At 41.4% G+C, this 72,089-nt stretch overlaps 1 protein-coding gene across 1 annotated transcript; it reads right to left on the bottom strand.

Moving 5' to 3' along the window:
- Positions 1-13,401: 13,401 nt before the first annotated feature.
- Positions 13,402-57,672, bottom strand: LOC126236203 (mite allergen Der p 3-like). The gene is made up of 6 exons (XM_049945317.1): positions 57,570-57,672; positions 53,150-53,303; positions 48,153-48,288; positions 40,549-40,665; positions 33,008-33,157; positions 13,402-13,864 (listed from the first exon to the last, which is right to left on the bottom strand). Exons 1-6 carry the CDS (start codon positions 57,646-57,648, stop codon positions 13,721-13,723), a joined length of 780 nt encoding a protein of 259 aa, XP_049801274.1. The 5' UTR covers positions 57,649-57,672; the 3' UTR covers positions 13,402-13,720.
- Positions 57,673-72,089: the final 14,417 nt, after the last annotated feature.

The raw sequence follows: 72,089 nt of genomic DNA, 5'->3' as shown, positions 1-72,089 counted from the left end.
ATAACTGAGGAACGAATTATTCAGTAATCTGCTACGACTATTTATAAAAGACATATTCGTAGAAAAACTGTTGTCAGACAGATGTGAGACACGCACTGGCTGCGACAAGTTGTAAGAGTAGTGATTAGTCTCGAAACGTTCGTTTCTTTGAAGATTCAGCACTTCTAGCTAATATCACTCATGCCGTTTCATGCCTTTACTTCTTTGTCGTTTTCAATCCCATCGATCCACTCGTTTAATTCTGTGTGAGCAATTCAGTTGGATTGTTTACCGGGTAGGAGGTGTGGGCTTCACATCCCAGCCTGCCCATCCTAATTTCTTCTGCCAACGTAGAACTCAGATCACATCTCTCCCCATTACAAATTCTATACGCTGCTAGATCGTAGATTATGTTTACATTCTTTACATAACGTCGACCTTTCATATGAACAGTTAAGTTATTACCAATGTTCAATTTTCCCTTATCTCGAAAAATAATACACAGGTAGCTCAAATGGCTCTGAGCACTATGGAACTTAACATCTGAGGTCATCAGTACCCTAGAACTTAGAACTGCTTAAAACTAACTAACCTAAGGACATCACACACATCCATGCCCGAAGCAGGATTCGAACCTGCCACCGTAGCGGTCGCGCGGTTCCGGACTGAAACGCCTAGAACCTCTCGGTCAAACTGGCCGGCAAACAGATAGCAATACCTGCAAGTATATCCTTAAAACGCTAAAATATCTTCACTTAACATTAATGTATTTTATGCCACGACACTCCTCACTGGATATCTTTCCAATCGAGAGCGACTGTCCAGTGCAGTAGAAACACACAGTCCTACAATAAAGCTGCTCTCTGTGTCGTCGATAAGTTTTTAAGTTGGATGGTTTCTCGAATAATGAGCACCTTTCCCTCAGCTTGGAAATAGTTCCCACATGATAAAAGTTTTTCTCTACTGCCTTCTGCTATGCTGGTGTTGAGTTCTGGAGGGAAAATTATTTGAAAATGACGCCTCATTGTAAATATGATGTACAGACGAAATGAGACCATATCAGTGGTTGTTAGGGGAGAAATTTCTGCTGCAGCTTTTCCCACCGCAAATAACATTTTGACCTGAAAATAGGAAAATAGCAGCTTGCAGTGAATCCTGGTTGTCGGAAAACTCACATGTGGAATGAAAACCACTTTTTATGAGTTTAGTGTCAGGTACTTCACCGCACAGAGAAAAACATGGTGACTGAAAGAGTGTGTAGCACTATGAAATTATAAAACGGGAAATCATCGTAGCCAGTGGTGGATACGATGACGAATGCTCACAAGTGGACTGCAGCTTCAGAGGAGAACTCATGCAAAGAGACAATGGGAGCAACACTTTACAGCGAATGATGTCATGCGGCTAATGAACCATGCGTTGATGTTTTCTGCAGTTGATAGCCTACACTTTGTTGTTCAATACACTGAATGTTGTCTGTCACAATGGCAAGTTTCAGAGTAGTTATTCGTCCGCGCATTGTAAAAATGTAGACATATAACGAAGATGCTTCTGTATCAGGCAACTGATCACTGTAACCATCACACTCTTTGACAAACTTAGAAAATAAAAAATGTTCAAATGTGTGTGAATTCCTAAGGGACCAAACTGCTGAGGTTATCGGTCTCTAGACTTACACACTACTTAAACTAACTTAATCTAACTTACACTAAGAACAACACACACACCCACGCTCGAGGGAGGACTCGAACCTCTGGCAGGAGGGGCCACGCAATTGGTGACACGGTGCCTCTAACCGCGCGGCCACTCCACACGGCGACAAACTTAGACGTATAGCTCAATCTGACTACCTGATGAGGCAGCCAATGGGAAGCGGGCGCCACCAAGTGCTTCACTGTGAACGGACCGTTTAAACGACTCGGTGTGAGTGAAGTATGGCCTGATCTTGTCCGTGTATCCTGTCAGCGCTTTCCGGCTGCTGCGGGGCAACCGTGGTTTAGTAATGTATTCGGCTGCCGCTGCACTGAAGCCCTTTGATGTTGATTATTCTCAGATTGCTTGTCAGAAACGTGTGAGTAGGTTACCTGGAAAAGGCCGGGAGATACGGGAAGATTTCAATTAGATTACATCATGGTCAGACAGAGATTCCGAAATCAGATACTGGATTGTAAGGCGTACCCAGGAGCAGATATAGACTCACATCACAATATAGTAGTGATGAAGAGTAGGCTGAAGTTCAAGACATTAGTCAGGAAGAATCAATATGCAAAGAAGTGGGATACGGAAGTACTAAGGAATGACGAGATACGTTTGAAGTTCTCTAACGCTATAGATACAGCAATAAGGAATAGCGCAGTAGGCAGTACAGTTGAAGAGGAATGGACACCTCAAAAAAGGGCAATCACAGAAGTTGGGAAGGAAAACATAGGTACAAAGAAGGTAACTGCGAAGAAACCATGGGTAACAGAAGAAATACTTCAGTTGATTGATGAAAGGAGGAAGTACAAACATGTTCCGGGAAAATCAGGAATACAGAAATACAAGTCGCTGAGGAATGAAATAAATAGGAAGTGAGTCAAAACAAACTTTGGTGACATTAAAAGCAACGGTGGTAACATTAAGGGGATACGGAATCACCTATCCCCGCAATGTTAATATATGCCTACTATAGGGAACATTTTCTCACAAACTACTGGAGACAGAGAGGTAAAAATTTTACTGTATGTGCATTCATATGTTACAACAATACTGAAACAACAGTTTATTGTCAAAGTATTTTCTTACAGAGATATTGTACATTTATTTTTAAGTAAATTTTTTCCATCGCTTTTTACTAGACTATCACCCCTAAGTCTTTTGTAAATCAAGTAATTAAAAAATCGTTGTTTCAGTATGTAATAGGGACCTATGTCACTACGTCATAAAAATTTCAGACTTCTAGGTTGACCAGTACCTGAGATAATGTTCCTAGATGAAGTAAAAAGTAAACTTACGGGAAACGGAGAAAGAAGATTAAAACATTCCTGATCCGTAGCTAATACCCCCTTCACAGTCTTCATAATCATCTTCAAGTCTTCTTTTGGCACCCCTCTGCACCTGTCTTGCTTTTTTCACTAATGTCTTGATTATATTATCAGCATGCCTTAGTCTGTGCTGATCTAAAAAGAACATAGCACGTACCGTACGGGAACCAACACACATACCCAACTTTTGAAGGACCTGGCATTTAGTTATATTTCCAAGATTGAAGATTGCCACAGCATCATACACACCAAAATGTAGTGTATTAATTCCGACAAACACTGTTTTTGGGAGACGATGCCATATCACACTATTCAAGCACTCGTTGGGGTTCTGCGTTTTTCCGTGAAGACATTTCATCAGAAGACTTCTGTCAGCCAGATCTCTGAAAATGGGCTTTATTTCTGCCATGATGGCTGATGGTAGACTGTGGTGGTGAATGTATTTCTCTCCTGTTGTTAGTCCCCTATTGTATTTACACCAGCTGTTTTCACCTTTGGGGCACAAACCATGTTGTGGATGCTCATCCGTGGATGCGGTGTGGAAATATAAAGCCCATATAGCTCTCCTCATTTCTTCAAGATTGCCTGTATTTTGCCTGATTGCAAGGCCATAGCAGTTCTGAATGTGGTCTATTATGGAATCAGTCAATCTTCCTCTGCCATCCAAGGTTTTCCCATCATCTAGTTTTTTCCCTTTCATAACTGATTTTAACCTTCTCAGCCTGGCACCCATTCTCTTCTGCACATGTCCTATACATTCAAGTTTGCTTATATTTACACTGTTCCCATATGGTTTGCTTTCCAAAACTTCTTTGAATGCTTTAGAGTCACCATCTCCCAGATATTTGACATAGCGAACATTATACCACTGTGAAGAGCGCAATACCCGATCTCACAAATATATAAAAATAAAATAGTTATAATTGTAGTAGAGCTATGTATGATACGTCATTTTAAAGAGGAAACATGGCAGAATATAATACGCCAATAAAAAAAAAATTCGATTTTTTAACCCAAAATCCGATTCCGTATCCCCTTAAGAGTGCAACGGGAATTCCACTGTTAAATGCAGAGGAGAGAGCAGATAGGTGGAAAGAATACATTGAAAGCCTCTACGAGGGTGAAGATTTGTCTGATGTGATAGAAGAAGAAACAGGAGTCGATTTAGAAGAGACAGGGGATCCAGTATTAGAATCGGAATTTAAAAGAGCTTTGGAGGACTTACGGTCAAATAAGGCAGAAGGGATAGATAACATTCCATCAGAATTTCTAAAATCATTGGGGGAAGTGGCAACAAAACGACTATTCACGTTGGTTTGTAGAATATATGAGTCTGGCGACATACCATCTGACTTTTGGAAAAGCATCATCCACACAATTCCAAAGACGGCAAGAGCTGACAAGTGCGAGAATTATCGCACAATCAGCTTAACAGCTCATGCATCGAAGCTGCTTACAAGAATAATATACAGAAGAATGGAAAAGAAAATTGAGAATGCGCTAGGTGACGATCAGTTTTGCTTTAGGAAAAGTAAAGGGACGAGAGAGGCAATTCTGACGTTACGGCTAATAATGGAAGCAAGGCTAAAGAAAAATCAAGACACTTTCATAGGATTTGTCGACCTGCAAAAAGCGTTCGACAATATAACATGGTGCAAGCTGTTCGAGATTCTGAAAAAAGTAGGGGTAAGCTATAGGGAGAGACGGGTAATATACAATCTGTACAACAACCAAGAGGGAATAATAAGAGTGGACGATCAAGAACGAAGTGCTCGTATTAAGAAGGGTGTAAGACAAGGCTGTAGCCTTTCGCCCCTACTCTTCAATCTGTACATCGAGGAAGCAATGATGGAAATAAAAGAAAGGTTCAGGAGTGGAATTAAAATACAAGGTGAAAGGATATCAATGATACGATTCGCTGATGACATTGCTATCCTGAGTGAAAGTGAAGAAGAATTAAATGATCTGCTGAACGGAATGAACAGTCTAATGAGTACACAGTATGGTTTGAGAGTAAATCGGAGAAAGACGAAGGTAATGAGAAGTAGTAGAAATGAGAACAGCGAGAAACTTAACATCAGAATTGATGGTCACGAAGTCAATGAAGTTAAGGAATTCTGCTACCTAGGCAGTAAAATAACCAATGACGGACGGAGCAAGGAGGACATCAAAAGCAGACTCGCTATGGCAAAAAAGGCATTTCTGGCCAAGAGAAGGCTACTAATATCAAATACCGGCCTTAATTTGAGGAAGAAATTTCTGAGGATGTACGTCTGGAGTACAGCATTGTATGGTAGTGAAACATGGACTGTGGGAAAACGGGAACAGAAGAGAATCGAAGTATTTGAGATGTGGTGCTATAGACGAATGTTGAAAATTAGGTAGACTGATAAGGTAAGGAATGAGGAGGTTCTACGCAGGATCGGAGAGGAAGGGAATATGTGGAAAACACTGATAAGGAGAAGGGACAGGATGATAGGACATCTGCTAAGACATGAGGGAATGACTTCCGTGGTACTAGAGGGAGCTGTAGAGGGCAAAAACTGTAGAGGAAGACAGAGATTGGAATACGTCAAGCAAATAATTGAGGACGTAGGTTGCAAGTGCTACTCTGAGATGAAGAGGTTAGCACAGGAAAGGAATTCGTGGCGGGCCGCATCAAACCGGTCAGTAAAAAAAAAAGGTTACGCCTCCCATCGCACAATTTGGCGTAACATTATTCACAGCATTTCCAGATCTTTAGTGTGCAATTTCTCGTTGTGGGAACTTAATGTTAGTTTTCTGTGACGTGGTCAGTTCTCGAAGTATGGTACAGAATTGGGTACACACAATTCCGTCCAAATAGTAGGAGCATTAAATTCGTAGCATCCTAATTTAGTGGAATGTTTTCATTAGTTTCTAATGCATGTAGGATTCTTCTTATTCAGTTCTTTCTTTAGTGGTGATCTATCATACCATATGTTACATACCTGGATGACTGTATCCTTTATCACAGCAATGATTAAGCTTTATATAAAATAATAACCAAGTGCCGCTGTTTGAAGATTCTATTGTTTTCACGATAGTGTGTGCCTTTTGCAACCTACATCGATTGACGAGATGTAATTTTTTAGGCCTTCTGCCTTTGACTAGTCTCCCACTAGTCTTGGTGAGTTACTATTATTATCAGTTAATACGTTTCAACAGACTGCAGTCAGCAGTATGCTTCGGTTATTTCTTTGCATGTTTTTGTGATTAGAATGTAGTCAGAATGTAGATGTAGAGAGAGCTGGGTGTACATCTTTAGATTTCACAGTCCTAAAAGAAAAATTTTGATAAACATATTGAGCTTCACATGCTCATAGCACGTAAAGTGCCCACAATAGTGAGTGTCCTTTACGTTCTTGAAATCGGTTTAAGAACATATTACAAGTTAGTACGATCATGTAATACCATCATGTGCCCATTTATGCTCAAAATTCTTTCGTTGTGCACATTAAGTTATTCCTATCCTTCAATATCTTCGTTTGTTTACATGCTGTAGTCACACAGCATTACATAAAATTTCGTGAGTCTAAACTTCGTGTACAAGCGGCAGTTATTCAGAGCGTGTTTCTGGATGAATATTTGAATGTAATCTGAATTTAAACAGAAGTTAGACAGCTTACAACATATAATGCCGATTGATTTAATACAAGAATTGTTATACGTACAAGATTACCCCTGAAAGTCGTATATTTTTCGTTTGAAAAAAAAGTGAAAACTGACTACTTTCCTATTGCTTCCGCGTTATCGTAATTTGGAAGAAACACCTTGAACGGAGACAATGAGATGAAGTAGTGGTTTGCGAGTACACTCTCAGTCCAAAATACGCGGCATATGTTTCTGTTGTATCTTAACAGGACAATACATGTACTTATAATATCAAGTTCGATTTGCAAATCAAAGTAGACCAATTCAGCTGGAGGCCCGCTTCAGGTAAAGCTATTACTTTACTTCAACTGCCTTCTACATCTACATCTATATATATACTCCGGAGGCCACCTAGCGGTGTGTGGCGGAGGGCACAATTCGCGCCAAAGCCATGTCGCCCCCCCCCCCCCCCCCCGCCTCTCCTTCCCGTTGTTCCACTCGCGGATCGAACGAGGGAAAAACGACTGTCAGAACGCCTCAGTACGAGCTCTAATTTCCCTTATCTTGAATGGTGATCATTGCGTGATTTGAAAGTGGCTGGTAATTATATATGCTCTACATCCTCGGGAAGATCGGATTTCGGAATTTAGTGAGCAGTCCCTTCCGTTTACCGCGTCGTCCATCTGCAAGTGTGTCCCACTTCGAACTTTCTATGAGATTTTTAACTCACTCGCGATGGCTAAATGTACCAGTCACGAATCTTGCCGCTCTTCGTTGGACCTTCTGAATCTCTTGAATCACACCCAACTGATAACGGTCCCATACAGACGAACTGACTGGACGAACTAACGTATTGTAAGCAATTTCCTTTGCTGAAGGACTGCATCGCTTCAGGATTCTACCAATAAACTGCAATCTAGAGTTCGCCTTGCCAGTTACTTGTGTAATCAGATCATTCCATTTTGCCCCGTAAGGGGCCTCCCGGCCAATGACGCCGAACGCACATTTCATTTCCATTTCCGTCATTCCATTTGAGATCATTTCGAATAGTCGCACACAGATACTTGATGGATGTTACCGCTTCCAAGGGCCGGGCAATTATTTTGTACTCGTACATGAATGGGGATTTTCGCCTTGTTATTCGCAGTAGGTTACACTTACTAATATTGAGAGATAAGTGCTAGTCATTACTTCACTCATTTATTTATTGCAAATCCTCACTGATTTGTTCACAACTTTCGTGTGATACTACTTTCCTGTAGACTACAGCATCATCGCAAACAGTCTAATGCCGCTGTCAATAGCATCAACCAGATCGCTTATGCAAATCGTAAAAAGCAGCGGACCTATTGAGCTGCCCTGTGGCACACCTGAAGTTACGGTTGTTTCTGTTGAGGTCACCGCATTCAGAAGAACATATTACTCTCTGTCTGTTAGAAAACTTGCTATCCAACCGAATATGTCACCGGATATACTGTAAGTACGCACTTTTAGGAGCAAGCGACACTGCGGAACAGAGTCGAACGACTTTCGAAAGTCGAGAAATATGGCATCAACCTGGGAGCCAGTATCTAGAGCCTGTTGTATATCATGCACAAAGAGGGCCAGCTGTGTTTCGCATGACCACTGTTTCCTACAACCGCAGATGAGCTCCTCAGAGTCTACAAAGGTAATTATGTCTGTTCCTTGAAACTTATCTCAATTCATTTCCGAAGTTTGAGTCAGAAAATCGTATTTAAACAGTAGTTTTCAATGATAACTTAGTTTATAACTGCAGTTCTCAACGAAAATCAGAAACTTCTGTGTCGTTCTGTATAAGAAACGTAAGCCATATTCACATTCAAATTAGCTGAGAAGCAACGCTGTACTTCTTGGAAGTTTCCATTATAAGACAGGACTGCAATGTGCTAATTGTAGCTACACCTGTGGCAAAACGGTGATTTCCTAAACTGAAAAACGATGAAATATCTATGTAACTAAATTTCGATGTTGATACTGTAATCTCTTTCCTGTCATTAACACTGTAAGGTGTCAGGCAAATCCAACACCTTCCATGAAAACCCTGACATGATAAGCAAATCCAGTAGTATGTCACATTGCTCCGAATAAAACGTGACATTAAATTAACCAAAGTAATACGAGTAACGAGTGAGCAAATGGAATACCACAGACTAACGCAAGAATACCTAAATGCATGTCATACCTTCCCGTCGTGAGACAGACGCAGTTCCGAGGGGAGAAACGAGAACAGAAGCCGAGAGCAGAACCGTGTTAAGCCCTACGATAAGTGACGGACGGACACCCACGTCGCCAGCTAACCGCTAGGACCACCCCCCAGCCCATGTTAAAAGCTAGAGCCCTCCAGAAGAACACTATAGATCTTATGATAACACAAAAACGGCTACCCCAGCTGCAAGTTTTAGCGTGAGACATTTTCGCGTCTCTGTTACATCAGGACCACCCCCCAGCCCATGTTAAAAGCTAGTGCCCTCCAGGAGAATAGTATAGATCTTACGATAACACCACACCACACCAGCTGCAAGTTTTAGCCTGAGACTTTTTCGCGTCTCTGTTACGTTGCAAACTTTAAAAACATTGCCCCACCACGAAAAGTATAACGTTTCTCATTGGGCAGACAGAATTTTTGTAGGCGGAGCTTAAGGTTAACATTGAGACCCTGATTGGTCAGATGAAAACACAGCCAGATAGTTTTTTTAAACCAACTTCGGTAAATTGTAGCAAGGAGAAGTTAGGAGAGAGTTGCTTCGGAGACGGCGAGCTGTACGGAGCTGCGCCGGCCGCCGCCCCCTGACAAACACCGACAAGGTAATGAACGCACGTGATGCCGCATTTTTGAGCGCATAAGGCTTCACTCAGAACTACAAAAGTCTCATCTGTTACATCCCCTTTTTACGTAATACTAGTGTCGATCGTCAATTGAAGCTCATGGTATTCACATTTGCTACGTAAGTTAAAATCTGAAACGCGATGATTTTTCTGTTATATAATTATTGAGAAGCCACATCAGCCACTGTAATTTACGACAAGTTAGATAAGTAATTAAGGATAACTGAGGGTCACTGTAGACCATTTTGATAGTTTTCTCTTTTGTGAAACTTAATTTAAACCTAGATTATAGATGTTATATGGCATAAGTCATCCTTCGATCCATTGTAGAACTTGTAAACCCATTCATGGAATATTCGTTCACATTTTTGTTGAACGCAGTTGGTTTTTACCATCCTGTATTAAAATATTTCCTTTTATCAATAGTGTAATTTATAAACAATGTTTTGTGAGTAGAATAAAATTTCCATTGTAAACTTAACTGCTTTTTCGACGTTATTTTACCAGCTAACTAAAAATAGGAAAGCCTTGAACCCCTTCCACTAAATTTAGTTAGTATTAAGATTCTTTTACAGGGAGTGCAGTGGAGCTGACGCTGAAATCATTAAGTATTGGTTATATCATCGCTAGTCTCACTGAACTCTTCTGAACTCTACATGTCATGTGTGGTCTGACGTCTCCTTACCAGCAACAGGTCCCAGGTTCAAACTAGTCAATTCCCTAAAAAACACGCTCAGAGCGTCGTTGCGCGAAAGTGGTAGGGAGACACGATATAGAACAGACACCACGCAGAATGTTAGAACACGAGTCTGTTGCTTTCTTGTAGTAACTAATATTACAGCTAAAACCTCGCTATCGGACTCTCGAAATCCACACACACACAGACACACACACACACACACACACACACACACACACACACACACACACACTGTATTGTTTATTATGAAACAAAGAACTGCAAACAAGAAATGTACAGTTCCTGTAGAACGTTGATTATAACGTCAAACTAAATGATTTGCGAAACATGTTGTGCAATGGGCTCCACAACTTTAACGATTTGTGTGACGGCACTGCAATAATTCACCCAAAGTTGGAACGCTCTCTCTCTCTTACATTATATAGATCAAGTATGCACCACTCACAACTGTGATTAACTCTTTTTTACCCATAATGGTAGAGAAGTCTCATGAAACCAAACAGCCACTTAATTGAAAAATGTTCCATTACTGAATACTCCGGTATCTATATTTTAAAGAGTAGGATAATTAGAAATAGTAGTGCTGCCTAAGCCAAGTGCCTACAAAAAAATTGATATGAATATGTTCATTGTTGTTTTACGAAGGAATCTCCGTTTCCCACAATAATAAAAAACCAAGTATTTACAGTAGACACTGTAAATATAGTCTCATGATGGTTATCACTGGAATTAGAAATTTTTTCGTTGCCGTTTCTGTTACTGTCAAAAAATACATGACGAGATACAGATGTGGCCTTCACTTACAATTTGAAAGGAATAATTACGAAGAGTTGTGTAGTACTTTGACCATCTCGTCTACCATAATATCGAAAGAAACATTATCGTGTCGAAACTTAATACATTTTTCATTCTATTTATTCTTTACTGATACTACACTCCTGGAAATTGAAATAAGAACACCGTGAATTCATTGTCCCAGGAAGGGGAAACTTTATTGACACATTCCTGGGGTCAGATACATCACATGATCACACTGAGAACCACAGGCACATAGACACAGGCAACAGAGAATGCACAATGTCGGCACTAGTACAGTGTATATCCACCTTTCGCAGCAATGCAGGCTGCTATTCTCCCATGGAGACGATCGTAGAGATGCTGGATGTAGTCCTGTGGAACGGCTTGCCATGCCATTTCCACCTGGCGCCTCAGTTGGATCAGCGTTCGTGCTGGACTTGCAGACCGCGTGAGACGACGCTTCATCCAGTCCCAAACATGCTCAATGGGGGACAGATCCGGAGATCTTGCTGGCCAGGGTAGTTGACTTACACCTTCTAGAGCACGTTGGGTGGCACGGGATACATGCGGACGTGCATTGTCCTGTTGGAACAGCAAGTTCCCTTGCCGGTCTAGGAATGTTAGAACGATGGGTTCGATGACGGTTTGGATGTACCGTGCACTATTCAGTGTCCCCTCGACGATCACCAGTGGTGTACGGCCAGTGTAGGAGATCGCTCCCCACACCATGATGCCGGGTGTTGGCCCTGTGTGCCTCGGTCGTATGCAGTCCTGATTGTGGCGCTCACCTGCACGGCGCCAAACACGCATACGACCATCATTGGCACCAAGGCAGAAGCGACTCTCATCGCTGAAGACGACACGTCTCCATTCGTCCCTCCATTCACGTCTGTCGCGACACCACTGGAGGCGGGCTGCACGATGTTGGGGCGTGAGCGGAAGACGGCCTAACGGTGTGCGGGACCGTAGCCCAGCTTCATGGAGACGGTTGCGAATGGTCCTCGCCGATACCCCAGGAGCAACAGTGTCCCTAATTTGCTGGGAAGTGGCGGTGCGGTCCCCTACGGCACTGCGTAGGATCCTACGGTCTTGGCGTGCATCCGTGCGTCGCTGCGGTCCGGTCCCAGGTCGACGGGCACGTGCACCTTCCGCCGACCACTGGCGACAACATCGATGTACTGTGGAGACCTCACGCCCCACGTGTTGAGCAATTCGGCGGTACGTCCACCCGGCCTCCCGCATGCCCACTATACGCCCTCGCTCAAAGTCCGTCAACTGCACAGACGGTTCACGTCCACGCTGTCGCGGCATGCTACCAGTGTTAAAGACTGCGATGGAGCTCCGTATGCCACGGCAAACTGGCTGACACTGACGGCGGCGGTGCACAAATGCTGCGCAGCTAGCGCCATTCGACGGCCAACACCGCGGTTCCTGGTGTGTCCGCTGTGCCGTGCGTGTGATCATTGCTTGTACAGCCCTCTCGCAGTGTCCGGAGCAAGTATGGTGGGTCTGACACACCGGTGTCAATGTGTTCTTTTTTCCATTTCCAGGAGTGTAGTTCAGATCAAATCCTGTAGGAGACATACAATTTTCGACAAAGACAGAAATGTAATAGATGGCAGTACAGATTCAAGAACTCGAAAAGATTTTGAAGAAAGCATCTGGTATTTAGGAAATGAGCAAATATAGATTCAATAGAAACTCCAAAAACGGGAATAACTCGTGAAGATTGAGAGAGGTGGATGTTAATATCAGTTACAATCACAATAGAGACGCGACAAATAATATATCTTTATCGTTTTTGAATGTAACCATCTATGGATGAAATGACTCACAATCAGCTGAGAAAACAAAAAGTGATTGTGTTTGGAAATAAATTTTTTAAAACGTTATGTCGATAACATTTTGCAGTATATCGGTTTGTTCAGAAAATCTCTTTTATTATTGATGCGCAGTAATTTGAAATCCATTTCTCCTGATTAGAAATGCTGTGTCTTAACTACTTCACCACCTCACTCTGTAGACGAATAGCTCTAATTGAACGTCTTAACATATTGTGTGATCAATTTCTGCAAACATGTGCCGAAAGTGGAAACTTGTTGGCAAGTTTTAACACTGGATGTGGACAGAAAAATTACCACTTGATAGCGAACGAACAAATTTTCAAGAAAAAAAAAGGAAAGGAAATGTCGTGTGGCGACGGCCTCCCGGCGGGTAGACCTGATCGCCTGGTGCAAATCTTTTCAGGTGATGCCACTTCGGCGACTTTTGCGTCGATGAGGATGAGAAATTATGATGATGAAAACAACACAAACATCCAGTCCCTGAGCGGAGAAAATACCTAACGCAGCCGGGAATCGAACCCAGGCCCCCCGGCATGAGAAGCCGTCTCACTGTCCACTCAGATACTGTAATAAAGAAACAAGTGAAGTAAACCACATTCATCTGAAAATTTATCAGAATTTCAGTTTAATTACATGCGAAATGAAGTCAAACACAAGATACTTTTCGCCTCCATATAAAATTACTGATGTGTACCGATGAAATACTAACTATAGTGACTTCGAACAACACCTACCATACCACTGTTCTTGTAATGAAAGGTCACAATAAAACGGTAGGAGGAAACAGTCAGATAAAGGACGTGGAAAAAAGCATGCGACTCCTGAAAAATGTGTTAACATATGATAAACATCCAAAGATGAAAATAACAGGAAGTAAGCCTATAAGTGTGAGTCTTCTAGGTGACAACGTGCGTTGTCTATTTCTTGTTCTCCTCAATCCAGTCCACGAAGTGTGAGACCCTGGTGTAGACGGTGGGGTAGCCCTCGAGGGCGCAGCCCTGCTGCCACGACGCCAGCCCCACCACGACGCCGTCCACCAGCATCGGGCTGCCGGAGTCACCCTGCACACAAGGTATAAGAAAACAGATGTATAAACTTAACTACCGTAAGAACGAAGAGAAAATTGGCAGTAGGTCGTAACAGCTGAGGGGACTGACCCACTCTCATACAAAACTCAGTATTTTTTTCAAAGAATCGGTTCTTTTGTAAGATGATGCAAGGTATCTAATTTAGTTTTGGTATTCGATGAGTGTAACGTCAGTTCTCTTTTTACTCGAATTGTCGTACTCTGGATATTCTTCAGACAGAAGTCCTTAATAATCGACATTTCACACCGCAAAGGTTCTGAATCCAGGCAATGTGATCTTTGGTTGTCTATAGTATTATTATCACAGATCACAGATAACATAGACTGCGCATGACGTCATTTTACTAAAACTAATATCTAAGTCATGTGACTCGCAACACGAAGCCGAGTATGTCATTACGCATTTATAGTGAAAAATTCATGACACTTTTGTTACAGATCACATATTGAGCTGTTTACTAGGTGCAGGAGTAAAGACCTTCACATATGCTCAGATGAGTCTTGTTTTGTCCTACAGATTACATAATGTCACGAAAATCTCAGTTGTGTAAGGGAATCAGTTTAAAATACTTGCAAAGGTATTTCCATAAGTTGAAAGTTAGAATGGATCTTGGTCTTTGGATGTAAAACTCGGTGAATGACTAAGCTTTCGAGACGACATATCGTTAACATCCAGCACTACACCAGTATAATCAACGTTTTGTAATATATATTACGCTACCTATCATAATAGCGTTTCGGTATCAGTACTGGATTAGGAAAAAGTCAGAAAACATATGTGCTTATTTTATGCAAATACAGGACATTATGCACATAAAAGGATTTCCTTTCCTACAAAAGCTTACTGAAGTATTTCACACGTATTCTTGTGGAACCATTAGAAAACTAATGCTGCGTTGTTATTTTGTCTTCTAATGCTGCCGACGCGGTTAACTACAAGAATTCACAGTGCTAAAGAAACGTTTTTACTAATGAACAGTCATTCTGTCGCTTGTTAAAAGAATTGTCAACACGTTTCAACTTGACCACATGTAAGAAGGAAAACCACTGCTTTGTTATCATGAATTTCGGAGAAATTAGGAAAAAAAAATCTGGAAATTTGTGGAAAGTTCCTATGGGACCAAACTGCTGAGGTCATCAGTCCCTAGGCTTACACACTACTTAAACTAACTTAAACTAACTTACGCTAAGGACAACACACACACTCGGGCCCGAGGGAGGTTCAAATGGTTCAAATGGCTCTGAGCACTATGGGACCTAACTTCTGAGGTCATCAGTTCACTATAACTTACAACTACTTAAACCTAACTAACCTAAGGACATCACAAACATCCATGCCCGAGGTTGGATTCGAACCTGCGACCGTAGCGGTCTCGCGGTTCCAGACTGCAGCGCCTAGAACCGCACGGCCACCCAGGCCGGCCCCGAGGGAGGACTCGCACCTCCGAACAGCGCGGGGAAAAGAATAGTACTACAGTTCGCTGAATTGTCAAAATCAAAGCTTGATTAAAGCTGTAAATGAGAGAAACTGTGACTGTCAACTCCACTTCACTCAACGTGTAATGACTAACTCAACTTTCTGCGCCTAGTCACGTGACTTACATGTTGGTTTCAAGCGTTAACACGTCAGAGATACGGATATGCTTGGTATATGTTATATATGGTCTATGATTATCATTGCCAGTGTAGCATTCGAGAATTTCACAATGATTCCCGCAGACGAGACGTCATTTTGACAGTATCGACGGCCACATGATTATCAATTTTCGTTAGCATTCAATATGATGCCCTCACAAGATTTCATGAGAGCACCGGGGATTCACAGAAACACACCATTGTTGGAATGGTTTATTATAATTATCGGTATAATAAAATGCAACTTAATTGTTTATCGATGGTAAATGCCTTCATATAAGGGTGCTCTTTTAGGAGTGAGCTGTTATCTCGAATAGTTTACAAATTAATAATAAAACACATTTGTTTTATAATCTGCAGTATTGCGGTTCAGTGTAAAGGAGCACTGAAAATTTATCACAAACACATCACCATTGTCATTAAATTTTTCTACATTTATTCTGGTCTCTCAGTGCGATTGTCGAGACCAGGTTAAACAGCATAACCTTTTCGCACGGCTTGGACTCAGTCACAGATTCACCGGTGCTTTACCACCCTTTAACGAATTACATAACAGAGTTATTATTTTTATAAGATGTGAATTTTGTAAAGATTATTGTAATCGCTAAAAGTAGGTTTCATAATGAAGTTTTCAAGAAGTGCTAATCTATTTTATGATATTCAGTACGTTCCGTTTCCTTCAATGGACCCTTACTAAAATTTTATTTTGTAATCGAGTGTCACCACATTGCACTTAGCGAAACACAGTTAACCAAATCTTAAAGTATGATTTGCTGTTGTGCTTCGTACAGCTGCGTTTCTTAGCACTTAGCCTAGCTTTTCTTTTGCTGGTTTTCTGCTATATTATTTTTACTGCCTCTGTGTTTTTTCTTGTGTTTACCTGATCAACTACGGCGATTGTCTACAACTGACAAAGTGCGCATTTGACCAAAAGGATAGACAACTGTAGCAAATGATACTGTAAAAGACACTGCACAGGGAGAAGAAAGCGCTCACTCTTAATACCCTGGAAGAATTCGAGATAGTAAGTTGCATAAATCACCTTCGCGAACGTAAACTCAGTCGACAGATAGAACTGAGACATCGTAATATGTTAGCTGATGTTGATTGTCTTAACAATACTCGACAGATCCACATCCCCTGTAATATTGTTGCATGTTAGTACTAGTTTTGTTTCTTCTCAAGGTATGACCCTCACTTTCTAAGCACACTTATAGGTTACCGCCAACCCCTTACTGTCATCTGGCATGACCTTTTAATTTTGTTGTTATTCTTTCGTCTTTCCTGTTACTATTATTGTTTCATTATTTTGTACGAAATCGGCTATAGTAGCTTTTACACGTTTACTTGGCCTTGAGAGAGGTTACTTTTTCCGGGTGGATCTGTCTCTCAACACAATAACAGGTTTCGCAGTGCCTATGTAATGAGTTGAATCCATTGCCATTTACGTTTTTTTATTTTTCTTTATCTTTTTACCTTCAAGAAAGAGTGGCTTTTCCTAGGGTGAGTGAGAGGGGGGGGCGGCGTTTAGATAGATATCACTGAATTATTTTATATATTAGCATGATGTTACATTTCTTATGATGGTCAGATGTTTACTCAGGTATGACATGCTGTAAGCCAATAATGTTGTGTCCATTGATAATTAAGTAACAACCGATTGCCGACGCTTACTGACACAACGAATCTGGCTTTGTAAAGAAGTTACCCAACCGGCCATGTCGGGACGCGAGAATGCGGAGTGAGACTACGAGTGGTTCTCGTTGTAGCACCACGATGGCGCTGTGCATGCCTGCACGGAGTAGCCTGCTTGCTGTTTATTCCTACAGGGTTGGTACTACATCGATTACTGGAACTCATACGGTGCTATGAGAGCTTTATCCTGAGTTTTAGTAAGTTTAATCAACACTGAAGATGTGATTCTTACGGGAACATTTCGTCGTATTTATTTTCAGCCCGATTTTGTTGTTGGTTCCAATCTGATTTCCTGAGGTTGTTTATGACAACATACAACAGTAGGCTCATAGGAATATTACTATTACTTGGACATTCAGTGTTATGCGAGTATTTATTTGTACTTTCGGTCAGTTGGAGTAAAATGCAGTTTTTTAATAAATATTCTCCCTTTTGTGAAGATGTGCCTTTAAGCTACGAAACCGGTTGTCGTCCCAAATAAAGAGTCTGGCATAGTGGTGTTAGCGGTTTTCATTCCACAATAACCAAATGAAGAACTACAGTGATTATGAAGGCCACAGGACTCTGGAACAGAAATACTCTACCCAGAGGACGAGGCGTGCCCATGGCGCAGCCTCAAATTTAGATTCACTGTCAGACAATTTTATGTCGTGAAGTTTGAAATTTAATTTAACACATCCCATATTTTATGAAAGTAATATAGTCTCACAACAACTTCAGTACAAATTTACTGGACCGGAGTCAGCTACTATTTTCTGGTTAGAAGGTCCGTGGTTCAATCCCATCATTGCGGAAACTACGCTGAAAATATTATTTCCTCAGGCGTTGGGCTGAGTTATGGCATCTCGTGATCAGTTTTTGTACTAAAATTGTTGTGGTTCTGCTGGAAAACAAATTATTTCCAAACAGTAGATCAAGAGGCACCCCAAAACGACCGAAATGTCTTTCTTTCCTACCTCTTATACCAGAATTTTTTGTCACCTATCCCACACTAGGCCACCCCTAGTTGCGTTCACAGATACATGAGTAAGTCGAACACTTCATAAGTAACAGAACACAGTACGTGAAACTTCCCCTTTGAACAATTTTACACGACTGTGCTTAACCTGACACACAATATTTTTTTAGCGCAACGCGATCTGACTTTCAACACACAATATTTTGTTAGCGCAACGCAATCTGACTTTCAATAATCTCTACAAGAGAATGGCCCTGACTAACATTAAACTATACCTTTCGCAAATCACTCACCTCACAAAAATCTTCGCTGCTCAAGCTACTGCAATACAGCGAGCGCCACTACTGCCAGCTAAATAAAAGATTCAAACTATGGAACGCACTAACTACTGATAGGGATAGTTCGCAAATGAAAGATATTAATAGAGAACAAACAATGTATTTACCTTAATATCATATATAGAGCAGTTCATGACAAATTACAAACCTCCGCCATCTCTCTCCCCACATCCACCACTGCTGGCGGCTCACCTCCAACTGCGCAACGTTACGCGCTGTTCACAGCCAGCTGCCTAACACTACAATGGTTGAGTATTACAACAATGCAAAGCAGCCACAGACTGCACACGGCACAGCCGGTGATTTTCATACTGAGGTGGCGTTACCAATAAAAAAACCTAAACAGCCTACTTACATAGCCCCCATGCTCCCCACAAAAAAATTTTACAAATTTTGTTGGGCACTGGCCAATACATATTTGTTAAAATTTTTCATAATCGTAATTACAATAACAAAGAAATCAAATGCACACACTTATTGATACAATGTTGGTCAAAAGCTAAAATTTTCTCACAGTCCATAAAGACAGTCCTGATCATTCATCACATTGCAGTGTTTTTCTCAAAGTCTGAGCAGTAAAAGAAAATGCACACGGAAGTAGTGGATTTCCATGCAGTCTTGAAGAAGTATCGTTGTCCTTCCAACGGAAAGACAGTGCTGACTCTTGACATGCAGGCAGGTAATGGGCCACAACAGAGCAAACCCACAGCGGAGTCAATCGAAGTTTTGAAGAATATCGTTTGGTAGGTCATCACAGAGCAGACCCACTGTAGTCCTGGTAGAGATTACGGTATTGGTGGGCCACCAGAGGTGCAGACCCACTGCAGTCCTTGTAGAAATAATGGTACTGGTGAGTCATCAAAGGTGTAGACCCACTGTAGTCCTTGTAGAAATAATGGTATTGGTGGGCCACCAGAGGTGCAGACCCACTGTAGTCCTTGTAGAAATGACGGTACTGGTGGGCCACCATAGGTGCAGACCCACTGTAGTCCTTGTAGAGATGGCCAGCAACCATCTGTTGTGACTGTGCAGGTGCACAATCACCATCGAAGAGTCTTGCGGATAATGTAGCAAGTCCATAACCACCACTTGTGCACTCACAAAGTTTTTGGAATTGTCCTCAGAACCAGCAATGCTGTTATCCAGTCCCTTGCTGAATCATTAAATCACATGCAAACACTATCACTCCCTACTTCTCACATATTGTCCATATACTATGACCAACAGAAACGTGTGCAGTGAAATGTAACTTACAAGTTACTTAATTTGATGACCTGGTGTCAATTACAATTTTATAACATAAGAATACAATTACAAGGGTACAGAAAACATCATTAAAAACATAATAGTAGAGATAACATTCGTAGTAATAGGGGCTTTACAAAAGAATAGAAATAAACATATACATCAGTGTTACAAAAATAATGACATAAGTACATACATAAAGATCAGAATAACTTTTGGAATATCAACTTCCACATGAGCATTAAAACAAAACAGAACAAATACTGTATAAACATCTTTACAAAGTAAATAACATGGTATTAGAAAAATTCTACAACATAGGTCTTATCAGATAAACAACTAAAGACAGGAAGTACACAAATACACAAGGGAACACAAACACATAGTGGGATAACACAATGGAAAGGACAGGGTTCGTTTTTGGTACTGCAGTCCAACCCAAAACTTCATTCCATAGATCTTTCGTCTTATTTCAACCTTTGCTTCCACCAAAAAAATCCTATCCAAGCATGCTTTCTGTATTTATTTCACATATTTCTTACCTCATTATTTATTTCCAAGAAAATCCTACCTATACCTGCTTTCTGTACTTTTTTCGTATGATTTCTCAATGCATTTCTTCCAATTCATCGCAACACAGTCTCTTATATAGTCTACCCCCTCTTAAGCTAACTTAAATCTACTGAGCTCAGATGCTAAACTAAGGGACGAGGCAATGCAGCAACACATAAAACAATAAACGCAAACAGCAATGACAAAAATTGCAGATTTGCAAAGGAAGCAGCATTTTAGAAATTAGCAAAGCAATTGTAATATTACAACTAATCTAAGGTAATGTGCAACAAATAATAACAAGAAATCATTAGTAAAACTGGCTTAACAGAATAATACAAAGTCAAATTCAATAACACTATGCCTGGCAAACAGCAGCAACTTATACCTAAACATGACATAGCTCAAGCAGAAAAAATAGTAGACTAAAGATAACAATGCAGATAAGGGAAATGTATAATCACATCTTAATGTCTAAGTAATTAAAGTGGTGCACCACAACAACGTATTGTAAAAAAAATATTACCATATACTTGAAAAGAAAATTATGTGTGCAGTTACTGTTACTAGTCCCTTCTTATTGTTCTTTCCTTTCCAAGTGCTCCTTTTTTTTTTTTTTTTTTTTTTAGAATGTGGATTACAAAATTATTATTTAATAGATCTGTAGACAGAAAATATTTAAATTAGTACATCTATAAAATTTTATTTTAACCAGTGCTGCAGTGCAGCTAGAAACTAGATATTAACCAAAATGGGCAAAGCAAGGCGTGAAACGTCATTCACTAGCCATATGGTATTTCTCTCAATTAACACGACAATAGCCGTGAAATGTTTCTCATCGTTTTCAAGTTCGACCGTGTCGTTTTTGCGATGCTTTCTACAAAGGAACGTCAATAGCAATTATAATGGCTTCCCCTAATGGCTTTTTCTTCTACCTGTGCCGCTGGAAGGCTAATGGCCCCCTTTTTTTTTTGTTCGGGCGGCTGTCGCCCAGGTGGGTGCCCGCGACGCATTACGTGCAGGTGGTCACTTAACTTTCGTACGGAAATATTTACGACAGCAGTTTCCACTACAATGGCAGTCTTAAATATTTCACAGGTCAAGAATTAGCGTTGCAAATCTGTAAAAACAAAATCCTATGAATATAACAGTGTCCAAAAAATTTTCGTCGGCATTGTGATACATTCACGCATTTACACACATTTCATAATTCTAAAAGTACGATTCTCGGTTTCCAACATACGTCTTCACAAGGCAGAGTTCCTAACCGCTACTCATTACTCCTTACCTTATTACACATATACAAATTCGTCGACGCTTCTTCAATACTTCATCATTAGATACATAGCATAATCAAATTCTTCATATAACATTAGCTTACTAATCATAAACATACCTCAACAACATAATACACATCGTCGTCGTAAAAAATAACATCATAACACCTCAGTCAAATCTCAAAATCGTCGTAGCTTCCTCCAATAGTTTCAAAACCTAAAAAAAATTCTCTGCTCATTTCAAAAGTGTTATCTACCTCAAACGTACTTTAAAAATCATGATCCCATACCAAATACATCATTCAAAGCTCACATATTATCACAATGGTTCCGAAAAAATATGAACAGTTTACAAAGTACAGACAAAATACAATTTCGTAAGTGTGAAGTTATCCAACGGTATAATTGCGTAAACATCTGTCACTGACGTAGTAAAAAAAATTTTGTCTTTCAGTTAAATGATCTGATAGCTGTGTAATACTGTGTTGGAGAAATATGGTACCGATGTGTAAAGTTGTATAAGCAAATACCATATTAGCTAGGGTTCCTTGTGGTTGCCACACACATGGTACACAAAGTAAACGTGTACCCCCCTGAGGATTAATGTAATTATACCCTCAGGTGTTACAGATTACAGCAATGGAATGAAATGTATCACGGAAAACCCTTGTATCATTGCACTTCAAATATCTTAAAAAAAATGTTTTAAGTGCGAAAATAATCACTCAAATACGTGTACTGTAGCGCTAAATGTGCGTCTTGTTGCAACATAATCTCTGTGGCAGTGTCGTAGTTATCGTCTTCCGAAAGCTAAGTTCTGCAGAAGTCAATGTACTTACCTCATGATACACCAAATTGAAATGCTTTGCGTATAGATATCTTAGTTATTACGCTTATTGTTGTGATGAAGAAAGTACTGTACTGTAACGTATTGTTGTGCTACGGAAAACCCTGTCTCATTGTAGCTATACTACAAAAGTTACTACTAAAATATGTTTTACTTTCCAGAAGAATTCAGAAAAACTGTGCAGATATAAAACAGATACACCGCAAAGCAACAAGGTAAATTGTGTCACACATTAGTAGCGTCGTGATATAGTCGTATAGCTGTCAAATAAACTAACCACTGTGTCATCTGGTATCGCTCAGAAAGCACCTTGAATCCATAATGTATTTGCAAGTAAACCAAAATTTTGCATTAAAAAAAGTAGATTATCTTTCAATAAACGGTTTTACCTGTGAAATGTGGTGCAAACCTTTGCTCTTCATAGTACGCAGAGTTTCAACAATGCAATTGTCAAGTAGTATACGTCGGTAAAGAATACTGGAATTTTTCTCAAGGTTAGCGCCTGTGTTATTTTTCTCGGAGCCAGCGGGCGCACGCGGCTGCCTGCTGTGCGAGTCATTGTCTGTTTCTTTGCTGGCGCGCGTCGTTATTCGGATTAGGAGACCGAACTTCTACAAATTCGCCTTGCCGAGAGGGCCCAGCTCTGTTTGAATCCCGCCAGTTCTGATGCAATTCAGGTCTGTCGTTACGATCACATCGTCTGTCGTCATGTCGGTAGTTTCTGTGGTTTCTTTCTTGTCGGTTAAGTGGTGGAGAATTTCTCCCTGAATCGTAACTGCGCGCTGGACCGTTGCGTCTAAAGTTATTCTGTCCCTCGTAATAATAATTGTTTTGGTTCCCATATTGTCTGTTTCTCTGATTGTCTCTGTGATAGTCATTACCGCGGAGAGGTGATCTTTCCCTGTAATTATTACTACTCTGCCAACGGTTGTTATACGGGTGGTGTCTGTTTCGGTCACGATTTGTGTTGTGAGAATAGCCTTGTCGCGTCCAGTTATTATTTCTTTCATCGCGGAATTGCGACGGATGTAATCTGTAATTGTTGTGCTCCTGCGTTCCGCGATTGTCAGTGTCAATTTCCAGTTCTTGCAGGAGTCCCTGAAAAGCTTCAATGTCGTCTTTGCAACGTCCTGCCAAAATAATATGTCGCAAATGTTCAGGCAGTTTGATTAAGCAAATGCGGATGAGTTCTGAGGGGCTGTATGGGTTTGACAGGTACTGATTCTTGTGCAACATGTCTTCAAAATATTTCACAAGACTGGAGAATTCAGATTGTTCGAAATGTTTCATCATTATGATGCCATGTTTTACTCGGTCTTGTGTGGCTTGAGACCAATATGCTGAGAGGAAGGCATGGTAAAATTCTCCTTCACTATGACAATCGTGAATGACCGAACGCATTCTTACAGCTGGTTCATTCTCTAAATAGCCACACATAAATTCTAATCTGTGTTCTAATGACCAGTTAGGGGGAAAACAATGAGAGAATTGATGGAGCCACGCTTGTGGATGAATGTCGTTGGCAGAATTTTTAAACGTTTTGAATTTACGTGTAGTAATGAACAGCTTATAGTCAAAGTCATCATGTCGGCGAGTCGCATATCGGTCATTGTTACGTCGTGTCGGCGGTTCCATCTCAAAATTCGGTGTGCCTTGCCAATTTCTTTTATAATTTCCGAAGTGTCCTGTGTTATTATTTTGTGGTTGTTCCGTATTTCTATGTCCCTCTTCCCGTATTGGGGCGCGAGTGTCCTCTGAAATACGTAATTCTCGTATTACCTGTGTCAGCTGATCTTGTACTTCGCGGATTTCTCTTTTGTACTGTGTATTGATTTGATTTTGATTTTGTTTGAATTTTCTAATTTCTTCATACTCTTCTGTGTCATTAAAGACTACCGGTTTTGTGTCGTTCAGATTATCATCTACCTTCGTAGATAAGTTAGTGAACTGATCCGAAAGTTCGGCTACTTTCTCCGATAGTGAACACATTTCCTCAGTGTGTTTTTCTGAACCAAGTTTCAGAGTGTCCATTTGTGTTGAAATCGAATCTACTGTGTCCTTTAAGTTTTCTTGAGTTTTTGCAAGTTGCGTAACCGAATCGGTAGATGCAACTGAGTCAATTTTAGCCGACAAGGTCTCATGATTTTCATGAACAATGGTTTGCAGTTCTTTTATGGCTGCTTCGTGATTCTGTAATGCATTTTCATGCCGCGAAAAAATAGGTTGAAAATGCTCACAAATTTGTGTTTTTACATCATTACAGACTTTTTGACATTTCGATTCAATATTATGTAACTCGGTAGTTAAATCTTCACGTGTTTGTTCAAGCTTATTTTCCACTGAGTCTAACTTTTGAAGCTTTTGTTCCATTGCGTCTAACTGTTGCTGTGTTTGACTCTGATTTTGTTCAAGCGTTATGTCTAACTTTTGAAGATTTTGTTCCATTGTGTCTAATTTTTCAAGCTTTTGTCCCATTTGTTGCATTAATTGTAATAGCAATGCACTGGTGTCTGAAACACGTTCCTCAGTGCTTTTCGGCAGTGAAGTTGCACCGGCAACATTCACATTTTGACAAGCAGAAAATGTGTCTTGACTTATTTGAGAAAACGGTGAGGACCCAAAACCTGAATCTACAGTATTTGTGAGATCGTCTCGTGTCATTTCGGATTCCTGAGCCGAGCTATTGCCGACCGATCGATCGATAATGCTTCCCTGTTCTCTAATTGTTTCGCTGTCTACACCATTGTTTGCCGCCCGCTCCATTTCCGTATGCACAATTACCAAATTATTACTTTGAACATCAGTTAATTCATTACTCGGTGGCGCTAACACACTGCTTTCGTCTTCGCTGTCATTTCTCAATTTACTTTGGAGCCTAGTGTTACGTTTTTCACACGCCATTATTGTCACAGTATTTCACACGACAACACAGAAAAGCACAATTTGAAGATCAAAAATAAGAGAACACATTAACATAACACTGAAAATAATATCTAGTTAATTGCAGCTGCGAAATACTTGGTGCAAATCTACATGCATGCCACACCTGTTTTACTGTACAACAATGAAAAACTACAACTACAATGGAAATTCTCTCTACAATTACGCGCTAGCAATAAACAAAATCTACACTAATTACACAAACTACAAGAAAAAATCAGAAGATTCCAGTGAGGTATCCTCGGCTAAGGGTCGACATATGAAACTTCCCCTTTGAACAATTTTACACGACTGTGCTTAACCTGACACACAATATTTTTTTAGCGCAACGCGATCTGACTTTCAACACACAATATTTTGTTAGCGCAACGCAATCTGACTTTCAATAATCTCTACAAGAGAATGGCCCTGACTAACATTAAACTATACCTTTCGCAAATCACTCACCTCACAAAAATCTTCGCTGCTCAAGCTACTGCAATACAGCGAGCGCCACTACTGCCAGCTAAATAAAAGATTCAAACTATGGAACGCACTAACTACTGATAGGGATAGTTAGCAAATGAAAGATATTAATAGAGAACAAACAATGTATTTACCTTAATATCATATATAGAGCAGTTCATGACAAATTACAAAACTCCGCCATCTCTCTCCCCACATCCACCACTGCTGGCGGCTCACCTCCAACTGCGCAACGTTACGCGCTGTTCACAGCCAGCTGCCTAACACTACAATGGTTGAGTATTACAACAATGCAAAGCAGCCACAGACTGCACACGGCACAGCCGGTGATTTTCATACTGAGGTGGCGTTACCAATAAAAAAACCTAAACAGCCTACTTACATACGTTGTTCTCAACAGCGAATGTTAATCCTACAGCAGGGTATTAGCGTGATTACCACAGGGAAGTGCATCAGTACACGTGAATGGTTTGACGGACAGGGTGAGCAGTAAACGACGGCTGTTTGCTGATGACGTTGTGGTGTACGGGAAGGTATCCTCGTTGAGTAGCTGTAGAATGATTCAGGATGATTCAGACAAAATTTCTGCTTAGTGCGATGAATGGTGACTTACTCTACATGTGGAACGAGTTAATGAAGAGGAGCAAGATAAACAAGCCCGTTATGTTGGAATACAGCATTTGTATGTACTGCTTGACACAGTCACATCAATCAAATATCTAGGTGTAGCGCTGCAAAGTCACACTAGTGTGACTCATTCTTGAGAACTACTGGAGTGTTTGGGATCCCCACCCGATCGGATTGAAAGAACGATGTAATTCAGAGGCGTGTTGCTAGATTTGTTACCGGTAGGTCCGATCAACACGCGACTATTACGGAGATGCTTCGCGAACTTAGCTGCGAATCCATGGATCGAAGACAGTTCTTTTCGCGAAACGGTACTGAGAAAATTTAGAGAATCAGCACTTGAAGCTGACTGCAGGACGAACCTACGGCCGCAAATGTACAATTCGTATAAGGATCAGGAAGGCATACAAACAGTCGTTTTTCCGTCGCTCTGGTACCGAGCTGAACAGGAAACGTAATGACTAGTTGTGCTACAAGGTTCCTTCAAAAAAATTTTCAAATGTATGTGAAATCTTATGGGACTTAACTGCTAAGATCATCAGTCTCTAAGCTTACACGCTACTTAACCTAAATTATCCGAAGGACAAACACACACACTCATGCCCGAGGGAGGACTCGAACTCCGCCGGGACCAGCCGCACAGTCCATGACTGGAGCGCCTAGACCGCTCGGCTAATACCGCGCGGCAAGGTTCCTTCCACAACGTACTATGCGGTGGCTTTCGGAGTATGTCTGCAGATCCGCTACCGGCTTCAGCCTATGAGAAGAAATGGGACGAGGATCTCCGGTGAGTGGTACAGCCACTTGTGTGGTGAGTTTAGAACGTAGCCATGTGCGTAGTCCGTAGTGTGCAATTTGCTGCAGCCTCTGGTAATGGTTGGTGGTTCAAATGGCTCTGAGGACTATGGGACTTAACTTCTGAGGTCATCAGTCCCCTAGAACTTAGAACTACTTAAACCTAACTAACCTAAGGACATCACACACATCCATGCCCGAGGCAGTATTCGAACCTGCGACCGTAGCGGTCCTGCGGCTCCAGACTGTAGCGCCTAGAACCGCTCTGCCACTCCGGCCGGCTCTGGTAATGGGCAAGACAGTTTAAACACGTCTTGAGCAGTTAATCTGAAGATGCATACACAGACATTTCAAAATATTTAAGCGGTGTGACCTTTCTTTTCAAGAAGTTGGAATTCATTTCGAGACCCAGTTCCTTCTCAGTCGATTAGGATGAGCCCACTGTGTTTAAAGCAAAATTCTGGTCTTCTACATAGACTAAATGGCCGGTCGTGAGAGGTATGTTGAGTCATTTTATCTATGTCAGAGTGCAGTTGAGGCATCAATAATAAATCACACACACACACACACACACACACACACACACACACACACACACACACACACACACACAAGCACACACATAAGCACACACTCTCTAGATGTAATCGAATAGCTTAAAAGTAAATTTAGGAACTCTAGACATGATGGATAAACGGAACATGTACTCATATATGCATTTGGACATTATGAACATGCAAAATTTCAGTAAATGAAGCTAAGGTCAACCACAGAAAAAGTTTTCAAAAATTATGTTTGTATATGAATGGACCAGTAACAGTATGAAATAATTTACAGCACTAAGTTCAGTACATCGATTGCAGTGTCCAGTATTCACAATTTTAATACTGTATTGCCAACTATATGATATAGCTTTTCGCTAACACAAAGTGCGCTATACCATTGCTAAATCTTTACAGCCTAACATGGAGAAATTCATCTGATACATTACTCAGCGAATGGTAATGGACTTTCATAAATACTTGAGACAACAGATTTTTGAATCTCTTTAGCCGTTAAGAGAGTAAGTTAGTATCCTGGGCAATCAGAGAAAAAATGTTACCCTTCGATTTAGACGCGATTTCCAATTAACTACCAACTTTCTAAACGGTCATAACAAGTACGAGTTGGGAACCCAAGAGAAGTAGCAGCAATGAAATGTAATTTCCTGTGTTGAGAAGGTAGGGACTGTATCAGAAAACGACATAGTGTGCAAAATTAATCTCACTGTGGCGATTAAAAGAATGTGTCGCATCAGCTCTCCAAACCGGATTCCTGTGCCGTACTTCTCGGGTAACGCTCTCACCAGTTAAGTATGGCCGAGCTCGTTTCATGCTGACCAAACACCTTCAGTTGACCTGTATTTCATCCTGATATCTTAAGTATGAATTCCAGCAACCAAAATCATCCGACCTGTTCGTGGTAGTGTTAGAAAACGAACAAAAAAATGCAGTTTTGATTTAATTTCTACTGTTGAAGAGCTAAGTTATTCTCTCGTAACTGTATTTCCCAGTTTATGTTCGTTTCTTTTATTTTTGCTTTTATATTTTAAACCCAATGTTATATTACCATAATTTATTTGTTATTAACAGGAATTTTATAGTTCCTTTCAAACAGATGAGTCTTCTCTTACGTTCTTAAGATGCGTTGTACAGTGATAAACGCCTCGAAGAAAAATGCATTGCAGAATTTCTCATTCTGGAAACATCGCCCAGGCTGTGGCATGGCCATGTCTCCGCAATATTTTTTCATCCAGGAGTGCTAGTTCTGCAATCGCAGGAGAGCTACTGTAAAGTTTGAAAGGTATGAGACAAGGTGCTGGCAGATTTGAAGCTGTGTGGAAGGGTCGTGAGTTGTGCTTGGGTCACTCAGATGGTAGAGCACTTGCGCGCGAAAGGCAATTTCCCAAGTTCAAATCTCGGTACAGCATACAGTTTTAATGCGCCAGGAAGTTTCATATCAGCGCACACTCCGCTGCAGAGTAAATATCTCATTATTGATCCTGTAAGTGTTTTTCTTTTGCTACTCTTCTTTCTTTCACCAGTTTCCTCACATTCTTTCGAGAACCATCGATTTTGCTTCCTTTTCCTTTCACCACACACTTCTACTGCTCCTGCTCCACATTCGTTTTTGCTATTTCCCCCTGGCCTTCAGTGTCGACGTTGTCTTTCATTGTTGGAATCTCAAACACGTTTTGAGGCTTAGTGACAAATACGCGTGCCTTTCCATTATCTTCCAATTTGTCCGCGTCAATAGTCTATTCTTATTTCCTCCCATTGGTTTTTCTATAGCCAATCGTTGCCGTGCGTCTGCCAAGACTAGGTAGTCGCCTGTGCCTGCCTCTTATGATTTTCTCCTTCATTTCGCTGGTTTTGTGCCTTTGATCTACCAGAACGTGGTCTATTTTGTGTTATTGTTCTACTGTCTGGTGATACCCAAGCTGCCTTGTAAATGTCCTTCGAAGAAAGTATGTGCTCATAATCCTTAGGTTCGCTGTGCTTGCAGAGCGAAGAAATCTCACTCCATTATCATTACTTTCGCGTGCAATCTTCCTGTCCCTGCTTCTCCCTTCCTCGTCATTGCTTTACCGGTTTCATTGTTGGCGTCTCAAGGAATGAGTTTCGTGTCACATCCTTGTGTCTTACTGATTACCTCTTCAAATATTTCATGGAAAATATTTCCTTTCATCCACCGCTATCTCAGGTGGGGCACCTAGCGTTATACATGGTGAACGTTAATAAAACCGACAAAGTGTATTCCCGACGGGAAATGGAGGAAGAAAAAAGATTCTATGAACATGTGTCCGGAAATGCATCGTTGCCATGGTAGATTGCGCTCACGAGTGAAAGTTCCTCTGACCACGTTCCGTGTGTTCCTTTTCTGTTGCAGGCTGTGTGACTGACGTGGCGTACTCTAAGCAGCGTACTGGTCCGGTATTCATGTAGGAAACAAGCTGAGATGGTTTTTGTGTATGGCAAATCAGATGGAAACGATCGAGAGATATCACGGCTGTACCAAAATAAGTACCGTCATACACAGCAATCACATCACACATGTCAACCCCTGTTTGAGCGTTTGTGTGATCAGGGGTCCTTTCAGATAGACAACCGCGCCGGCAGGCTGCGGATTGTGCATACATCGCATCTGGAGCACCGAGCTCTGAAGGATATTGAAACACCTCGACATCATCTTCCCTAGACGTCGGATAGGTCGCGAAGACCCGTAGTACGGCCTTCTAGCCTACAGGACTTAAGGGGAGCCGGAGGTGCCTATGCTGCCCATGTTAAAATCACTAAGTTTGAGGAACATTTATGAATAAACTACCAAATAGAAAAATTTGAATTTTTTTTACATATAGAGTGGTTTGGTATTGTAGTTATGACAGAGGGATTTTGGAGTATCTTTTCTAGTTTCCTTCCAATTATTTTTTTATTAATGACCCAAATTTTTTTACAAATAATTGCTTTATAATTAAACTGAAATGAAACTACTGAACATATTGCCAAATGGCTGTGCTACAATAAACGTTTGACCACTAGGAGTGCTGTATAAAAATTTCATCTCTCTAGCTTGAGTGGATTTTGAGAAAATGTTCCTTATATTCGAAAAATTCTAATTTACGGGAAATGGCTATCAAAGTTTCTCAATACATTCCTGCACTATAGGATGGATTATCAGGGTCTTCTTCTTCATCCTCCAAAAGCTTCCTCTTCTGTCTTCTTTTCTGGTCTGTTGTTCCATCATACTTCATATGCCTTTCTCTTCTTTCTGCTCCTCTTATCCTTTCTCTGTCAATATTTCTTAGTGCTCGTACAGTGTTCACCCCAGCTGTAAATCCTAATGCCTTCAGAATTTCACACTTCACACTGTTCCCTTGGTTGTAGGTTGCTATTGCATCATAAATGCCAAAGTGCAGTGTTTTTATGCTTACAAACACCCTTTTAGGAATCACTTTCCAAATCAAATGTTTACGCTCTCATTAGGATTCTGCGTCTTTCCGTGTAGACGTTTGTGTAACAATTCTGGCTGTGCTAAGTCATGAAAAATTGGTTTTATTGTTCCCTCCTGATTCTTGTACATACTGCATATTATCCGCTTTACACCAGAAGTATAATACTACTAACAACAGGCGCAACACTCAACTAATTCGAAACGGTAAACAGCAAAGAGACGACATTCCGCGCTCTTATTCATTGATGTATCGCAACTTGGTATTAATGTTAATTATCTTTTCCCTACGTTCTTCCTCTTCTTATACAAACGGTTAGTAAAACGTGGCATCGTAACCAGAACAAAAGTGTACGACAATATTAAATGGAGCAAGATGTTCGAAATTCTGAAATAAATAGGAGTAAGCTGTAAGGAAATACGGGTAATATTTTTCACTGAAAACAATGTAGCCAAACCTTGCACACTCACTGTATGCGTAACATAAGGCGCTGTATGCGTAACAGGCCGAGAAAATCCCAAGCAGTTCGCCAGGAAGTCACGAGAGGGTGTTCGATGCATTCGGCGGCCGCCCATTTCCTTTGCAGGCGTGGGGGAAAATGGTAATAACTCCACTTCTAGGGCGAGTAGAACAATAATTCGAAGTTTACATTAAAGAGGAATGTTCCAATTAATTTTCGGTAGCAAAAAAAATCGTAATTTTTTGGATTTGACCACCTCCGGTTCCCCTTAAATCAGCTGAATTTTTACCTCTGGAAGCATCTGAAAAGCGTAGTGCATACTGCATCAGTTTCCTATGTGTAGGCCCTTCAATAGCGTATTCACTACGCCTCTGAAGCTATTCGGATGGAAGCCGGTACGTGCGAAAGAGTGTGGCAGTCCACGATGCGATGAGTGAAAGCGTGCATTGCATCCCATCTGGACCAATTTGAACATCTGTTGTGACGTAGATGCAATGTAGCTCTGTACTGCGTTCCAGGACGATTTGTGGTCGTTGCACGCACACTATCCATTTACGGACTCGTATTCATAGGACACTTTTTCCCCCAATTCCACTCAGGAATCCGTCCCTGCAGTTTGTCGTTTTAATTAATGTTAATTCTGCATTTGTGAATCTATGTCTTAGTCTTACAGGAGCTGTCCTGTTATCAGTTGACTGAATGTCAGTTACTACTCCTACTGTTCTTTTACCGACCGTGACACCTCCTCCATTAGCAATTTTCCACCTTCCAGTCCACTGTAGTGTCGTATGTTTTTGTCTGTTTCCGGAATTCCTGTCCTTGGGTATCCTGTTTCTTGAAGTGAGAGTAGATCCATTCTATATCAGTCGAGTTCTTCTGGAAGAATATTATGAGCCCCAGCTATGCCAAAGTTCTTATGTTCTATGTTGCAAGTAGTCAGTCCTTGTTCATAATGCGTTTTCGATGTTCCATTTTTCCATTTTCACCCGAGGCACTTTCCTGACGTTTCGTAAAAAGTTCCTTATCGTGAGACGGGTAATTATTTAAGTGTCCGTCTCCCAACCTAGAGGACAAGTCCAATTACTTTTTCAGCATGACACTTTGTTTTCACCCTACCGTCCGACACTGCTGGCAAAGCAAAATGTTAAAAATTTAGTCAGCCTCAATCTCTGACGACAAAATGTTATCCTTCCCAAAAATAATGGTTTTTCTGTGCAGAGGCAATCTCTATTATTTAAACATGTAAGTGTGACGTTTGTTGAAGAGAAGTGTGTCTCCCAGCACGAGGTACTCACGTTGCAGGCGCCCTTGTCCGGCAGCGGCACCTCCGAGCAGATCTGGCTGTCGTGAATGGTGTAGTTGTAGGCGTACACGTCGAAGCACTCCTGCTGGTCCACGATGGCCGTGTCCACCTTCTGCAGCATATCGGGCAGGTCTCCGTTTTGCTGTAAACAACACATTTGTTGTACAACCGCTGCTCTAGGAGCACGTCTGTAGGGTAGCTGGTGCATGCAGTATGTCATGTGACACGTTCAGCGTCAGAGGTCTATTTGTCTTTTAAATTCTCAGAACATAACAGCGTGATGGTTACAAATCTGAGTCAATTAGTGAACCTGAATCTGTACTGTACTTTTTGTGTTCAACGTTTGTGACTATATCTGTCAAACAGTACCTAAAACTAAGTGTTGGTTAAGACATGTCTGTTTGACTCCATACTTAAAAGGAATACACTTTCAGAGGTTCTAATTAATGTTTTTATGAGTGTGACACGCGAAGAACTGAGGAAGTGAAGAAATATATTTGTCTTCGAAATATCTAACGAAAGCTGACCGCACTTTTTAACGGAAAATGAAATATAATACGTTTGTATGGAGTAATCAGGAGAAACTGATTTTCATGTCTGTTGGTTGGTGAAATGCACGACTGTTAGATACTAACAACACGCAGTTGATAATGTGCGTTATCTCGCGTCCTGACAAATGATGGCACAATGGCATAATGTTGATGACGAATACATTTTTTTAGCATCTTAGAGATTCATTAAACTCAAATACCATCCTCAACCCGAATAATGTTCATTTATCTCACACATAAAGCAAATCAATCAACACTAACTATCCCCGTGCTGCAGCATAGTTTCTCTTCAGATGATGCCTTTGTACAATACCGCTCTGAGCTAACACTCTCCCAACAGCCATTGCTCCTCTACTGTAATATTATCTTTTGAAACACTTAAACAAGTTTATGGCTAATAACAAACAATTGGAGATAATCAAGTGACTCACTGTAGATTTTATCTGTCATCCATTACAATTTGGTAGGCGGCTTTCTTTCTTTGTCAAGTTTACCTTCGTCTTGCTGAAAGGTAACACCGAAGCAGCAGGCATGACAGTACAAAAATTAGTACTTTATCTATTACAATGACTTACGATCTACACAACAATATCACAAATTTATAGAATATTTCGTCTGCTTTAAAATACTTTTCCCAGCTCATAGTGGGGATGTCACAACAACTCGTAATGAAGAAACGAACCGTTTTCGTTGCAGGGTTGTAATTATTATTTATTTACCAATCATCTTCAGGCTGGCTGCACAAAAATACAGCCCACATTTTATTAGAAGTAGTATGACCCCATTTTGCAAAACTGGAGTTACTGGCATGAAATTGTAGCACGACTTACTGATATTAGATGGTGTTATTCACATGAGATACAGAGCGTACGAAACGTCCCAGGAAATAACCGCGCCCATCAAAACTTTGGAAACATTGCGCGAATTCCTATAAATAAATAATATGGAATGTAGTGAGAAAATACTCAAACTCAATGACCAACATAAAAATATGTACTATACACCATAAGAAAATAAAATACATCAGATTAGCCTGTTGATGCATGCATTGTTGTACAATGAATACAAGAGGGGATCAGGCCTGTATACACGGCCTGAGTCAAAACATTATAACTACTTGCTTAATAGCTTATTTGTCAGTCTTTGGATCGAAATACATCACGGATTCTGCGTGTCAGCGATCCGAAACTCCGTTCATATATTTGTGGAGGTATGTGGCGTATATGTTTGCGTACAAGTCATGTAATTCGCATAAATAACGGGCCACTGATTTGCGTACGCTGTGATGGCGCCCGATAGCGACCCAGACGGATTCCATTGGATTTACATGAGGCGAATTTGGTCGCCGAGACATCAATAAGAGATCCCTATGAAGCTCCACGAACCACTATAGCACGGTTCTGGCTCCGACAGGTGGACAGTTATACTGCTAAAAGATGACATTGCCGTCAGGGAAGACATCGACCACGATGGGATGCAGGTGGTTCGCAGCTGTCAGCGTGTCTTCGATTACTACCACACGTCCCATGCAAGCGCAGAAGAATGTCTCACATAGCATAAAACTGCTCCCAACAGCCTGCGTCCGTGGCACGCTGCACGTTTCGTGCAGCTGTTCACCTCGATTACGGCTTTGTATAGATTGACATCGACCTAGTGTAGCAAAAATGTGATTTGCCGGAAGAGGCAACACGTTTCCATTGATCGACGGTCGAATTCCCGATGGTCCCCTGCCCTCTCCAATAGTAATTGACGACGTAGTTGGGTCAACATGTGAACACCTAGGGGTGGTCTGCTGCGGAGCTCCATGTTCAACAATCTACGGTAAACGGTGTGCTCTGAAACACTTACGCGTGCACTAGCCCTGTGCTCTTTCGGCACAGATGCCACAAATCAGCTTCTATCCTACTTCACAGAGCAGACAAGCCTTCGAACTCCACATTCTGTGAAGAGTCGTGGACGTAAAACCATTTGGCGCCTAGTGGTAGTTTCACTGTCCTTCTACCTCCTTCTGTAGACGGTCACGGCAATAGCAAGTGAACATTCGACCAGCTTCGCTGTGTCCGAGATACTCATTGACAGGCTGTGAGTAATAATAATTCATCATTCGTCAGAGTCGCTTATCTCAATGGATTTCCCCATTTGCAGCCCATATCTTCGCCAGGGTGACCCCGACTATGTCTGCCCCGCTTACATACTTGCACGCAACGCCACCAGACGGCATCAAACGTCATGGTGGGCACTGATTATAATATTACCAGTTATCAGTATACACCTATCATAATGTAAATATGTTGGAGGTGTAATTGCTCATGCTTGGTGTATGCAAATAGTAGTACCGGGGATAGGAACACACAGAAGTGTGTCCCAAGTGTCTGCAGGGACACAGCAGATGTCGTCATTTAGCTGTGAGTTAAGAAGTATTGTTTAACTGCCAAATATAGACAAGGGTTAAATAGAAAAACGTAAGAGCTATTACAGGTCATGTATAAAACTAATTTGAAACTAATCATATCAAAAACTGCGGGTAAACTATTTACAGATAAGGCCAAAACAAAGATGAAAGGCAACAAATAAAATTGCTTACTGAGTGCAGAGACATGAAAACAAACCAAGGACACCCAAGTGGTAATGACAATCGTCAGAGATGGGTGCAAAAGGTAACTGGTGGTACAGATACAGGGACATATAAAAGTTAAGAAGGTTAAGAAGGTTATAATTGAAATAAAGTTGGAGCACTGGAGGCCTACAACACTGCCAGTGAGACACGCGCGAAAAATCATTGACTGCATTGAAGGCAGCTCTCGGTACTTATCATCAAGATTTCCGATATGCAGCAGAAATTCGTATACTCCTAGCTCACTCATTTGTTACATAGTTTAATTCTTAATTTCTTTGCGTGTTTTTGGTACTTGCATTGTTCAAATTCATAATTTTCGGGCGTATTATAGTATTTGAGAGTTGTAGCATCGCGTTTTAGTACCTGAATAGTGTAAATTCGCGTAGTCTCCTTCCGCCGCCAAGTAGTGTGTCAGCAGTGCGCAAGTAGCAGCGTTAGTGCATTTACTAGGCAATCTTGTATTTTAATAACCGTTTAAATTTTGTGTTGATTTGTTTGTGCACTCTGTAGATTAGTTCAGACGTTCTTTGCACAACAGTTTTTAGCATGGATAGGGACTGCAACTGCTGTGTTCGGATGCAGGCTGAGTTGGCATCCCTTCGCTCCCAGCTTCAGGCAGTGTTGGCTTCGGTCACACAGCTTGAGGCTGTTGCCAATGGGCATCACTGTGGGGGTCCGGATGGGGGTTTGTCGGGGACGGCCAGCTCGTCCCACGCATCCCCCGATCGGACTACGACTGTGGCTGCCCGGGTTACTGCCCACATTGAGGCTGATCCCTCACCTGTGGTAGAGTGGGAGGTCATCTAGAGGTGTGGCAGGGGGCGAAAGACATTCCGGAGGGCTGAACGGAAGGCCTCTCCAGTTTGTCTGACGAACCGGTTCCAGGCTCTGTCTCCGGCTGATACTGATGCTCGGCCGGAGATGGCTACTTGTCCTGTTCCAGAGGTTGCCCCTCAGTCTGCAAGATCCGGGCAGTCGCAGAGGATGGGCTTACTGGTAGTTGGGAGCTCCAACGTCAGGCGCGTAATGGGGCCCCTTAGGGTTATGGCAGCAAGAGAGGGGAAGAAAACCAAAGTGCACTCCGTGTGCATACCGGGGGGAGTCATTCCAGATGTGGAAAGGGTCCTTCCGGATGCCATGAATGGTACAGAGTGCACCCATCTGCAGGTGGTCGCTCATGTCGGCGCCAATGATGTGTGTCGCTATGGATCGGAGGAAATCCTCTCTGGCTTCCGGCGGCTATCTGATTTGGTGAAGACTGCCAGTCTCGCTAGCGGGATGAAAGCAGAGCTCACCATCTGCAGCATCGTCGACAGGACTGACTGCGGACCTTCGGTACAGAGCCGAGTGGAGGGTCTGAATCAGAGGCTGAGACGATTCTGCGACCGTGTGGGCTGCAGATTCCTCGACTTGTGCCATAGGGTGGTCGGGTTTCGGGTTCCGCTGGATAGGTCCACTACATGCAGCAAGCGGCTACACGGGTAGCAGGGGTTGTGAGGCGTGGACTGGGCGGTTTTTTAGGTTAGATGGCCTCGGGCAAGTACAGAACGGGCAACAGCCTCAAAGGGTGCGGGGCAAAGTCAAGACATGCGGGGACCAAGCAGCAATCGGTATTGTAATTGTAAACTGTCGAAGCTGCATTGGTAAAGTACCGGAACTTCAAGCGCTGATAGAAAGCACCGAAGCTTAAATCGTTATAGGTACAGAAAGCTGGCTGAAGCCAGAGATAAATTCAGCCGAAATTTTTACAAAGGCACAGACAGTGTTTAGAAAGGATAGATTTCATGCATCCGGTGGTGGCGTGTTTGTCGCTGTTAGTAGTAGTTTATCCTGTAGTGTAGTAGAAGTGGATAGTTCCTGTGAAATATTATGGGTGGAGGTTACACTCAACAACCGAACTAGGTTAATAATTGGCTCCTTTTACCGACCTCCCGACTCAGCAGCATTAGTTGCAGAACAACTAAGAGAAAATTTGGAATACATTGCACGTAAATTTTCTCAGCATGTTATAGTCTTAGGTGGAGATTTCAATTTACCAGATATAGACTGGGACACTCAGATGTTTAGGACGGGTGGTAGGGACAGAGCATCGAGTGACATTATACTGAGTGCACTATCCGAAAATTACCTCGAGCAATTAAACAGAGAACCAACTCGTGGAGATAACATCTTGGACCTACTGATAACAAACAGACCCGAACTTTTCGACTCTGTAAGTGCAGAACAGGGAATCAGTGATCATAAGGCCGTGGTAGCATCCCTGAATATGGAAATTAATATGAATATAAAAAAAGGGAGGAAGGTTTAGCTGTTTAGCAAGAGTAATAGAAGGCAGATTTCGGACAACCTAACAGATCAAAACAAAAATTTCTGTTCCGACACAGACAATGTTGAGTGTTTATGGAAAAAGTTTAAGACAATTGTAAAATGCGTTTTAGACAGGTACGTGCCGAGTAAAACTGTGAGGGACGGGAAAAACCCACCGTGGTTCAACAACAAAGTTAGGAAGCTACTGCAAAAGCAAAGAGAGCTTCACTCCAAGTTTAAACACAGCCAAAACCTCTCAGACAAACAGAACCTAAACGATGTCAAAGTTAGCGTAAGGAGGGCTATGCGTGAAGCGTTCAGTGAATTCGAAAGTAAAATTCTATGTACCGACTTGACAGAAAATCCTAGGAAGTTCTGGTCTTACGTTAAATCAGTAAGTGGCTCGAAACAGCATATTCAGACACTCCGGGATGATGATGGCATTGAAACAGAGGATGACACGCGTAAAGCTGAAATGCTAAACACCTTTTTCCAAAGCTGTTTCACAGAGGAAGACCGCACTGCAGTTCCTTCTCTAAATCCTCGCACAAACGAAAAAATGGCTGACATCGAAATAAGTGTCCAAGGAATAGAAAAGCAACTGGAATCACTCAACAGAGGAAAGTCCACTGGACCTGGCGGGATACCAATTCGATTCTACACAGAGTACGCGAAAGAACTTGCCCCCCTACTAACAGCCGTGTACCGCAAGTCTCTAGAGGAGCGGAAGGTTCCAAATGATTGGAAAAGAGCACACGTAGTCCGAGTCTTCAAGAAGGGTCGTCGAGCAGATGCGCAAAACTATAGGCCTATATCTCTGACATCGATCTGTTGTAGAATTTTTTGGAAACCCAGAATCTAATCTGTAGGAATCAACATGGATTCCGGAAACAGCGATCGTGTGAGACCCAACTCCCTTTGTTTGTTCATGAGACCCAGAAAATATTAAATACAGGCTCCCAGGTAGATGCTATTTTCCTTGACTTCCGGAAGGCATTCGATACAGTTCCGCTCTGTCACCTGATAAACAAAGTAAGAGCCTACGGAATATCAGACCAGCTGTGTGGCTGGATTGAAGAGTTTTTAGCAGACAGAACACAGCATGTTGTTATCAATGGAGAGACGTCTACAGACGTTAAAGTAACCTCTGGCGAGCCACAGGGGAGTGTTATGGGACCATTGCTTTTCACAATATATATAAAAGATCTAGTAGATAGTGTCGGAAGTTCCATGCGGCTTTTCGCGGATGATGCTGTAGTATGCAGAGAAGTTGCAGCATTAGAAAATTGTAGCGAAATGCAGGAAGATCTGCAGCGGATAGGCAATTGGTGCAGGGAGTGGCAACTGACCCTTAACATAGACAAATGTCATGTATTGCGAATACATAGAAAGAAGGATCCTTTATTGTATGATTATATGATAGCGGAACAAACACTGGTAGCAGTTACGTCTGTAAAATATCTGGGAGTATGCGTGCGGAACGATTTGAAGTGGAATGATCATATAAAATTAATTATTGGTAAGGTGGGTACCTGATTCAGATTCATTGGGAGAGTCCTTAGAAAATGTAGTCCATCAACAAAGGAGGTGGCTTACAAAACAATCGTTCGACCTATACTTGAGTATTGCTCAACAGTGTGGGATCCGTACCAGATCGGGTTGACGGAGTTTCGTCACAGGGTTATTTGGTAAGCGTGATAGCGTTACGGAGATGTTTAGCAAACTCAAGTGGCAGACTCTGCAAGAGAGGCGCTCTGCATCGCGGTGTAGCTTGCTCGCCAGGTTTCGAGAGGGTGCGTTTCTGGATGAGGTATTGAATGTATTGCTTCCCCCTGCTTATACCTCCCGAGGAGATCACGAATGTAAAATTAGAGAGATTCGAGCGCGCACGGAGGCTTTACGACAGTCGTTCTTCCCGCGAACAATACGCGACTGGAATAGAAAAGGGAGTTAATGACAGTGGCACGTAAAGTGCCCTCCGCCACACAGCGTTGGGTGGCTTGCGGAGTATAAATGTAGATGTAGATGTAGATGTAGATGGTGTGTTCCAGTCCTTACCCAGAGCCGTCCCCAGCCGATGATGACGGCGGGCGTGCCGGCAGGTGTGTCCTGCCACTGCTCTGGTAGCCTGGCAGCTGCCACGGTCACGTTGTCGATCAGCAGCGCGGGCTCCACCTGTGGACACACAACGGCGTTCAGGTCAGAAGTGATGCAACCACTTCATTTATTTTACTGAGTGACTTGCTCATCGTCTCAGGGAAATTCACAATGAATGGGAAACGCACTGAAAAATGTAAGCACTCACCAAAGGACGTGAATGGACGGTGATTGGGGTATAACATCGTATCGATGAAGACGTGATTAGAGAGCGATCGCAGAAAATATTGAGACAAGACGAAAGCTTTCTGTATTGACAGTTCTGGCCTTGAATTTTCTGTCCTTTATTATTGGCCTCTGAATATTTTGCTGTAACTGGTACACCTTCACATGAAGCGTTGTAAGGAAGAGCGAAGTCCCAAAGTGCTATAATTAAATGTAGAAGAAGACTGAAATATATCCAACAGAGTAAGTATAGTACAAGTGACACTCTGAGGTGAAGAGGTTGGGGCAGTAGAGGATGACAAAAGACTGACACGAAAAAGTTGTAACATATCGATATACAAACAAGCAAGGGCACTGGGGGATAGACGTTGAAAGGTATGTGCTAAGGTCTGGTCAGGGTAGATTCAGAAAATAAAATCGATAGTTGCCAACCGCAAGGTGGAATGCGTATGATATCTTTGAGTAGGAGGATCTTTGATGGTTAAGAGAGCCGGGCGCGCGCAGTAAAAAATTCCGTCGTCGCAGCTAGGTGCCCGGAGGAAGCAGACGTGTGGTGACAGCTTTAAGGTAGGATTCGCGCTACACAGTTTTCAGGTTGTATATTGAGCAACCTTTAGCACGTTAATGGGAGAAGCTATAAAATGATTTCAAAATGTTTAGAGTTAGAATTTGTATGGCCAAGTTTTGACGCAGTAAGCGATTAGTAAATTTTTTTATAAGAGTGATTTGTGCTACAAAACGTTGGAAAAGATAGTTTTTGTATATGACTTAAATTTTTAAAATTTTTAACTATATATATATATATATATATATATATATATATATATATATATATATATATATATATCTTGAGATCAAAATTGTGTTTAAATCTAACAGCTTGAGTCATGATCCACATCCTTGCTTGTATTGAATATGAAAAAGAGTAGTAAAGTAAAGTTAACCACCAAATGACAGAACGTAAAGAAAATGAGGCCTCTATGCAATATATATGTGCAGTTTATGGTTTGAAATCGATTTTGGTATAACTAATGTTATCAGAGCTAAGTTATTTCAAATAACTAATTTTATACCATTGCACAAATGGCATTATTCAAGTCAAGATAAAATTTCATTAAGTAAACATCAGGGCCAAAAGTTAATTTTTCGATACCATCTTAATGCCACTGCACAAACAGCATTATTCTCCTAAACGTGTTGGCTGAGTCAGATACATGTTTCAATAGTGTCAAAATGAAGGAGTGCACGAAACAAGTTCGCAGACGCAGTCAGATGCGGGTGTGTTGAATAATTATTTTGGAACAATTTTATCTTTCACTAATTAAAAAGGAAACAATTTTAGGTTAGCTACTTTCACTTTTAAAGATAATTTTGGACATGATACTTTCACTGTGAGTTAACGTCTTAGTCATATTTCATTATGGCTGTAGTTTCTTTTGTACTTTACGGAAAATTAAAACCATTGTGTTCCTCATAATCGTAAAATCGTCATGCTAGTCTGGCTTGAAGCGTGTCGCCACTACTTCCTCTCCTGTGCCAACCTCAAGTTGCACTTGCAGCCTACGTACTGAATCATTTGGTGAATGCATTACAGTATCTGTCTTCCTCTACAGTTTTTACCCTCCAGACCGCCCTCAAGTACCATGGAAGTAATTCCCTCTTAACAGATGTCCTGTCATTCTGTCCCTTCATCTTGTTAGTATTCTCCATACATTACTCTTCTCTCCAATTCTGCGCACCTTCTCTCCAATTCCTCACCTTATCAGTCTACATAATTTTCAATATTCGTCTGTAGCACCACATTACAAATGCTTCTATTCTCTTCTATTCTAGTTTTCTCACAGTCCATGTTTCGCTACCATGCAATGCTGTGCTCCAAACGTACATTCTCAGAAATTTCTTCCTCAAATTATGGCCTATGCTTGATAATAGTAGCCTTCTCTTGGCCGGGAATGCCATTTTTGCAGTGCTAGTCTGCTTTTGATGTCCTCCTTGCTCCAGCCGTCATGAGTTATTTTAATGCCAAGATTTCAGAATGGACACTGTTATTAATAAAATGTTAGTCCATTTTAGATCACAAGAGATTTCCTACATCATTTTGCTAAAGAACTGAACTGTTTTACAAGTTATATAGGTTAAATAGCAACTGTATTAATATCTATTACAAAACGCTATTCACTTTCTTTCAAAGTGGTCAAATTTTTAATTTCCTACATCTTCCTTGATGTTCTACGCACATATATTAGAGCACACACCTCTTACACCAGCACTAAATATGTTCACGTTTTTCAGTGTGGAGAACCACTGCCATCTCGCCATTTTGACAGTTTTTTTTTATATGTCAAGAATGACGGAGAAAGAAAACCGGACCACTGAAGAGTCTTTGGAATAAAGTGAAACGCGTTTTGTCTTAGTGAGACTTTATTACAGTCGCAAAAGACGATGTTTAAAGTATATAATTTGTAAACTGTGACTGCGGAAAAAAGAAGACTCAAAACAACGATAAGAACTATTTTATTTGGTGTAATATAATAAGAATTAGAGGGACCGAGGTAAACACTCGTTATAATTTCTACGAAGCGAACATGCCAAAACCAGTGACACGAGAAAAGTTATTATGTTGTTTATGAACACGAACGACGAACTTGGTGGTCCTTATCGATTACCTGCTACTCAAATAAAGTTGTGCCACGTATGTAGAATGTTTGAAAAATAAGCTGGAACTTTCATTTAGGGATTAATTCTCACACATGTAGCAATTTTCTCAAATAATTTATGAAATATGAAGCGGACAGCCCACATAAATTAAAACCAAAATCTCGAAAGGTCTAGAAACTGATACACACAAAAGCTTGAAATCCAGATAATGATATCACTGCAGAGACCAGTGAAGCAGAAGTCATAACTGCCCCACTGTACCCGATACTGCATCGCCACGCAGGGCCTCCGCTCAGACTGTAAAGCTCCGCCCGCTCGCTGCGGCAAGAGACAGTAGTGTAGCTGGCTCGAGGCCAACATTTAGCCTATGAATGGCGATGCCTTGTAATTAGAACGCTGGATGCGGTACAAAACCAGGTCGACGTTTAAACACGACTCGTACTGAGATGCCCTGTAAACAGTGGGTGCCGCCATAGTTCACCGACCTAGTTGCACAGGACCCTGACAACTTATAATAAGGGACGGTAGCGAGCGTAGGGACTAGTTGTTGTTGCGACAAGCTTTATCGGAACGCCACAGGTCAAACATATCGACAATCACTCTGCTCCAGCAGACCTTTTGTATTTGAACTTGACCAGCGTCATAGTGCGAGCGTTGGCAAGAAGTCAGGGAATATGGGATTAGGACCACGAATAGCTACAGCCTCACCTATCGGTGGATGCAGCCGCGTCTATTTCTTGAATCTAGAGGCGTGTTGATAGACACTGATGACGGAATATGGAAAAGTGTTCTGTTTGCCTGAAAGAGGTCTGTGTGGAGGCGTTGTGAACTCCCCGTATAAAATCTTGGGACGACAGTAGTACGGTGAGAAACTCGCACAAGTAAAACAGGAAAACAACGTACTAGAAGACAATAGTAACTGATCAGACTAAACACGTCTTGCGCTTCAGTGGAGTAATGGTGCATCCAAAATATAGAGTGATATTCAAGAACCTGGACCGTGACCTCTACGCACGCCCTTGGAGTGGTAGCATCCTCATCTCTACAGAACGCATAGAAATTCAAAGAGCCATCTGTGAAGAATGAATGCAAGAATCAGTAACAACATCTGCGATATAATTGTATTATCTTCTTGGCTGCAGCTGCAAAGTAGCTGTGAATCTTTAATCTAAAAAGGTCTGAAGCTTTGTTCATATAACATGGTAATATATAAAATCTGTCATCACTAAATAACGCACCTGGAACTGGAATTGATGGTCCTTAGTAGAGTCCAGGTAAACCACAGATAGTTTTCATTAAATCTTTTCTCATTTTTCTTTTCTTCATCCTCGAAAATACATGATGCACTTATTCAAATGTCCTTCCACTTTCCTTTAACTAAGGCATGCTTCTGTAACGCTGCATTAGCCACTAACAAATCGTGCTTCTTTGTTCCATGTACAATTTATTTTTTCTTGGCAATTGTTTCAGATCGGATACGTAGTCAACAACTGTCAGTTGCACCAGTCCCTGAAGAATATTCTCTGTTAAGTATCCTAGTGCAATATTACTCGCTGCTGTTCTGACCTAGTGGCTGCCGAATTCAGTCTCCAGTATAACAACAGTAACACTCCATTACGATGTGTGCTCTAATTTTTCAAGTAGCTCCTTCTAGCAAGAGGATACTCCCAGTTGTACGCAGAATTTTCTCTTCTAGACTAACAAGGAGCGGATGTTGAAGCTGACGACGTAAGTGAACTTGACTACGAGTAGTTACAAGACATCTAAGCTCTTAAGATGTCGCAGCAGCAGCCTTTCCCAAACGAATTCACTTTCTAATGTGAAGGCTAGCAAAATGGTTCGGTAGCTCCACTCAAATAGGAAGTCAACCATGATTATCAATATAGAGAAGTAAACTGTTGTCAAGCAATCGTAGTCACCCACAGAAATTTTACATGTGGGCTGCGAGGGGGAGAGGGGAGGCGAAGACAGACGCAAGAGAGTTGGTCAGTCTGAAGACTAAGTTTAACAGGTGACACAGAAAGTTGCTACATGGCAGAAAATTAATGATCCACTACGTATTTGTACGTGGACAAAGCCTGTACTTCACATTCCATGTGAGGGAGGATGGGGGGGGGGAGGGGCAACGTCACTCTTGCCCTCCCTTGCGGACTCCTATATTCAACTAACGTACCCACGAAAACCACTACGCATCTCACCGTTTTATTGTAATGGAAGTAGAACTTACTTTATTAAGTGGAAAAAGATCAAAGCAACTGCCCTCGACTACATAAGAATAGAGCAGATCTAGATCTTCAGCCTTGTTCCAAAGAGATGATGTCTGTAGTTCATGGACAGGTGTGTCAAGTCGTGGAGAGTATTAAAATTCTCGAAGAAAGCTCGAGGTCATCACCAATGTATAGCTAGGCAAATAGAATGATCCAACGAGTTACAGACCTATCTCTCTGACATGTTTTGTCTACAAAGCACACGAGAGGTTACTCCTGTAGAAGTTTGTGAGGTCAACACGATGGACGCGACAAGAAGTGCGTCTGTGAGGTGCGACAACGCGCGGTTAAGCGTTTCCGGACTCGACAACGCGGTTTACGGTAGTCTGCTTTTGAGAGAGTACAAGCGCGGTAGTCGATAGGAGTCTATCAGATGTGGTCGGGCGCGAACACTCGGTTGAGGAAGTATCCGAAACAGAGCCAAGCAGTGTAAAGGATTTTATGGTCACATGTCTAAAGAATTAATAAGCAAGCGGGAAATATCGTCCAAGATTCAAGCACTCATGAACGTTGATCTTCTATTCGAATGTCGTAGCATGTTTTTGATACTATAAACCAGTCACTCCTTTCGATAATGGATCATGAAATAATAATAATTGTGAAACAACCGAACGTCGATAAGAAGAAGATTAGTTATCGATGACGTGAGCATGAGAGGGAACAGACGAGCTGGTGACGAAGACTGGTCAACTTTATCTCGAAAACTGACGTACCAGAAGAATGGCGAAACAGGATTAATATGGACTGGCATAATATCGATGCTAACATATACAGAACAATTTTCTTTATCTTTATACAAAACATTATGTGAATATGCCTAATATTTCTGTCATTGGCAAAACGTGCCTCAAACGTTAATGTTTTATAATAATTAGCAATCGTGGTAATAAATTCCTGAAAGAGGTGTCATGTACAGAGATCATACACCTCAGTTTCCAGTGATTTCCACACCATAAAGACAATCATTATAAGATGATTAAAACTTGGATTAAATTTTACAGTCTTTATTTTGTTTTACAGAATGACGAATGTATTGAAATTGACACTATTTATAATATATAGAACTGTTCAAATGGCTCTGAGGTCATCAGTTCCCTACACTTAGAACTACTTAAACCTAACTAACCTAAGGACATCACACACATCCATGCCCGAAGCAGGATTCGAACCTGCGACCGTAGCAGTAGCGCGGCTCCGGACTGCAGCGCCTAGAACCGCTCGGCCACAACTGGCGGTTATAATATAGAGAAGCTGAAAGCGCCAAGTTACAGAAACACGCTCTGCCATAGACCTAACAAAAAACTATAGTGGGCTAATATTGTCTAGAGTAAACTACATCCTATTTATCTGTTTTCTAATTGTTTCTACAAAATCTTAGCTCCATGCTCTCACTGGCTTAATTTTTTACTTATTCCTGACAGGAGGAAAAAGTATAATTATAATCGTATGGCTTGATTACTGAGAGATTTTGACGAGAGATGTTCAGTTGCAGTACTAAACTTTTTTTTTAACTCCGATTCAGCGAAATAGGAGCCACCCTTATGTAAACGATAATTTTGCCATACTGAACACCGAACCCTTAAAGAGAATGCTAATACTGAATACTAACAGACAGAAAAGAACAGCGAACGCAATTTTTCCAGAGAACTAGACATAAACTACTCCGTATATAACAGTTTCTGTAATAAAAACCGGCAGTTCCTTTTTCTCTTACATTCTTGAATGAGACACTTTTATCCAAATTTTAACTTTATTGCTCTGAGTGTGAGTGCTTAAGGAAAAAAGACATATCCATATCAGAAATAGAGGAAGATAATAAACACTGTGTATCACAGACAGAGAGAAAGGAGAGGTGCCGCTCAAGTTTCACGAGTCAGTTCACCGCAGTACACTTTCAGAGCAAATTTATTCAGTTTTTCCTTCTGTTTGTAGCTGATAATATTCTAATCTCCACTATTTTTAGAATTCAGAAGGCCGGCCGGAGTAGCCGTGCGGTTCTAGGCGCTGCAGTCTGGAACCGAGCGACCGCTACGGTCGCAGGTTCGAATCCTGCCTCGGGCATGGATGTGTGTGATGTTCTTAGGTTAGTTAGGTTTAATTAGTTCTAAGTTCTAGGCGACTGATGACCTCAGAAGTTGAGTCGCATAGTGCTCAGAGCCATTTGAACCATTTTAGAATTCAGAAGCTCGCCCTATAGTGCTACCGTTAGCAAAAATTTTCCGAGAATCCGTACCACCACCACCTGTGTAATAAAAACATTGTGCTACACAAAAAGCCTTTAGATATTCACATATATCTGTTAACAGACTCTTAAACGTATTGACCTAAGACGATGAGGGTGCTCAGCAAAATGAAAACGAAATGAGTACGAAAACTCATCTGTCGGCGATAAAGTAGCTGTTCAGCCAGACGTACCCTTATGAGCGCGACGTCGTTGACCCAGGAGTCCTCGGGGCTGTAGCGGCTGTGCACCACCACCTTGTTCGCCCGGTGCCTTGTGCCGCCAGAGGATATGTTGACGGTGCCGGCTAGGACCGACAGCTGGCTCGTACTGCAACAGAGTATCGTCTGCTTTTTGCAGCTAGCACAAGACACTGCCCAACATACAGTGGAAGAGCTAAGGAAAGACGGGGAAGATTTATGGGCTTAGCGACTGAGTATAGTTTTTCCATTTCTTGAAGCTATGAGAGCTGCAAAGTACATGATACACCCATTATACAGAATGTGGTATCTGCGTGTCTTTCAGCGGTCTGCAAGAATCTTATTCATAATACTCCATTTTTCTATAGCGTGAATTTTTGGCAGATGTTTGAATTCATGTGGTTGGTAAAGGAAATAGCTCTTGAAAATTTCAGTCGAATCGTTTGAATTACATTGGACAATATTTGCCACAGCAGATGGATTGTAAACGATAAAATTTCCGTAGCCTGCAGACTTCCCAGACCTCAATCATTTGCATAATTTTATGTGGGCCCACGAAAAGAAAGACATTAAAAATGCAGCGATGCTTCAGTAATACGTCAGGGAGGTGTGCGAAACCATTAGATTTTACTGTCGCAATTTGGAAGGCGAAGTTTCGAGGCTGTAACATAGAAGGAAGTGCAGACAATCTTGTAGGTGGGGTAACCACAGCTATTAGCATTCATCTTGGGTATTAATAACCGCTTCAGCTGTATTTCGGTCCTTCATTACTGTACCACTTCCGGTTTCGTGGTTAAAGCCACACCTTCGGGTGACATTTGATTAAAACATTAGAGCGGGAAAATTCGGTATCTTTTTTCCTAACATTCGTTGTCTGTCAGAACAAAACACCGCTTAAAGGCGGTTCCAAATTCCAGTATAGTGGATGGGTCCAAAACATATCGTACCATAATGATCGCTTCCCCGATCTACGTGGAACTACGTACCGTATTGGAGTTTGGCAGCTCTTTATCCATGATTACCGTTTTTTAGTGGTGTTTGGAAAAAATTTTACGAGCTTTTCGACTCTAATGTTTTAATCATATGGCGACTAAAGATGTGGCTTTAACGCCACGAAACCGGTACTGGTACAGTAATAAAGGACGAAAATACCGCTGAAGCGGTTATTTAAACCCAAGGTTGAAGAAAGTGTTCTGAGGCTTCCAGTTGCCTGAAGTGGTTAGAATGCCAGGAGCATCGACCAGCTAATCTCCGGCAGTGACTGGTTATAGGCCGTTGGTACCACAAGCTCTTATTTACGCTAGCTGCCGGCTGTGACCTCACTGGTTCCTACGATGTCACCATGAATGGTCACACGTTGCCTCCGCGTTCGATGCGCCCGTTCCCACCCCACCGAGCTGAGTTCAAGGGTACCACCTCTACTGACAGTGTTGTCAGTGGTCTTTATTCCAACGGATTTATAAATTACAGAGTCCCAGAAGCTGCTAATGCCAACCACTTAAGAGGTGTCGATGAATTAAGTCTTGTGATCTTTTCCTAGAGCATGCTCTCCTAAAGCAGGCTCTTCGATGTAGCACAGGCAATAAAACCCCTCTCACTCCTTCCTGCTTTGTTCTACAGTGCGCACTGTTTGTCCGATGAAAGGCAGATAGCGTGCGCAGGATATTTTTTAAACACCTATTACCAAAAGCTGCCGCGTCTTTAACTGGATACAGAAATTACCAAATTTTCCGAGGAGACTTGAAGAGCGATTTTGTTTTACGTCTTTTCGGCAGGAGGCTTGTCTTACCCGACATGGGGCCACAGACTGGCAAAACTGCTCAAGTGTTTCCCTGCTATTCGTCGGTGGCCTTACTACAGTTGTTATTTGAGATCACTTCATTTGGTGATCGTTAAGAAACTTGCGTAGCTGCCTCACCTCATGGGGAAGGTCATTGGCGTCCAACATCGACCTGGCACGATGTACCAACGTTTGCATCACATTGCACTCCTGTGGCTACTTACTATACAAATTGTAGGGTTAACTTACTAAGCAAGTATATTTAGATGTCAGATAGGGCTGGGAGACCTAATCGTGTAGTAGAAAAAACTAATGTAGAACGTCAGAACTAAGAGAAATAACGGAAAGCGTTCCAAACAGTTTGTAGTGGTGTCATCATGATACAATCCCCTGTTCGAAGCTCTCCCCTGTTCCCATTCGACCTCACCATGTGTAACAGACCACGGGTGTACACATTCCGCTTTCAACCTGCCCATACATGTCGGTTAGTCAGACAGGCAAGCTGCCGTAAGTAATCAGCGGAATGGGCGGGTTGCTTTACTCCTATCCAAGACAAGCTAAGTCATGCTATCCTGGATAAAGGAGTCTTGCTTGTCTGCCCATCTTCCCGCTGTGCTTCGGTATGCAGCAGTTTATTCTGTACGCTTTCACTGTAGCGTCATGAGTAGGGTTCGTAAGATGATTAAAATATCCCAGTATCATAAAACGAGGCTCAATGAGATATCTATTTATTTCGGTTCATTGAAGGCCAGAAAGTGGTTGATTTACTTTTTCCCCCTTTTCGACGTATATTGGGCTTATTTATTTATTTCTCTTCTCTTCCTCTTCACTTCTGTGCAACTTTACCATTTTTCGACTTGTACCGGCTATTCTCAATTCGAACCATCATTAGGTCACCTCTAATACATATTTTCTGTAGTAATGAGAGCCATCTCCGAAGGTCGAAATCCTTTGCACCAAAAATCCTGAAGATGTCTGTTACACAGCAATGGTTTTCGACGTATAGTTTCTGTAACCTTAGTTTTCCAGCCAAACATGACACCAGTTACACGAATTTTAATTACTTTTTCATGGATGTATATTGTGGGTTCTCTGAATTCACTCCAAGTGGGCAAAACGCATTTTAGGAAACGCAAAGTTCGTTTATCAATATTATTATGTTAATCTAAATAGTACGCTTCTGAAAGAAAAAGGTTTTCTTTCAAACAAAGCTTTCTTAACACTATGATCCATACCACCAGACTGAGATTTTTAATATCCACTGAGCCATATGTTTTCCTATTTCAATCAACGTTTGCGCTAAATCTGAAAAGCCTATACACTGCTAAATGGCCTCAGTTCCTTAGCACACATTTGTCAACTACTAAGTCCTTGTCCTCTTTCAAAGTATTTGTGTAGTGAGAAATGTCTTAACATGCTTGAGATTCCCGAATGGGTGCTTGAGAACTTTTTACACAGTTTTCATTGCGAGACACCTACCGATTTATCTGAAGTTGCTTCATAAACACAGGACAACTTTTCACTTGTTGGAGTTGCGCTCTGTTGCGTGAGTCACCTGACGTTACCGCTGGATATATTTCGTAAACCACATCAAATACTGACGAATCGATTCCACAGACCGAACGTGAGGAGAGGGGCTTGTGTAATTGTTTAATACAAACCATACAAAAATGCACGGAAGTATGTTTTTTATACAAACCTACGTTTTTTTAAATGGAACCACGTTAGTTTTGTTAGCACATCTGAACATATAAACAAATACGTAATCAGTGCCGTTTGTTGCATTGTAAAATGTTAATTACATCCGGAGATATTGTAATCTAAAGTTGACGCTTGAGTACCACTCCTCCGCTGTTCGATCATGTCTATCGGAGAACACTGCAACATTCATCGCGTTTCTACAGAATGATCTGCCAACGTTGCTCGAAAATGTCCCACTGGAAACGCGTCGACGTATGTGGTATCAGCATGATGGTGCACCTGCACATTCCGCAATTAACACTAGGCTGACCCTTGACAGGATGTTCGACGGGCGTTTCATAGGACGTGGAGGACGCATAAATTGGCCAGCCCGTTCTCATGATCTTACACCTCTGGACTTCTTTCTGTGGGGTACGTTAAGGGAGAATGTGTACCGTGATGTGCCTAGAACCCCAGAGGATATGAAACAACGTATTGTGGCAGCCTGCGGCGACATTACACCAGAGGTACTGCGGCGTGTACGACATTCAATACGCCAGAGATTGCAATTGTGTGCAGCAAATGATGGCCACCACATTGAACATCTATTGGCCTGACCTGTCGGGACACACTCTATTCCACTCCGTAATTGAAAACGGAAACCATGTGTGTACGTGTACCTCAGCTCTCATGGTAATGGACATGTGCGTCAGTGAAAAAGACCAATAAAAAGGTGTTAGCATGTGGACGTAATGTGCTGTTCCAGTCTCTTCTGTACCTAAGGTCCATCACCGTTCTCTTCGGATCACTATGTAATTCGGTGCTCTCCGATACACACGATCGAACAGCGGAGGAGTGGTACTCAAGCGTCAACTTTACGTTACAATATCTCCGGATGTAATTAACATTTTACAATGCAACAAACGGCACTGATTACGTATTTGTTTATATGTTCAGATGTGCTAACAAAACTAACGTGGTTCCATTTAAAAAAAAACGTAGGTTTGTGTTAAAAAACATACTTACGTGCATTTTTTATGGTTTGTATTAACCAATTACACTAGCCCCTCTCCTCACGTTCGGTCTGTGGAACCGATTCGTCAGTATTTGATGTGGTTTACGAAATATATCTAGCGGTAATGTTAGGTGACTCACCCTGTATATTCCACAATTCTTAAATTCTCCTCATTCTTCTGCCAAGTTTGTTTGTTCATTTTTGTGTTCCCACCGTTATCATTAATGAGCTGCAGTGAAACCACCTACTACCTGGCTAGTCCCGTTGCACTGATAGCGCAACCTGTTGTCAGCTGCAGCAAGCTAGCGGTAACCGAAGTTGCCCTGCTTTAACCACTGCGCTTCAGTGCACAAAGTGTACTCGTGTGTCTCCGTTTCAGCAGGTTTAGCTGCCTTAATTGCTGCAGTGGTGATAGTGGCAGGCAGGCTGGAACACGAATTTGTACACCTCCGATACACACACACACGCACACACCGACACACACACACGTGCTCTCACAGACGGTGGGGTGCTTACTCGACGTCGACGCAGTGCGCGGCGGTGAGCAGCCACTGCTCGTCGAGTACGTTGGCGCCGCAGTTGTGGCTCTCGTCCACCTGCAGCGACACGATGGCCGGGAACTCGCCTGGAGCTGCGTCCTCGCCGCCTACTATGCGGTCCTCTGGCAAACCTGCGCAGTCACCATTGAGCGCATATCAGTAACCAATTCTCGCAACGAACTGCAGGTGCTAGTGTTACACCAAGTGCAACAGGTCGTAAACTGGCTTGCGGAATGTAAATGTAGATGAACATCTAGACATGAGTGATTTCTATGAAAAGCCTTAGTAGTCTTTTCACGTGAGTATGTGAATTCACACAATGCTACATATGCAGTACAATTTTAGCTTACTCTACGAAAATTTTACTGATGGAGAAAAATTACAGGAAAAAATAATTGGCTACTATTATCTACTGAAATAATGGTTATTACCAATAATTTTTTCTCCCAGAAGGATTGCCTATCTTCCGCGTGGTCGAATATTTCATTTGAAAAATAATAATGTGTGGAAGGTCTCACCTATGGAGAAATCATTTCAAATAGCATGGGTTCATTCTGATAAAGACACGTCAAAAGATAAGAAAAAAAAACGGTTAGCCAATATGTACAATCGACGTAGATAAGGGGCCACTCAGGAATAATATCCATTTAGCATGAAAGCTAGTAAAAAGTGTAATGGACATGCCACGAACATGTAGTTTTAATATAACATGAATTGAAATTAACATGTCATTAAAATACGTGGATTTCAAGCGTCGGACTACAGGTTAAATGAATCTAAAATCTTGAATTAGCACGAGCATTCCGCACATTCCTCGTGTTCTACCATTCCCAGACAAAATGGGCATTAGATAGCGCGACAGTATGTATTTCAATCGTAATTCCTCATAAGTGGCTTCTAACCATAGTGCGTGCCTACGGAGTATCGTGTCAGTTGTGCGTCTAGATTCGTGATTTCCAGCCAGAAGAAGAGTAACTGATGGAAAGTCATCACGTAAACCATATGTGATAACTGACGTTCCCCAAGGAAATGCTATTGGTCATTTGCTGCTCGTAATCGATGTGACAGATACATAAGACAATATAAGTAGTCTGCTGAGACTGTTAAAAATGATGCTGTCATTTACTGTCTAGTAAAATTATCAGAAGATCAAAAGCAATTGCAAAATGATTTCGACAAGATATCTGTATGTTGTTAAATATGATTATTGACCCTAAATAATGAAAAGTGTGACATTATCCTTACGAGTACCGAAAGGAGTGCGTTACATTTTTGTTTCACATTGAAACACACAAATCTAAAGGCTATCAATTTAACCAAACGCTCAAGGATTACAGTTATGATTAACTGAAATTGGAACGGTCTCAAAGATAATATTGTAGGGAAAGCGAACCAAAACTGAATTTTATTCGCAGAAGACTTAAAAGATATAACAGGTCTACTAAAGAGACAGCCTATACTACCCTTGTCCGCCCTCTTCTAGAGTACTGCAGCACGGTATGAGATCCGCATCAGATAGGATTGACGGAGGACATCGAAAACCTTCATAGAAGGGCAGCTCGTTATGTATTGTTACGAAGTAGGGCAGAGAGTGTCACGGATATGATACATGTGTTGGTGTGTCAGTACTTAAAACAGAGACGTTTTTCGTTGCTGAAGAATCTTTTCACGAAATTCCAGTCGCCAGTTGGCTCCCCCGAATGCGATAATGCTTAGGTTGACGCCCACATACGTAAGACGGAATGAATATAATAAGAGATATCAAAGCTCACACAGGTAGATTTAAGTGTTCGTTTTTCTCAAGTGCGGTTTCAGAGTAGAAAGGTAGAGAAATAGTTTGAAGGTGGTTCGATGGACACTCTGCAGGGCCCTTTATTGTGAACTGCAGAGTAACCGCATAGATGTAGGTGTAATTTATTATGGCGAGTCGGTAAAAGACTTGGGTCATCACCCTGTTTCCAGTATGGGATGATAAGCAGCCATACACATTTGTCTCCAAGAGAGACCTAACAGCATTGGTACGTTGAGATTTAAAAACACTGTATGCTCTGAATGTCAAGAATAGACACTGGTGCATACCCCCCAGTTGCCTACATAGGGACGAGTCGGGATGGAAGCGAACAGGTGCGAATGCACTGTGCACTTACTGCAGATCACGCAAATATCTGCATGCGCGTTGCGCGGCGTGGGTAAGGTGAGGAAGCTTACTTCGTTAGCAGGGTGCCCTCCAGCACGACACTGTCACCTCCAGTTTCAGTCTCCGGAGATGAAAATGAACACTGCAGTATCTCAGTGTCCCTTCGATGTGTCTCACTGTAATTGTAAAGTATTAATCCTCGCAGACCTGTTAAGTACCAATCTCGGCATTTTTCATGTTAACCGTAGGTGAAAGACGTGTAAAGTGACGGACAATAGTCCTACAACTAAGTGGGAAGCCGTAGACTGGCGCTTGTGCACTGAGCCAAGTTTTTATTTATGAACGAGCTACGCTAAAAACGCCGTAGTACATGAATAATATTTGTTCCGATCACTATTAAAGCTGCATTTCTTTTCTATTTTCCCGTACCGGTATTTAAAGAGCACGTGCACGTCTGGTACCAAAGATTCTTCAGAGGGTCCTGATGACTGATTGTTCGTCGTGGCCTCGTCTTCAGCCCAGCTGAAAGCAAGCAGTCATCAGGACCGCTTGAAGATGGCAACAATTCTGTTTGCCGAAATATCGCACCATTTGGACGGCGACATCCGGCTGAATGCCTGAGAACATTTCAAAACTCATAAATATTGCCCGGTTTTCTGTCATGGATATTTCGTAGCACATTTGATTTTCCTGAAGGTGACATGCAATTCCTATAGCTGGTGGTTATGCCATTTCGGAAGTGTTGTAAATATTATATACGTTTGCTGTTTATTCTCAGTCGTTACCCATAGCCATTATTCTTCTCCAACGAGTCGTTATGTATTTCTGTTAAGCCTCCATACTGTTCTTGAATTAAAATGTCACATAATTGAGTATTACTAATTTAAATATCTTTGTTCACAATACACGCAAAAAATAGACAATCAACAGTTTTGACTAATAAAAAACCATCATTAGATCTAAAGTAGAAAAAGAAAAATTGCTTTTCAGGTTTATACGTTTGCAGATATAATGTAACACTGATGCTCCAGTTATAAATTCATTATCCAGAAAGCAAATCCGACATACATTGCCGAGCAGCAGCTTAACGTTTTTCATAAGGTTATTGCGTGTGGCCACTCACGTCCACCGATAGTAGGTGATCTTGGCTACCAGCCACACTAACAGGCACGCCTGTACTGTGTGAACACTGCACGGGTACAACGCAGCGGGACTACTAAACTGATGGTTAGAGGGCGCTAACAGCCACTGACGTATATTTACTGATGACTAGTACTGATAAACATTCAGTTGCTTAGCTGTTACATTTTCAGATTGTTTCCAGCCTATTTTACCCTTTCAAGATCGAGTAATACTTTGTAAAATGTAATTGAAGACTCTTCTTTTCCACACACACAGTTTCCAAGTAAACTTACTTGTTACTATACAGATGAGAATCGTAGCTATTTCACATCTACTTCTCACAGTCTTTGAAATTAAATCAAATTATTCATCGTTACTTTACTGAAATGTCAGATTCGAACCAGAGACAGTGTAACATTTGTCTCACAACTTATGTTGTTAACTCTAGTCGTCTCGAATCCTGTAATGCAATAACTAACATATATTCGTCTAAGAGCTTCGAAATGTCAATCACCCAAGTGCAATGTGGTACACGTAAGGTATTTATCAGGTTTATGTACAGAAGCGTACAACTTTGAAAATAAAAATAAAAAAAGTAAATAAATGCATCCTGCAGATAGATGTTTGCTGGCGACAATTCAGATAACGGGCTGTCGCTATTTGACTATCACCTATTCAAAAACCACGTTTACGTTCATCTACGGTAAATGACTAAAGACAGTTACTGTTTACAACGTTAAATTCAAAATACATGAGGGCAATCCATATGTTTATGTGACTATGAACTTACTGGAAGGACGACATGTGCATATTTCTGATGGCAGGTCATTTGACAATGGGCACCTCGACCAAAATAAGACGATCTAAGCTGTGGGATTGGCTGTAATAGATGGACCGGGTAGAAAAGTCCTTAAGAAAATATTCTGTGGAAGGTAAGATTCCATACAGAGAGCTAGGCGATTCCCTGAAAAGTTGTATATTATTAAAACGTACAATTGTTGTGAAATCAACCTGGAACTTTTACCCCAGAGGATAGAGGAGGAACTAGGGACTATTAAAGCCACCTACCGAGTTGCTTCTAACAGCTAACTTAGTAATCTTGTTCATTGTCGTCAATGTAATTAGTGTGAAAACTTACCAAACACTACTGAGACGGCTAGGCAGAGGCAAAATAGCAGAGCCATGTTGATCTTAACGCCGGAAGACGTTAACTGCATTGACGACGTTCTGTTCTAGATATGTGCGGTGATATATAACACTCCACACTGATAAGATATCAGTTAGCACAAATTATTACCAGTAACTGGCACACGTCCAGATAGATGATAAGTTTTGCAGGCACTAAAGTCTCTCTGCTGTCCTTCCACATTGTGCGAGATTTATTGCCTTGTAATGCACCTGTTCGCTTAGTCACAGAATTTTTAACTGGAAATCGAGTGGCTGTATAGATGCATGTACATTTCTGGTATTTTAATCTGTTTGAGTCTCAAAAATGTCTTGCCAGAAATTTCATGAAAAAACGTAAGGTTTTTTATATTGTCATGAATGAAGTATGCTTAGCAGAAAATTTGGATCGGTTTATAAAATAACGTTACAACCGTCTTATTTTTTAACATCTTCCGGTAGCTTTCTTCAATAGTATGTCAGTCGCAAAAAAAAGGTGTAAATGACGTGGGCTTCCGGATGTTGAATGGATGGGAGCTCTCTCTCTAAGTTTTTCTTTGATGTTTGTGCATCACAGACTTCGATTCATCTAAGAAAAGACCTATTTATTGATCATGAATTTGGTCTACATTAGAAAAGTTTCTAGGTCGTTGTCGCAACAGATGAGTTCCAATAATTAAACAGCATTACTGATGTAATCGACTTTCCCTTGAAGAGTGAATTATAAACGCGCTTTTCCAAGTCTTGTAAATTAAAGCATTAGGGAGAAGAGTGACTATTGCTTAAGAGCATTGTTAACGCCATGGTACCGAAATGAAAGTCACATTTCATTGGACATATATGTAACCACTAGACTTGGCCACTGTTTCTATGTTTCGATACGTGGAACTGTTTCAGTGTTTCGGAACAGCTGTGGTTCACTGTTTCGAAACAGTGGTGTTTCATTCCGCCCCTGTCTCGGATAACCGGACCAGATTCGATCTCAAGCCAGACACAGAAACTGTATCGTTGTTTCAAAATAAGGCTGTTTCAGTCCACCTGTGCTTGGAACGGACTAAATGTATCGAAACAGTGTTGTTTCATTCCGCTCTGTGTCGGACGAGATTCGGGCTCGGCACAGGTACTAAAAGACAACATACCACTTCATGAAACACTTTCAAGAGTGTCGAAATTTTTTTGACAAGCAATAGCATGAAGCTTAAGATATCCGAAAATAAAGCTTCGTTTCTAGCTGACTGTCCTATTCCGTAATGGCGTAACATCTGCTTTATAAACACTAACCAAACAATAAAACAACGAATACTATTCACATTCAAAATAATAAATATGTGAAAATCATTCAGTTAAATTACTTTTTTTAAACCAACGCTTCTCTGTTCATGTACAGCAATCATATTTAGAAACGCAAGTAAGTCCACAACGTTTTGAATAAAAAAAGGCGTAGAGTGACCGTTATTAGACATATACATAAATTTGATGTAGGTATAACTGCAAGTAATCTGTTTGACATATCACTGATAGTGTAATGATGAACGGGAAGGGCAGGGAAACATGGTGAATGTATAGTAACGATTCGAAACACCTTGAAAGACAAAATTTTTTTTGTTATATATTCGAATTATTTGGCGTTATTTGTGAGTCTATAGTCACTGTACCTATTATCCACAAATATTCCCTTTGTGTGCATGGAAATTAGCAGGATGGGTATATTACCCATACTAAGGGAATGTGGGAATCCCAGTAGCATATACGTTGTTTCTGCAGTTTGCTCCCACCTCCAGTTCCGTTCGTGGTGGTTCTTCTGTCTTCAGCTATGGCTGTCCTCAGCCAATTGAAAAGTATGAAAGTCACACGATACGAAAGCAGCGCATTTGCTGCAGGAAATACGAAACTGCCAAGACCCCTAAGTGATAGTTTCATACTTTCTGCGACATGATTAGCGCTCTCGCACCTCATTTGTGTTTATATGGACATACTTATACAGCAGACATTCAAGACGATAAAATGTGTTTATTAGATTACAAAACACGAACTGTTTCGAACAGCGTATCGAAACATTACATTGTACTTTCTGTTTCGAAACAATTACGTGTTTCAGTTTACCCATCTCTAGTAACCACGGAGTATTGTAGCGCGGCGAATTATTAATCCCAATAGTAGTATAAACTGCCTGCGAGAATCGGACGTCCGTGCTACGGACGCATCTTTCTGAAATAAGTAACCAAATATGTATATTTGAAGACTCTGTGTGAAGTGATTACGGAGATCGGACGTGTTTTATGTTGGAGAGATTTTGCTATTGTTGTGCGACACTATTAAGCTCAATTGTGAATGTTTAGTTAGTCGATGGCAAAAGAAACAAATTCATGAAGATAATACACATTCAAAGTGTGTATTTATTAATTTATAATATATTTGATAAACATTCTTCAGATATCAATTGACGTAGATCGATCGGAGGTGCAGTGTGGAATGATAGTGCCTGCATCTTCTCACGATCAATATTCTTCGAGAGAATATGTCAGAAGCAATAAACGTTTCGCTGATAAAAAAGTTATACACATCAATCCATACGCATCATACAACGTAGCACCTACTTGTGCCGAACGACCTTCGTAGCGAAATAAACATTTTAGAAATTTCTGGTGGAGCAGTTCCAACGAGGAGTATCAGCGAGATCGACGCTGCGGGACATATATCTAACTGTCCTGTGGTATTTAAAACCAAAGAGTTCCATTTGATGTGTTTTTCCTTTTGACACATCGACATTAAACACGTAACCAGTTTGTAGTTGTCATACACTTCTTTATTACAAACACATGCTGTTAATGAAACCAACACTAACAACAATTGTAATAAAAGGCACCTGCCCTACAGAACCGGCAGCAGGCCTCAGATTAAAAGATTAATGCATTTAAGTGCGATAGACACAGATCTTTCAAAATTTACTCAACCAATTTTCACTAATTAAACAATGTTCAAAAAACCACCATTAATCAGATTTAACTGACATAACTGAATGCTTCATGACTTACATAGAAACTGGCTTTCACATAACTCGTATCGAATTCTAAAACTGCTTCCAACAACTAAGACATTTTCCATGGACTGATCTTAAGCAATTGTAACAAATTAGTAGTATTATCAGATTAATACACTCAACTAAGCTTCCCTATAGTGTTACCTACAGGTACGAGGTTCACATACAGTTCATCCTCATAATATAATAATAGCATATTAAACAGTCTTAAAATGGAGCCGTTTCAATTTTATGTTGAAAATTATTGATGGACGCGAGCAGACCGAAAGGTTCTACCAGATATAGGAAATTCACGGCCCGGAAGGTAAAGTAGAACTATACTCAACTTTAAGCCACAAGTAACTGGAACTGCAGAACACTAACAACGCAACCATAGACACCGATCCAGGTCCTTAAATTCCCTTCTTCCGCAGTGCTACCGCGATCGGAGTTTGCTCGCGTCGACCACTGCCAATTATCTGAAACACAACACATTAGCGGCACACAACATTCTGGTGCATCAGATACACAAAGCGTAACTGCCTAACTGGTTATGAATAAACCTTTAATTATACACGGCACAGATGAACCCAAGCAGAACTAACCTACGTGACCACTTGCCCAGTAACGGCTCTTAAAATTTGATTAGCCAATTCTCTAGAACAAACAAATAAAATAATAACATTGAAAAAGGAAATAGGGAAAAATATTTCGGCTTGCTCTTGAACATCAGGCACAGACTTACGTACTACTTGCCATGACCTCTAGCTACGCATTAAGCACAGCTTCATGTCTATTTGTTGTGCGTAGCTAGCACTCCCTTAAATACCGTCAACATATCAGGCGGTCAAACCAAATACAGTGAGAAGTAACTGAAACAATCAAGATAGTTTCCAGTGAACTCGGGTATTCAAACCGAGCGAGGTGGCGCAGTGGTAACACACTGGACTCGCATTCGGGAAGACGACGGTTCAATCCCGCGTCCGGTCATCCTGATTTAGGTTTTCCGTGATTTCCCTAAATCGCTCCAGACAAATGCTGGGATGGTTCCTTTGAAAGGGCATGGCCGACTTCCTTCTCCATCCTTACCTAATCCGATGAGACCGATGACCTCGCTGTTTGATCCCTTCCCCCAAAGAATCCAATCCAATCGGCTATTCAATTAACATGACAGAACACACCAAGGAACAATTGGAGGACTCCAGTTAATTCACTTTGAATAACGTGTAATGACGCGAAGGAAATCTGTCCTTCAAATCTCAAGGAAATCCCAATCACAGTCAGCAGCGTATCTGCATTCAAACGGCTAAACACGCCGCAGCAGTTGCCCACGCTCCTCCACCGTACTGACTCGGCCACTCGCCAGCGCCACACGTCACTGTCGCTCACAGAGCTGATACCCCAAACGCAAGCCCCAGCACAGCGCACGCGCCGCAGTTAAATAGCCATCCGTCAAAGGTGCGAAGAAGACAAGCAGGCATCGAAAATCGACTCACAACAATCGGGATTACAATCGATAGAGACTGACTCCAGCAGCGCACTAGCTTAATATTCTCTAACTTTTAAAAGACTGAAGCTAAAACCTAAATAAAACTACTGGAAATCATAACTAAAAATACAAAAAATAAATAAGAAGCAGAGAATTTTCTTAAACAAATTTCTAAAATAAATAAATAAATAAAATTAAAATATAATGAAAGGTACGTTTTACCACTACTAGTCATTTCCATTCCTGTTGCACTCGGAAATAGAGATGTGGGAAAACGACTGTCTATATGCCGCCGTACAAGCCCTAATTTCACTTAGTTGGAGGAAGCAGCATCGTTCTACAGTCAGCTGACAGATTTCCTCGAAAATAACGTCGCCTTCCCTCCAGGGATTCCCATTTGAGTTCTCGAAGCATCTCAGTAATCTTGCGTGTTGATGGAAAATTTTGCCACTCACATACCTGGGAAATTATGCTCGTATCTTAACACTCTGCAGGGGGCCACCATGTGGAGCGCTTTACCGAAATCTAAGAATATGAAATCTGCCTCTTGCCCTTCATCGACAGTTCGCGGGATATCATGCGAGAATAAGGCAAGCCGAGTTTCGCACGAGCGATGCTTTCTAAACCTGTACTGATCGTGGACAGGAGCTTTTCCTGCTGAAGGAACGTTATAATAATCGAACTGAAGGTTCGAGAATTCTGCCGCAATCCGATGTTAGAGATACTGGTCTGTAATTTATCCTTCTGATACACAGGAGTCACTTGCTCTTTTATCGAGTCGCTTGGAACTTTGCGCTGGGCGAGAGATTCGCGAAAGATGCAAGACAGGTAAGGGATCAGTTCCGTAGTGTACATTTTTTGACACCGAGCTGGGATTCTATCCGGGCTTGGATACTTATTTATTTCCAAATCTCTCACTTGCTTCTTTGCGTCAGGGATGCTTATTACTAAGTCCTCCATACCTGAGTCTGTGTGATGGTTAACGACGGTATGTTTGTACTATCATCTTGTGTGAACGATTGCTTAAATACAAAATTTAAAACTTGATTTTCCCTTTTTGCTATCTTCTGTTGCCACACCAGATTGGTTTCTATCTAGCGTTCATTTCCTGCAGAATGGCATCGATTTAGCTATAAATTTTCTTCTCTATGTGTAGTTGTTCGAAGTGTTATATTTTACTCTTTCTTACATTGCTAGCATTAAAGTGCTTCACCGAGAAGGATAGCAAATAACGAAATTTTACTTATTGTGCGCATACGGAACATCAACACTGCCAATCACGAATGTAGTGGTCAGCACGTTTGGTACGTAGGATAGGCAGACTCCCGACGCCGAGCCAGGCAGTGTGGTAATCCCGTTCAGCTTTACTATAGCCTTGCTTCTTACTTCCGCTATGTGAACTGTCCTCGGTTGTGTCCGGTGGCACTGGGACCAGGGTGTGTGGTAGATGCTTAAGGGACGGTCTAGGCAGCGAGTTCTGCCTCGCCAGCTCTGGCCGTTCTTGCCACAGAATGCCTCGGTGGCCTCCCTCTGCCCGCTTCTGCTCTGCTCTTGTGTCAAGTCGTGATGATGTTGCGGCGGCGCGATTCCTTCCGTCCCTTTACGCCTTCCCTGCACCTACCTGTGAACATTGTCTCAGCAGATCATCAGTAGGGAAGCCGAGTGAAACCTACTGTACTTCGACGTGAACTAGGCTGCAATTGAAGTCACTAATCTACGTTTCGGGAGAAAGTTTTCACACAAATGAAAGGTTGGAAATTTTGGCCTCAATTAACATATTCTGAAACTTAGGTGAACAAGTATCACTGCCAAGCCCGTGCTAGTCTTAATACAGTAACTCATAATCCCTTTCACTCACGTTAGCAACTTTATGGTGTTGCATTTCCCGAAAACGTAATAGCTACAAAAATACTGATTGTTTTTTATTTAGAATGCTCGCCAAATATTAAGTCTGTCGGTACCAAATGCAGTCACAGTTTTTAGCTACCGCCCTGCTCAATACGCCACGCGGAATATATGTCTTTTCTCGCCACAAAATTCACTAAAAAATTCCGAAATTTCTACACGCCCATCGTAATAATTATGCCGTCACTTTACCACACTTTTGATGTATGAAACACTGCTACATCCGGCAACTTATCATTTCCATCGGAGCTACTACTACACACGTCCGAACTGTTTCATGGCTAGGACCCGACTCCTCTCTAGAATACTCTACGTCTACCCTACCAGCAGAGAAAGGCGCGCGAAGAATATTGCTTTACCATTGGTCAGTTTACTCAACAGCCAATAGCAAAACAACATTCTCCCGCGTCAGTCCGCGCTTTTCATCAATAACCAATCGCAAAATAGTAAACCTAACGACTGCACTTTTTACCGACGTAATTATCTAATATGCTGTAGTTTTGCTTATGCATAAATTTATTTACTATTTTTATTTATACCTGAATTAACTTTCCCTTTATCATAAACTTACTTTACAAATCTATTCTACAAAAATCCCCTTTGTCCATATCCATACTTCTTCGAAATGTTCCCACACCAAATCCTACTACATAACCCGTTAAACAATTATCTTCATATTAACCTTAAACCACACTCACACATCATTCATCCTGCTAAAACATATTTATAACATTTTACATACACAAAAATACATAATAACACTTTATGAAAATACTAGAACAGTTTATGAAAAACATTCTATTACTTTAGTGCACTCTAGTGGGCACAATCGAAACTAAAATCATAGTCCCCCTATCCAGTATTGTACTCTAGCGGCTGATACATAAACTACCTGCGCGTCCAGTCTCGCGTCCTGTCACTATCCAGTGTTGAGTGGTACTTAAGTAAATAAATTAGTGAAATCAAAGTGAACTAGAAATTAGGATATAAATTAAAAACTTGGTTTAGTTTAGAGAGTTACATACTCGCAAGCAGCGGGCTGAACAGCAGAACAGAAGAGACAATGACCGTGAAGTCAGCAACTTCCACATAAGCGGGCGCTGTCGATTCAGCCGTCAGGGCATCGCCCGACTGGCTCACGTGTTTCTCAGTTGTCGTATGTGAGCAAAGGCCCTCGCCTACATCCCAAGAGCCAATGACCGACGTAAAGAAGATTCTTCGAGAAGCTATTCAACGTGACAGAAGAGGCAATGACCGGCTCACGTGTTTCTCAGTCGTCACATGGGATCAAAAGCCCTCACCTACATTCCAAGAGCCAACGACCGACGTTAAGAAGATTCTTCGAGAAGCTTTTCAACGTGACAGACGAGGCAATGACCGTGAAGTCGTTCACCTCTAGTAAACTGAAGTGAATAAATACGCGAGACGCAGTGGGCCAGAGGGATGAAGTCAGAGGAAGTCGAAGACGAAGACGGGGACGGAGACGGAGACGGAGACGGAGACGGAGACGAAGACGGAGACGGAGAGGAGAGACGAAGAAGACGAAGACGTTTTCAGTCAGTTTCGGTGCTGAAGTCCGTCATGCAAGAAGAGACTGCATCATGCACAGACGCGCCAAGTCCGCCGCTGTAATGGAATAGCAAGCAGCAGCCGCGGCGTCAGAAGACAGACGTTAAAAGGTATTTGAAGTCTGGTTTTTACATACCCGGGTGACTCGTGAGGACGGGAAGGAGACGGCCTCACATCAGTAGTCACCTGTGAGCTGGGATGAAGACCTGACAGCCGAAGACTGGCAAGCGGGAGTCCGTGGTTCGAGTCCGCCACACTGGCCTTCCCCCGCCGCGCCGCTCCGCTGGCCGACGCAGAACACACGCGGCCGCTTAGAGAAGAGAAACACTGGGACGCGACACCCAAGGTATCATCCGATGCACGATTTGGCTCGCAATAATTAAACGGGCCACCTCGCGCTGCGCGTCTCCAGTCAACTGGGCGAGACAGCGACACGAGATACACACCGCTACGCGTAATCAGACGCCGCCGCCGCCGCCGCTGCCGCAGCAGAAGACTTCACAAACGACACAGCTGCCGCTCTCCGAACCAGAACATCCCGTAAGATACAGTTGTACAAATCTTCAATAAAAGTTATCTTATGTAAAAATGATGTTTCATTCGACCTCATACCCGAGCCAAGGAAGAACCCACCCTGCCCACATGTTGTTAAGAGAGAAAAGTTAAATTATTTAATATTTTCACCCTGACAGAATGCTTTAGAATGCTCATCCTGACAATTGACAGCATCAAAAGAGAAAACCCAGTTACATTTAGTGACAGAAGTGTCACATTTAGTAACACAACTGTTACATTTGGTATCAGAAGCCGTTATAGTTGTTACATTTGGTGTCAGAGAAAAAACCCTTGGCTCAATATGAGGTGTGAATGACAGTCACTAAAGGTCCACAGTTAGTATCATTTAATGTGTGAAAGAATAGGGGTTTGCATAGCAGTCGTAATATTTTCTTTATTTAGAAGTGTATTCTCTCTCATAATTTTAAGAGTTTGTAGAAAATATTTAAACATCTTTTGAATTCAGTGTAGTAATATTGTGTAACTAATAGTTTGTAAAATGATGACACGAAATCGTACAAAGTCAGAGTCAGCACCACAAGCGGTTTCTACTGAGGAAGCTATTGAGAGCTTAGTTAATCAAATAGCACAGCTTAAAAGTGATAATAATGCATTATTTAAGCAGTTGTGTGAGGTTAGGCAAACCAGTTCAATCCCTCCCACCGTAGATTCCTCAGCAGCAGCCTTAGTAACTCCTTTTTCAGGTAAATCTGGCGAGGACATAACAGCCTTTTTTGATGATTTAGTAGCAGCTGCAAAGTTAGGATCATGGTCAGATGAACAGCTCTTACAAATGACAAAGTTAAGATTGACAGGAGAGGCTAAAGCACACGTCTTATACCATGAAGAATTACGGAATGCTCCAACATTTGAGGAATTGAAGAAAGGATTGCTTAAACGTTTTCAAAAACAGAACAGCTGTAGATTTTATAGGGAACAGTTAAACACTATCACTCAGAGGCAAAACGAGTCGTTAGAAAGTTTTGTAGATAGGATTAGAAAAGTTAATATTAACACCTATCAGTTGACAACTAGTGATGAAGCAAATAAAGTTATTTTACAAGAGGCAGAAAATAGAGCTATGGATACATTTTTACGTGGGTTACCTCCTGAAACGTCCCGTCGTATCAGGACAGAGTTTCCTAAAAATTTAGTAGAAGCTGTATCTGTGGCGACAGCTTTCGAAGAAATAGACATTGCCACCAGATACAAGGAGAAGCGAAATGTATTTTCAGCAGGAGTACGATGTTTTAGGTGCGATCGACAGGGCCATATAGCAAAAAACTGCAGACAACCTCAATGCACTAATTGTCAAAGAATAGGTCATACATTCAAGGAATGCTGGTCTAAGAAAGTTTTTGGAAATGGAAATCAGTTAAACTCCAACGGGAATGTCGGAGCCGCCGCCAGGCGTTCCCAATAAAATTTCATGCCATTAAGGCGAATGTGAAGGCGGAATGCTGGTTATCTGCTACCATACAGGATAAAGAGGCAAGGATACTAGTGGATACAGGCGCAAACGTATCAATAGTAAGTAATGAATGTATTGGAGAAAAGAAATATGACCCTCCAAGGTATAGATTGAGTGGAGTAGGAGGAGGTACAGTCAAGTCATTAGGATGTACATCACTGATTTTCTATATTCACGGTGTACAATTTCAAGCAGATGTAGAAGTGGTAACAAAAGTAACTGACGGGTACGACGCGATCCTAGGACTGGATTTCCTGAATAAACATCACGCTAAGGCCGAAGTGGCCGCGCGGTTCTGGCGCTGCAGTCTGGAACCGCGAGACCGCTACGGTCGCAGGTTCGAATCCTGCCTCGGGCATGGATGTGTGTGATGTCCTTAGGTTAGTTAGGTTTAACTAGTTCTAAGTTCTAGGGGACTAATGACCTCAGCAGTTGAGTCCCATAGTGCTCAGAGCCATTTGAACCATTTTAGCCATCACGCTAAAATCGACCTCAGACAGCAAACTGTCGAACTTAGCGGAATAGTGTTTCAGCTAGGTGACACCGCTGCAAAGGGCCCTCTGCCGCAAGATTTCCCTAACCGGAAGGCGAAATCAACTATACTGCGTGCAACGTCCTTAAAGGTTGATTCGCGGGATCAGATACCATCTGGCTCAGGAAAACGTTTCTGGATGACAGTTGACCCCGAAGTACCTACAGATACAGTGTGTCTAATAGAGCCTTTAGAGGAAAATGAGGAATTAGATGTATCACATTGTTTTGTACGTAGAAGTGTTGTACGGGTTCAAGACGTTGAGGGAGAAAGAAAAGTACCGGTACATATTGACAATTTCGGAGTGGAGGACAAAGAGTTGCATAAGGGAATATTAGTAGCTACAGTCAGTACTTTTGAAGAAGAAGATTTCATTTGGTCAGATATTAACGATGGTCAGAAACCAGACGCCTATAAAACCGCATTACGCCAGAAGATTGAGCATTTGAAAGGAAATGATAGAGACACGATAGAAGCAGTTTTAGTTGAGTTTCAAGATTTATTTAATGCAGAAGGTCCACTGCCAGCAACAGATATCACACAGCATAGGATCCCAACAGGAAATAGCCCCCCAGTTTATAGGAAGCCTTATAGAGTTCCGCATCACTTACAGCCAGTACTGGATGAATTTTTAGAACAGCATCTAAAAGATGGAATTATAGAATATTCTGATTCTCCTTATAATTCAAATATTGTAATTATTCCAAAGAAGTCTCCGGACGGTACGAAACGATATAGATTTTGTTGTGACTACAGACACCTTAACAAACAAACTATCTCAGATGTTTATCCTCTTCCAAACATTACAGATATCATTGACAGTTTGGGTAACAGTAAATACTTTTCAACAATCAATCTACGTAGCGGATATCATCAATTGGAAGTTGCTCCTGAAGATAGGCATAAAACAGCATTTTCTACCCCTGGAGGCCACTGGCAATTTAAAAGAATGCCTTTCGGTTTGAAAAATGCACCAGCAACTTTTCAAAGACTACTCGATGGAGTATTGCGAGGACTCAAAACTCAGCAATGTTGTGTATATCTAGACGATATTATTGTATTCTCCAAAGACATTAATGAACATGCTGTGCGTCTGCGTAATGTTTTTCAGAGACTTAGAAAAGCTAAATTAACATTAAATATGGAAAAATGTACTTTTGCATTGACAGATTTTACATACCTAGGGCATGTCATTAGTGAAAAAGGAATTAAAACAGATCCTCGATTAATTTCAGCAGTTAAGGACTTCCCAACACCACAACACGTTAAGGAAGTACAAAGTTTCATTGGTCTCGCATCGTACTACCGGAAATATGTTCAAAATTTCGCTGAAATTGCCCGACCCTTAACCCAATTATTGAAAAAGGGTGCAAAATTTCATTGGTCTGAAGATTGTGAATTAGCATTTCAAACCCTTAAAGATAAGTTAACACACAGTCCAGTATTAGCCTACCCAGATTATAATAAAGAATTTATTTTATCCTGTGACGCAAGTGGTCATTCAGTAGGAGTTGTTTTGAGTCAGAATATTAATGGCGCGGAACACCCCATAGCCTACGCTTCGAGACAACTAACAACGGCAGAAAGAAATTATTCCACAACGGAGAAAGAATTGTTAAGTGTTATTTATGGTATCAAATACTTTAAATGCTACTTGTATGGTAGGAAATTCCAGGTTATTACAGACCACGCAGCTTTAAAATGGTTGCTTGGGTTAAAGGATCCATCTAGTCGTCTCACGCGTTGGGCCCTATGTCTTTCCGAAATGGATTTCGAAGTTATCCATAAACCAGGGAAAAAACACACGAATGCAGATTGCCTAAGTCGGAAAATAGCACTTTTGGAAGCAACAGGCCGAGATACTGAGGACTGGAGAAAGGCACAAGATGAGGATACAGAATGCAAAAAATACGCAACTCAAAAACAATTTTGCTTTGAAGATGGTGTATTATGCCGTAAAACAAAACTTGGACCGCGAATTGTTGTTCCCCAACACCTTAGACAAGAAATAATGGCAGAGGCCCACGAACATATCCTTGCAGGACACGGTGGACAGCGGACAACCGAAAGACGTGTAGCAGAGCGATTTTGGTGGCAAACCAGAAAGCAGGATGTTGCGCAGTACGTTCGTAATTGCATTGCGTGCGCACAACGAGCTGAACTTTCTCGTTCAAAAATACCCTTACAGAGGCTCCCCGAGGCTTCATGTCCGTTTCAAATCTGTGAACTGGATCTCTACGGGCCATTTCATAAAACACCGGCTGGTAATAAGTACGTTCTTACAATTATAGATCACTTTTCACGTTATCTAGCTATGGTGAGTCTCCCAGATCAGCAAGCAAATACAGTTGCCCAAGCTTTAGTTAACAACTGGATACTTAAATTTGGCGTACCTGAAGCTATTATCACAGATCAGGGATCTAATTTTATGTCTGAATTACTGAAACAGCTTTGCCACTTACTAAAAATACGTAAATTACGCACAACTCCGTTACACCCTCAGTGCAACGGGCGCACAGAAAGAGTTCATCGGACAATTGGCAAGATGCTTAGTTATTATATTAACGAACAACATTCTAATTGGGATACGTATTTACCAATAATCGTGTCGGTATATAACGCTAAAACGCATGAAGCAACTGGCATGTCACCTTATGAAGTGGTCTATGGCAGAAAAATGCCGTCCGCTTTTGATGTAATCAGGCAGAAAAACGGAAAAGTCGGAGAAACAGTAAGAGATTTCAGTCGAATGATGAAGGATGTATGGAAAAAGGTTCAAAAATCTAATACAAAGGCTTTGGAACGACAGGAAAGATTAGGTAATGCCCAAGGTAAATATCCAAATTACAAAATCGATCAGTGGGTTATGCTTTCAACTCCTTATATTGCGAGAGGAAAAACGAAGAAATTTGTAACAAACTACAGAGGTCCTTATCAAATTATTGAGATCACGTCACCAGTCAACGTTAAATTGCAACTGCCCACCCGAACTACCATTGTCCATGCAAGTCGTTTAAAACCTTTTAAGGGCGCTCCAGATGTAATTCCTTCCACAATAGTGTCTGCTTTTCCGAAGGGTGGAGGAAGTTCCCGTAAAGGAAAAAGAGTGGCCACGCCAGCACAACATACAGTCATGGCACCATACAATCTTCGACCAAGAGTACGAATGTCCTAGTGGAATCTTAGTAGACTGTGGATAATATACAAATGTAAATAATTAATACATGATAATGGTTTATTTTCTAAGAAAGAAAAGTTGAACGTAGAGACATGTAGATCTTGTAGTTAACAATGTATTCCTTCTATTCTTTGTTTTTGTTTTTACTAGGTTGGTAGGTTCATAACCATGTTGTTTGCTTTTTCAGAAAACGCCATGCAAGCATTTCCTACATAAAACCTATCCTACGTCAATGACTCCCTTGACAGTTCCCTTCTGAAGCCATTAGATATGTTCATAAACTCACAGCAAGGCAAAATTGATGGCAATGTTATGATGCTACATGTTTTAAAGTTAAAAAGTGAAAACAAAAGTAAAAGTATAAATTTAGGAACGGGTATATCTGGAACCTTTGTGTTGGTGTTTCTGCTTTGTACAGTTTCCTTTTATTTAAGACGAAAAAATAAGCCAAATCATAATATACCACTTCATCAAATCCCTGTTCACTGGATACCACACTCTTAACTGGTGTACTTCAGTGGTTACTTTTGAGCATTAGTGTATTAATTTTGTTTATTGTACTTCACTCTTTACTAAACAGTCTTATGTTAAAGTAAACAATACTGTAGAATAGATATTCTTGCATTAGTATAGGGTACATTAAACAGGTATTGCTATGTTACTTTCTAAGTGAATAATCTATTTTTGTTCATTCATTGTCATAAAGATTTGTTACACTTATTACAACCATTTATGTGTGAACTATGTGATTTATGAGCGTACAGTGCTTTAGTAAA

The sequence above is a fragment of the Schistocerca nitens genome, chromosome 1 (genome assembly GCF_023898315.1).
Source record: "Schistocerca nitens isolate TAMUIC-IGC-003100 chromosome 1, iqSchNite1.1, whole genome shotgun sequence".
Taxonomy (NCBI): domain Eukaryota; kingdom Metazoa; phylum Arthropoda; class Insecta; order Orthoptera; family Acrididae; genus Schistocerca; species Schistocerca nitens.
Note: the sequence above shows the minus strand (reverse complement) of the source record. Positions and strands in the feature narration are given on the sequence as shown.

Bases quoted from the DNA above. Each gene is read 5' to 3' on its own strand.
- LOC126236203 (XM_049945317.1), bottom strand. From the start codon at position 57,648: ATGCAGTTAACGTCTTCCGGCGTTAAGATCAACATGGCTCTGCTATTT. The intron at 48,289-53,149 runs GTAAGCACCCCA...ACTCTGTTGCAG, and splicing joins GCGCACTGCGTCGACGTCGA to TACGAGCCAGCTGTCGGTCC. The intron at 40,666-48,152 runs GTACGTCTGGCT...GTGTGTCCACAG, and splicing joins ACGACGTCGCGCTCATAAGG to GTGGAGCCCGCGCTGCTGAT.